The sequence below is a fragment of the Vitis vinifera genome, chromosome 1 (assembly GCF_030704535.1).
Source record: "Vitis vinifera cultivar Pinot Noir 40024 chromosome 1, ASM3070453v1".
Classification (NCBI taxonomy): Eukaryota; Viridiplantae; Streptophyta; class Magnoliopsida; order Vitales; family Vitaceae; genus Vitis; species Vitis vinifera.
Genome location: NC_081805.1, coordinates 9,715,668 through 9,776,615, shown reverse-complemented (window position 1 = coordinate 9,776,615; position 60,948 = coordinate 9,715,668). Strand labels below are relative to the sequence as shown.

The 60,948-nt window shown below is 34.5% G+C and overlaps 5 protein-coding genes across 8 annotated transcripts in view; 1 reads left to right on the top strand and 4 right to left on the bottom strand.

Annotated features, from left to right (window-relative positions):
* Positions 1-295: 295 nt before the first annotated feature.
* On the bottom strand, positions 296-14,049 carry LOC100248348 (DNA polymerase lambda). 3 transcript variants are annotated; one of them, XM_002266410.5, is made up of 14 exons: positions 13,828-14,048; positions 13,430-13,567; positions 12,571-12,918; positions 12,261-12,354; positions 12,035-12,165; positions 11,269-11,331; positions 10,511-10,690; positions 10,358-10,411; positions 9,453-9,541; positions 3,553-3,643; positions 1,395-1,475; positions 1,136-1,203; positions 764-848; positions 296-676 (listed from the first exon to the last, which is right to left on the bottom strand). In XM_002266410.5, the coding sequence occupies exons 1-14, from the start codon at positions 13,936-13,938 to the stop codon at positions 578-580; spliced, it is 1,632 nt and encodes a 543-aa protein (XP_002266446.2). In that variant the 5' UTR covers positions 13,939-14,048; the 3' UTR covers positions 296-577. The 3 variants fall into 3 exon arrangements, 2 of the variants coding, with proteins under 2 accessions (XP_002266446.2, XP_010653112.1); XM_010654810.3 differs by lacking the exon at positions 11,269-11,331; XR_786319.3 differs by lacking the exon at positions 296-676 and having other exon boundaries at positions 802-848; positions 1,395-1,462; positions 13,828-14,049.
* A 161-nt stretch (positions 14,050-14,210) lies between these two features.
* On the top strand, positions 14,211-27,781 carry LOC100253463 (DEAD-box ATP-dependent RNA helicase 22). Its single transcript, XM_002266372.4, has 9 exons — positions 14,211-14,627; positions 15,618-15,905; positions 16,083-16,205; positions 16,287-16,747; positions 25,444-25,771; positions 26,636-26,788; positions 27,120-27,171; positions 27,411-27,477; positions 27,588-27,781. The coding sequence occupies exons 1-8, from the start codon at positions 14,295-14,297 to the stop codon at positions 27,452-27,454; spliced, it is 1,782 nt and encodes a 593-aa protein (XP_002266408.1). The 5' UTR covers positions 14,211-14,294; the 3' UTR covers positions 27,455-27,477; positions 27,588-27,781.
* Positions 27,782-41,001: 13,220 nt separating this feature from the next.
* On the bottom strand, positions 41,002-42,989 carry LOC100260341 (UDP-glycosyltransferase 74B1). The gene is made up of 2 exons (XM_002267629.4): positions 42,157-42,989; positions 41,002-41,979 (listed from the first exon to the last, which is right to left on the bottom strand). Exons 1-2 carry the CDS (start codon positions 42,931-42,933, stop codon positions 41,236-41,238), a joined length of 1,521 nt encoding a protein of 506 aa, XP_002267665.2. The 5' UTR covers positions 42,934-42,989; the 3' UTR covers positions 41,002-41,235.
* A 12,671-nt stretch (positions 42,990-55,660) lies between these two features.
* Positions 55,661-56,544, bottom strand: LOC100265557 (gibberellin-regulated protein 11). Its single transcript, XM_002267576.4, has 4 exons — positions 56,407-56,544; positions 56,270-56,314; positions 56,121-56,163; positions 55,661-56,019 (listed from the first exon to the last, which is right to left on the bottom strand). Exons 1-4 carry the CDS (start codon positions 56,458-56,460, stop codon positions 55,835-55,837), a joined length of 327 nt encoding a protein of 108 aa, XP_002267612.1. The 5' UTR covers positions 56,461-56,544; the 3' UTR covers positions 55,661-55,834.
* A 1,970-nt stretch (positions 56,545-58,514) lies between these two features.
* LOC100258814 (uncharacterized) overlaps positions 58,515-60,948 on the bottom strand; it is a 10,604-nt gene continuing 8,170 nt past the window's right edge. For both annotated transcript variants that reach the window (XM_010654855.3, XM_010654852.3), the window contains 9 exons: positions 60,885-60,948; positions 60,648-60,778; positions 59,942-60,001; positions 59,758-59,832; positions 59,558-59,662; positions 59,382-59,477; positions 59,203-59,283; positions 59,018-59,119; positions 58,515-58,940 (listed from right to left, as the gene is read on the bottom strand). The exon at positions 60,885-60,948 is cut by the window's right edge and continues 12 nt beyond it. In XM_010654855.3, coding sequence (XP_010653157.1) covers positions 58,872-58,940; positions 59,018-59,119; positions 59,203-59,283; positions 59,382-59,477; positions 59,558-59,662; positions 59,758-59,832; positions 59,942-60,001; positions 60,648-60,778; positions 60,885-60,948 — 783 coding nt within the window. In that variant the 3' untranslated portion in view covers positions 58,515-58,871. The remainder of the gene's footprint in view (positions 58,941-59,017; positions 59,120-59,202; positions 59,284-59,381; positions 59,478-59,557; positions 59,663-59,757; positions 59,833-59,941; positions 60,002-60,647; positions 60,779-60,884) is intronic.

Sequence of the window (60,948 nt, the reverse complement as noted above, 5' to 3'; positions counted from 1 at the left end):
GCATATACCAACACTGAAGTGAAATCACAATAATGGTCTGAGTTGACACGGGCAAGGTACCCTCTCATTAAACACTTACTTGCCCAAATACATCTTAGCATGGGATCCACCTTTGCGCCCAAATGCATCAAGACGTGCCTGCACAAGGATGCCTATAGGGGCCATGCAAGCACATTGAAGAGGGCTCCTTTAGACCAACTTAGTATGCTGTGAGAGCAGATGAGAGGATGGTTAGGTTTTTTCAGCAAGACTAAGTTTATGCAACAATTTGGGTTTCCAAACCAAAAGCAAGAAATGCTGCAACAAAAGCCGTATTAAGTTTTGTTTGAAATTATTGGGGAGAACACACACAAATCCAGAACTTATTTACAAAATTCATGATATTCATAACTTCTCAAAAACTACGCTGCCACCAAGAAATGTGTAAGGCTACCCCTGCCAGGGACTTTTTCTCTATTCATTTCGAGCTGCCAAGTCTCTCCTCTAAGGTTAGCTCTCTCGTGTGTCATGACAAAAAGTCTTCAGCTCCTGAACGAAGCAAGTTTATGTACGGTATGTACACTTTGGGTATTCACTTTCACAGATTTCTTTCATGTGGTTCAAGCCAAGGGAATCCCAGGAACTCAAACACTTCTTGTTCCGTCCTAAAACTTAAACTTGTAGTAGCTCTTGATCCCTGCAATAAAATTGATGTGTGCTGACCACAAATAAACCATGGAAGGAGAGGATTTAGGTAAAGAGAGAGCCCAAATCAACTTATTACCCGTTTACCACCTGAACCCTGAGTAGCCAGAAACAGCCCTGTATCGTCAAGCCGGTATCCTTTGGATTCTGCGAGTATTCTTAACCTGCATCCAGACATCAAGGTCAAAGTCTAGATCACAAGCTTAATGTTGTGAGAGATTAAAACTTCTCAAGAAATTAAAACCCAAAAAAAAGAGGGGGAGGGGCGGGGGGAAAGAAACTGCACAAACCATCTTAGTAAGCTGGGAAAAAGAAAAAAATTCAATATCCATACAACAGTACAAAAAGTGACATAATATACCAAGAGAGCCATCTTCGAAATGATATGTAAACCTTCTCCACTTCTAACAAAAAAGACAGATTAGCAGGTTTCAGTAATCATTGAGCATACCTCCTATTTAATACATCATTCCCAGTCCAAGCTATTAGTCCAAATGCATAGATGTTTCTCGGGTATACCTATAACACACAACATGAATATTTCAGTATATTAAGAAAAGAATCTTATGCATTTATGCAATTCTTGATGTAATTATCAAAACCTGTAGAGAATCATTGGTGGAACTAAAGATGGCAAATATGTAAAAATAAAAAGTTAATCAGGTATATAGTACCCCATTCAAAGTACAATAGAGAAATCAACAAGCTACCTTCAAATCTATGCGATGTCGCAGTTCTCGAGCAGGATATGTGCAAAGACCAAAATAAGTGTCAACACCTGAATCAGTACCCTGTGGCGTTATCGAATATTGATAGTTAATGGTGAAAAGCATGTGATGGCCAATATAGGCCACAGAAGCCAAGGAAATGCATCAAGCAATTACACAGAAGTTGAGCCATCAGATGAAATAGGAAAATAAATAAAAATTGATGCAAATAGTAATGAAGTCCAGCAGAAAACTATTTCCTCTGCCAGTTACCAAAAAAAAAAAAGAAAAAAGAGGAAAAGGTGTGGAAATTTTAACATTGAACTCCTTTTCCTAAAAAGACAAACATATCACCTCAATCCTGTATTAGAAGTTATTCAAGTTAAATTGGGTTTTCCCATCATCTTAGCAGCAATAGAACAGTTTCTCATCAAGGACTCGTTTGACAATGTTTACAAGAATAGTTATCAAAAAACAATTTTTGAAAACACTTCTTAAAAACAATTCTCAATTGTTTTCGGAAATAAAATTTTGTTTGGGAACTAAAAAATAGTTCTTTTAACTTATTCTCCGTGAAGGTACTGTGTGCTTACGTACCATGCAAAGGTTTCCATATTCTTCAAATTTTCCATAGTTTTTCAGAATATTCTAAAAACACCTGAAACACATCAAATTTGTTCTAAAAAACAACCTAAACAAATTTTCAAAATTCCTTTTTCAGTTAAAAATTTGTCAAACATGTTTTTTAATTTAAAAAACAGAAAACCGTTTTCAAGAACAATTCCCAAATAGACCCCTAGACTTCTAATTCCTCTATATCTGTTTCTCAAGTTTTCTTGGGAACTAAATAATGCAAGAGACATAGAACTTTGTAATCTGGGAGAAAACAAGACAATGCATAAATACTTCAAACACATCCTACAAGTTTGGAACTTGTAGTTCCTTAAGTGCTGATTAACCTCATTATGGATCAAAAGGATGACTGGCTGATCAAAAATATTAAAAGGAAAAGATCACCTCAGGACAAAAAAAAATTTGCCTGATGCTTATGCTTAGTACCTCACCTGGCCACTAAAAGAATTCTCAATCGATTAGGCACATCACTGGAAAGAGTCCAAATCAAATAGAATTTAAGGGACCAATCTCAATCCAGAATGCTCAACAGTCTGTTCTAACTGTTTCTAGTGTTTATTGACCTTAAAAAATTGCATATAATTTTGTGGTTTGCAGGAAATAACTTGAAAAAAAAAAATTGCATACTGAGTTTCCTTATCAATTAAAACATTATGAGCAAAGAGGCCAAAAGAGCCAAGTATGCACAAAGTATAAAAGAGATGGAAGTAAGAAGACTTAAAAAGACTGAAGAAACAACAAAAGGGAAGGGAAGAAAAGCACTGGAGCAAACCCACATCTAACTTTGGATCTCTACAAATATAATGACTTTTTATAGAGAGAGCTCATAAGCAAATACTGGTTTATAATACTCATTATACCAATTTCTAATCAGTGGCCACATCCCTCAGAACCACACAAATGGAGGCTTCAAGTGTTTAAATATTAACATAATAATATTTGCTGATAATCACATTAAATGCTTCAGATGATTATACAACGTTCTTTCCTTTCCCTGCAGCAATTCAATGAGAATGAACCAAATTTGCTTTTCATCAAAATGACAGCTCTTTTCAATATACTACAGGAGGAAGCAAATGTAACACTAATAATTTTCAGGTACATAACTTTTTTTTTTTTTGATGGGTAAAGAGAAATAGTATAAATAGAAAAGGGGAGACGCTAAAAACAGTGCCCTCAAGTATACAGGATGTATACAGAAAAAGCCTAAAGGCTCATCCTAGAGGGAAAGGGAAAAAAACAAAAAACATCACCTACCATTACTTTGAGCCTAACTAATCAATGAAACTAACAAGAGAATTAGGGCTCATATCTACATACACCCTAGACCAATACCACAAATTACATACAAAAGAATTTTTCAATCTTTGGATCGATAACTCCTCAAACTAGTATTCTAACTTTGGATCTCCACAAATATAATGACTTTTTATAGAGAGAGCATAAGCAAATACTGGTTTAATTAATAATAGCATGGATTGAACAACAAAGTACATGAGAAGCAATAACATAAGAAAAACCATCTTACCTCTTCACTGTGAGTACTGAATATCAAATCTTCTCGTAAAAACTTCATATCCTTCAAGTGCTTTACATATCTTGGTAAAAATCCTCTGTGACTGGAAGTATAGAGCAAATTCAATCAGCCTTACCCAGTACTAGAATCATACAAGATGACAAGTAGAATTCAACAAGAAGATTTTCTAACTTCAGAAATGAGAAATGAAATAACAAGCAATCCCAAGATGCAAGAAAAATTTTCAACTTCAGAAATGGAATAACAAGCAATCTGAAGATGTTTATGTGTGTATGTTTGTGTGCGTGTGAGAGAGAGACAAACAGTTTATACTCATCAGAGAGAATCACAATGAACTACAACCATGCAGTCACAAACAGTCCAGCAACCAGTAATGAACATGGGTATGCTTTTTGCAGGGTGTCAAGGAATGACATCTGCCTTTGGCCATGAGCTGCATTACTAAAGGAAATTTCTCTGATAAGTCTTTGTGGCTTCTATGAATATTATATTCTCTTGGCACCATCACCCAATGGAAGTATGGTTCACCATCCTAAGTAAAGGAGAGACAGACCCATAAAAAGGTCTCTCAATCTCTTAATAATTAACTACAATTTTTCTAAAATTTTGGCTATTAAAAATGAAGATAATGTGAGAATTTTCTTCTATATTATTTACTCTGCAGAAAATACATTTATAGGGAAATAGGAGATTACCAACAGCCTGGTAATTCCTTAAAAAGCTCTGTCAGATCCCACAAGAGAGGAAACTATCTCCTATCTATAGAAAATAATCTACAACTATTTACAGCTAGCAAATCTCTAATTACAGCCTGTAATATCTTCTAATTTCATCCTACAATCATCCATAAATCCGGAATTCCACACTCCCCCTCAAGCTGGGCAATGAATATTAATCATTCCCAGCTTGGAGAGAAGTATGTCAAATTGGGTTCTAGGAACAGCCTTTGTCATTATATCTGCAATCTGTTGCCGTGTAGGGATGTAGTCCACTTCTATGATCTTTTGCTCTATCTTCTCTTTGATGAAGTGACGATCAATCTCAACATGTTTGGTTCGATTGTGATGGACTGGATTTTTTGCGATGCTGATTGCTGCTTGATTGTCACACATCAACTTCATAGGTCCGTGAGGAGCGAGCTGGAGTTCTTCAAGTAGCCTTTTTAACCATATCCCTTCACAAATTCCATGGGCCATGGCACGAACTTCCGCTTCTGCACTGCTGCGTGCCACAACCGATTGCTTCTTACTCCTCCAAGTAACTAGATTGCCCCAGACATAGGTACAATAACCTGAAGTAGACCTTCTCTCTGTTAAGGAACCAGCCCAGTCTGCATCTGAGAAGATCTCCACGTCACGGCTTGCCACTCTTTTGAAGAATAATCCTTTACCTGGAGTCATCTTTAAGTAGCGTAGTATCCTATATACGGCTTCTTGATGTTCTTCAGTGGGATTGTTCATAAATTGACTAACCATACTCACTGCAAAGCTGATGTTAGGTCTTGTGTGTGATAAGTAGATTAACCTTCCAACTAGTCTTTGATATCTTCCCTTGTCAACAACAACCATATCTTCTTTTGAGCCTATCTTGTTGAATGGATCCATAGGAGTATTAGAGGGTTTGCATCCAAGCATTCCTGTTTCCTTTAACAAGTCAAGAGTATACTTTCGTTGTGATACAAAGATACCCTTGCTTGACCTTGCTACCTCCATGCCAAGAAAATACCTGAATGTTCCTAGATCTTTAATCTCAAATTCTTTACTTAGAACTGTTTTAAGTCGGGAAATTTCCTCTTCATCATTCCCGGTAACAATTATATCATCAACATAGACTATAAGAACTGTAATCTTACCACCAGGCGATCTCTTAATGAAAAGAGTGTGATCAGATTGCCCTTGTGAAAATTCCTCTCCTTTAATCACCTTAGTAAACCTCTCAAACCAAGCTCTTGGGGATTGCTTAAGCCCATAGAGTGATTTCTGAAGTTTGCAGACTAGGTCATTGCTACTGGAGAGTTTTAGGCCTGAAGGAATCTCCATGTAGACTTCTTCTTCAAGATCGCCTTTGAGAAATGCGTTTTTGACGTCTAGTTGATGCAAATTCCAATCAAGGTTGGCTGCCAAGGATAGCAAGACTCGGATTGTATTTAACTTTGCAACTGGTGCAAAAGTTTCTTGAAAATCAATCCCATAGGTTTGTGTAAATCATTTGGCCACCAACCTTGCCTTGTACCGGTCTATCCTTCCATCTGCCTTGTATTTGACATTGAAGACCCACTTACAACCCACGGGGTGTTTTCCTTGTGGTAATTTCATAATCTTCCAAGTGTCATTCTTCTGCAGTGCTTGTATTTCTTCATTCACTGCCTTTCTCCACTCAGGATGCTATAAGGCCTCTTGTATGCAGTTTGGGAGAGCAATACTCTCCAGATTTGTGATGAGAGCTCGAAGATTAGGAGATAGCTTCTCATAGGACACAAATTTTGAGATGGGATGCTGAGTACAAGATCTTACTCCCTTTCTATGGGCCACGGGCCTATTGAGATCATCCATAGAGTCAATGTCATCAGTAATAACAGGAGAATCAATATTACCTTGAATGACTCCGGTGGGATTTGATTTCGGGTCATCAGTTTGACAAGGCACAGGAGGAAGCTCAGGATGTAGGTCCACCGGTTTAGGGTTCTTCTGACGCCTTGAGTAAACTTGAAGTTCTTTGCCAATGGACTCCTTGTCTCCTTGAATCTGATGTGACTCTGATGGTGGTCCATCCGGTGCCATAGATGGTTCACTGGAAAAATTAGGTTCTGGCACCCCAAAGTCAGGCACGGGCACATCCCAAAACTGATATTCTGCTTGCTGATTGACTAGATTCTCCCCCTGAATATGAGTTTTGGTGTAAAAAGGTACATTCTCAAGAAAGGTCAGATCCATAGTGTTATAGGTTTTCCGAGTGGAAGGACAATAGCACTTATACCCCTTTTGATAAGAGGAATAACCGATAAAGATACACTTGACAGACTTGGGATCATGTTTACTTCGCTGATGAGGAGGGAGATGAACATATGCAGAACATCCAAAGACCTTGAGAGGTATATCAGTTATAATCCGATTTAGAGGAAAGTTTTTGAAAAGGGTTTGGCATGGAGTATCAAATTTCAAGACTCTAGAAGACATCCTATTTATTAGGTACGTAGCATTTAAAACAGCCTCTCCCCAGAATTGTTTTGGGACATGAGTGGTAAACCTAATAGATCGGGCTACCTCTAGAAGGTGTCAATTTTTTCTCTCGGCTATCCCATTCTGTTGTGGGGTATCAATGCAGGAACTTTGGTGAATAATCCCATTTTCTAGAAGATAATTTCCGAGTATAACATTGAAGTACTCCCTGGCATTGTCTGTTCTAAACACTTGGATCTTAGCTTGAAATTGTGTTTGAATCATGGAATGAAAGAATTTGAAGATAGAACCTACCTCTGATTTTTCCTTCATGAGAAATACCCACGTAACTCGAGTATGGTCATCAACAAAGCTAACAAACCATCTAGCCCCAGAGATATTGTGAACACGAGAGGGTCCCCAAATGTCTCTATGAATAATGGAAAAAGGTTTTGATGGTTTGTAATTTTGGGATGGATAAGAGTTACGACAATGCTTAGAAAATTGGCAAATCTCACATTGGAAAAGTTTGGGATTTTTGGTTTTAAATAGTGCTGGAAACATCTTTGATAAGTACATAAAATTTGGGTGTCCTAGGCGATAATGCAGTAACATGATGGTACTTTCTTTATTTGAATCTAAAGATAGGTTTAACCTAGGATCAGAGAAAGATACATGATGTGCTTGAGAGTCTTGTTTTCCAGCTGCCCTAAACCACTAGAGTCCTTTGCTTTCCTTAGCATTGCCAATCATCATCCCCGAAGCCAAATCCTGAAACAAACAATGAGAGGAAGAGAATTTAGCCACACAATTTAGGTCTCGGGTAAGCTTGCTGATTGATAGTAAATTGCATGAGAGCTTGGGAACCAAAAGAACTTGATTAAGAGTTAGGGTCTCGGAAATAATCACTCTTCCAATACCAGTCACGGTGGAAAGAGAGCCATCAGCAATTCTTACTTTGTAATTCTCATGGCAGGGCTACAATCATGGAGTACTGATATATCACCTGTCATGTGGTCGGAGGCACCCGAATCGATGATCCAACCTGATGAATCTTCAGTTTTTGTGTGTAAAGCAATTAGGAAGTTACCTCTCTGAGCAGTGGATCCGGTTGAGATAACGGGGTTAGTGGATGATCCTTGGCTAAACATCTTTTGCAACCAATCCACTTGTTCTTTGCTAAAGAGAGCAGAATCATTGGTACTTCTTTCTTTCCCTTCAGGATCTGCCACAAATGCTCGTGCCTCCTTCTCCTTGTTTGACTTCCAGTCAGTGGGCTTCCCGTGTATTTTCCAACATGTTTCTTTGGTGTGACCTGGTCTGCGGCAATGATCACACCATGGTCTTCCTGTCTTCTGCCTTGCATCATAGCCTCGGGAAACAAGGGCAGTTCCTTCTTGAATGTTTGTGGAGCCTTGGGAGATGAGTGCTGATCCTTCCTGAACGTTGGAGAATGGCCTTGTTCCCATCATCAGCTTCTTCCTGCTTTCTTCTCTTCTAACCTCTGAGAAAGCTTCTCGAATAGTAGGGAGAGGCTTGGTTCCAAGGATTCTCCCTCTTACTTCATCTAGGGATTTGTCTAATCCCAATAGGAACTTAAAGACCCTTTCTTTTTCAATAATCCTTTTGTATTGACTAGCATCTCCTGGGCACTCCCAATCCATGGTCTCAAACACATCCAATTGTTGCCAAAAACGACTAAGAGTGTTATAGTAGTGAGTCACAGTCATCTCACCTTGCCTTAGATCATGTAGGGCTCCCTTGATGTCAAATAGATCAGCAGTATTGTCACTATCAGAGTATGTTTCCTTTGCTGCCATCCAGATTTCATGTGCAGTATCATAAAACAAAAAGTTTTGACCTATTTCTGTGTCCATTACATTGATCAGCCAAGACATAACTAGATTGTTTTCGGTGTTCCAAACCTTGAATCTTTTATCATCCTTCTTAGGCGGTTCAGTAGTGCTGAAAAGGTATTCATCCTTACCTCTGCCTGTGATAAACATCAGAACTGCCTTCGCCCATTGATGGTAATCGTGGCCAGTTAACTTGTGCCGAGTGATGAGGAATGATGAACCTTCTGCACCACCATTGCTCACGAGTTCCTGGCCAAACATGGTTCCCGTAACGCTGCTGTTGGTTTCTGAGGCCATAGGGAAAAGTAATACCTATGAGAGACTAGACTCAAAAACAAAAAACTTAAAGAAGTAACGAGTTGGGATGAAGAAGAAGATTGGTTTGCACCCAGAAAAATTGGTTCTGGATTAAAACCGAGAAAAAAGTGATAGGTCCAGGCGGAATTGCTCTGATACCATGAAGATAATTGTGAGAATTTTCTTCTATATTATTTACTCTGCAGAAAATACATTTATAGGGAAATAGGAGATTACCAACAGCCTGGTAATTCCTTAAAAAACTCTGTCAGATCCCACAAGAGAGGAAACTATCTCCTATCTATAGAAAATAATCTACAACTATTTACAGCTAGCAAATCTCTAATTACAGCCTGTAATATCTTCTAATTTCATCCTACAATCATCCATAAATCCGGAATTCCACAAAAAAGAAAAAAAATCTTTGTCATTGCTTTATATCAATAAAAGAGGGAAAACAAACAAAAGAAAACAACTCAAATAGGGCAGAAGACAATAGTTGGGAACTAAATCTCTTTTTAAAATATGATTAAGCTGTAGAAAATAAAGAAGTGTAAACCAATAATAATAGATATAGTACCTTTTTCCATCAGGATGTGTAATTATAATATCCAAATCTCCACAGGAAGCTTTTCCTCGTCTATAGGATCCTCCACATACAATAGACACCTTTAAAGCAGAAATCAGATCATTAGACACTTTTAAAACAGAAATCAGATCATTAAACACTTTTAAAACAGAAATCAGATCATTAAACACTTTTAAAACAGAAATCAGATCATTAGATGAGGAATCTACATAGTGTTTTTACTGCATGCAAGGTTTATCTCATTATGAATGGCTGTTAGAAAATTATCAGTTGATCTTCATGGACCACACCCACACTGATAAGAGCTGATAGGGCAGCAATTTTAGACCTAAACATGCAACTATAAGTGGATTGAACTTATCAATGCTTCTTGAACCAATCCAACCGCATGTACATAATATATGTAATCTTATTACAAACAAACATTCATCCATGGTTCCTTATTTCAACAATACAAAAGGAAATTGTTCACACTACGTATACATCTGATTTATCCAAATTTGACATTATAACTCAAAATTATGCAATCTTAAAATATTTCAGGTTCATTATGATCTAAATCCAACAGCTTGGACTCAGACAAATACTTACATACCAAATGTAAATAGATCTGCTCTAAAACCAATCCATTTACAAGATTGCCTGGAGTCTATCCTCAAAGCATGCCCTAGGATGACAATGCAAGAGCCACAGGCATCTAAAATTTCAATTTCCAACATTACTTCATTCAAGTAAGGTATTCAGAGAAGAATCACATAAACCTACAAAGAAGAGGGGAGAAAACTAACATAATTTATCCTAAACAATACAGCTTTGGGAAAAGAGAATATCCACAACAATGATCCGGTCTTAAATATATTAATATACTAGTTCAGTGATATAATTATAGTGCTTACCCCAGGCAAAACCTCTTCTCCAGCTTTCTGCAAAAGAAGTTCCATCTCTTGGACCTGTGCAATAAAACAGAGTATTTAAATGTATAGGCAACATTAATTTGATTAAAGTTAAGCATTGCTAGGTTTAATGAAGCAGAACAACAACAATCAGACCTCATGGCGTGGAACCCTCTTCTTGATATCATCAAAATATTTCAACCCTAACTTCTGTGCGTTTGTTAGTGAATCCTCATTCTTCAGATCATCTAGCGTACGGTATCCTTTCTCATATAGTTTCAGTGCAGTGGCCGGACCAATACCCCATACTTCCCCAAATAAATTTATTGTTCGTACCTGCAGACATTCAACAAAAAACTGATTAAACTGACAGTAATAAATTGTGAAGATTTCAGGACATTTAGCTTGGATGTTAGTAGTGGTCTCCGATTTTACATAATTTGATGATTCAAATTTATGAAAATTGGCTTTATCCCAAAGATGATTTTTTTTTTTTTTCCTCTTAATAGATTATATGTTTATCTAATGTATAATAGATATTTCACTTGTGTACAGAAATAAAAGGAAATAGGCATTATAGCTTAAGAATTTTAACCTTTAAAAGTAAAGCAAAGAGAACTTAATACATTGCTATCGTGTTCAATAAAAAGAGCCCAACATCAGGTTTCATAAAAAACTACCATCTTGCACAAAGAGAATCATATGAAATAAAAAAAGGCTGCAACAAAAAGAAAGAACCAGGAAAAAAATGTTAAAAGCATAGGCCCATCAATTATTAGCAAATAAAACTGCAGTCAAATCCAAACAATAAAAATTCCAGCAATTAGATGAAAAAGGAAAAATGCAAATTCCTGATATAGTATTTGGCACTAGAAGATGGTTGAACTCTATATTTACTGAGAATCTTGAAAGACCTTTTCATCTGTCTCAAAGTGCTCTAACTTCGATAACTTTCCGGTAGTCACTATCTCTTGAATCTGCAAGCAAACACCATTAGCATCCATAATCTTTTACAAGTGATTATAAATGGAATGTGTGCGTGTGTGTGTATCCAGTGCATTTTGGAAATCCATATTTTTACTTCATTTGGTGACCTTTATTCGATTACATCTCCTATGGAGAGCTTCACGAGTTATATTGTTGAGTTTCAAGGGCTTGTAATCAATTCTTCAGAATATATATATCCTGTGCATTTGCAAATCCATATTTTTACTTCATTTGTTGACCCTTACTCGATTCCATCTACTATGGAGAGTTTCATGAGTAATACTGTTGAGTTTCTAGGGATTGTAATCAATTCTTCAACCTACTATTTTGGTGAATGATGCATGTTGCATTGCTAATCTATCCAACAACTAAGAAGAGAAATCAAGGTTGTGATGAGACATGACTCAGCATGTACATCTCCTGGTGTGTGTGTGTAGAAAAAAAAATCCCCAAAACAGAAGGCAAAGGATCAACCTACTATATAAAACCTAAATAAGAAAAATGTATGAAAAGAAAGAAGACAGATTAGCTTAATTGCTTGAATAAAAGAAAAGGCTTTTAGGTAGCATACACTCTCATGCATTAATAATATAGCTCAGAGCTGAAGATGGAGGGAGAAACTGAAGATGACAAACCGGTTACTTACTCGAGGCAACACATGTTGGATATTAATTTAAACTTATGTACACTTACATGATCCTGCATTGATTTTCCAATTGTAGGCAGGTCCTTGACCTGGTCTGCACTTTCAATTTTAAAAGGCAACTTTTCGATAACTCCTATAGCCTTGTGATAGCTAAATGATCTCCTGTCATCACCCAGCGCTTTCAAAGAAAATAACCACATCATTTCAGTTTCCCCAGATGCTAACTGAATAAGACTACAAACCATGCATATACAGGAATAGATTAAGTCTCACCTCTGTATATGTTAATAAGCTTCCCAAATATCTCAGTGATATTCTTGTTCAAGTCAGGAGGACTATATGGCAAGGATGAGTCCAATGTGCCCACCTGATTAAAAGATATAGTAAAGTATTCAGCTGAAATTAGGCTTTAAGCATGAGTAAGATGTAATAATTTTTAGTGCTATTGAATCATCTATCATCCTCCATCCCCCAGATACTTATGTACCATGGAAATGACCTCCGGGAAACAGAGGGAGAATTGAGGATATAATAAAACACAAAGGGAAGGAAGTAACCCACATTAGTGGTTACTGAATCTTACAGCCTTATTTGGATCACCAAGGGTATTTGAACCAGAATTTTCTGGGCTTGGAGTGCGGAATGATTCATCAGAACCTTGGACAGTATCAGATGTCTCATGTGCAGTGCTATTTCTTTTGTTTTCCCTGCTTTCCTCATTCATATTTTTCTCTGGAGAGGATTTCATCCTTTTGTTTTGTGGTGCTCCATCTTCACGGGAATTGTTTAACTGTGATGGTTGAGGAAAAATTTCTGAAGTGTTTCCTGGTCCATCTTGTACTTCTGAATCAAATTTTAGATTGTATGAGTCCTCAGATATCTTCTCTCCTAATCTCAAACTATCCTCTAGCCACTGGTATTGTAGCACATTCTGCAATCAGTAGTGAATATCAGCCATTAAAAATTAGGAACAATTCCTAGAGAGACCACCAAGCCTGTAGAATATTAACTTAAGAATAGACACCCAATATAAAACTTGAATCTTACATGATTTTCCAATTTGTCAGAATGTTGAATTCAGACATAATGATTGATGATATAATTTAGCCAGGCCCAAGGAGACTCAAGTAAGTACCAAATGTCAAGAGAACTCAAGCTGAGCTATATATCATGGGTTAGCCTAATTGTGTGAAAGCTAATCTCTCCCTAACCCAATATTCTGCAATAATCCATCCTTGAAATCCACTCTTAACGTTTCTAAGTTAGGTGATAATAAAAGATTTGCATCATAAAAAAGAAAAGAAAAGGTCATCCAGAATTATTACTATAGTTTTTGAATTAGAAGCGAGCCTTTGAAATTCAAATTAATTCACATGGAAAGCACAAACATGGGAACAAGAGAACAACTGCATAGAAACAGAATGGAAGAACGGGAGTCTCACTCCTTGGAAGCGCTCCAAATGCTCACGACCAACTTGTCGGAGAAGGGCATCCCTATTCACAGCAAAAACATGAGACACCCTCTTCGAAAGACGGTCTGCAATAGTAGCCCCCATTTGCACCAGTTTCTGCTTCCAAATCTTTAGCAAAATAAAAAAGATAGAAAAAATTATTCTAATTGAATTAATGAGATATACATAAAAGTTAAAACAGTAGACAAAAGCTCCATTGATATTTAATGGCATAAAAAAAATTGAATCACTTGCGTAGAAATGAGAGGCAAGTGGACCAAGAACAAGAGAACAATTCTAGGTAACAATCATCTAGGTCGTTGATTTTCGCTTTGAGAAGATGAAGAAAAGCAAAGGCGGAAGAAGAAACTGAAGGTTGAATGAGAAACCTCTAGTCGACGAGTCTGGACTCCATACTCGACCAAGAAAACGACCATTCCAGCGAACATTCCATTTGGATCGGAAGTGGGTGCTCGACTCTTCTTTGCCTTTGGCGCCATTTTCTGGGTGCTCGTTCTTCTACTCTTCTGCCACGCCACGGGGAAGGCCTATATAAGTTATAACCGACTCGGAATGTCCCGCTAGGCAATTTAGGATCCGATGATGTTTATTCAGATTTTCTTCAAATTTTTATTTTTATATTTTTATTTTTCACTAAAAGATAATTATATTTAAAAATATTTATTTATTTTTTCTGTTCAATACGGATGAACCAATTATCATGTCACGTGATAAATATTTTGTACCACGTGCCTTCCCAACGGACCAAAATTAAGGTATCAGCTGACTGCGTGTGAGGGTTTTGAGTCTAAAACCCTGAACCCTATCCATCTTCAGAATCCAGAAGAGAGCAGAGATGACTGTCCATCGCTGTGCTTCAATGCTACATTTCAGCAGATTATCTTCTCCTCCTAGACTTCTCTCCCCGTTTAAAAGTTGCTATTCATCCCTCCTCGATCGTTCATCATCAGCACCATCTTCTTCTTTGCGAATTGGCCTTTATTGGCTGGACTCACCACGCCGCCGACGAACTAGGGCGTTTGGAACCGCCTCCGCTGCCTCCCAAGATCGGAATGGAGCCGAAACGTTCTTTGCCGACCAAGGCGTTTCGTGGGCGTCCCTCGGAGTATCCGACCGGCTCACCCGTGCTCTTTCCACCATAGGCATCGAAAGACCGTCTTTGGTTCAGGTGTGACTCATTGCCCTCTTGCTTTTCATTTTACGTTTTCCTAGTGGTTTTTAAAACCGTAGTCTTCCATCTGGTTTATGAGAAAACAAGGGAAAAGAAAAGAAGATTAAAGTACCAATAATCTTAATCCTATGTTTCATTGTCTTTAATAAAAATTCACCTGGACAGAACTGAATGGTTGTATCAACATTTAGGCTTATCTGCTGGAAGTTTCGGTTTTTCCTGGCCTAGAATAATGGTAATTTAAGGTTTAAGGTTTTAATTATTGCCATTTTTACATTTTCTCGGAACTCAAGTCTCGAACTATGCAAACAAGGAGTAATAACTTGTTTCGAAGAAATTGGAAGTTTGATGTGGTTGTGGTGTCAGGAAAACCCAAGCAAGAGGAAAGGGTGAATGTCATTTTTAGTGAGAAACAATAATCATCAATACAAAGGTTATGTAGTGGACCATGTATGGCCGTTTGAATATCCCTTGACTTTGTTTGAAATGGGCCTCCTTTTTTCTTTTTTTTTAATTATTAATATTTATATTTTTGGGCATGTCAATTAGCTTATTTGTTTTCTTAATTAGTGTTTATAATAAAGGGATCTTAGGATTTTAAAAAATGACTATATAAATATTCTTCAGAATGTCACTCTACAGTTTATCTTTTTCTATACTGGCTCTGCTACGTCTGATGGATTTTGAACTCCAAATCCTATAACGCCAAATCTCATTGATAGAATTTCCATGGGATGTTCAAACAACATTGAAAATAGTATGGATTGACAGGTGTTAATTTATTTGTTCATATTTCTTTATTTTTCTAATTTTTAGGTTTTTTTTTTTTTTTTAAACTGCTGCTTGCATTTGTAAATTTCACCTGAACATTTACCCATTTGAATCATGTTTTCTATTGGGCTTGTTAAATAGAAGGCCATGATAAATTTACTTTCTTTTGAGATTTTGCTGTATGATAATTATTGAGATATTTGATTTGCATTCTAGGCTGCTTGTATACCCTATATACTTTCAGGCAATGATGTGGTAGTTGCAGCAGAGACTGGTAGTGGTAAAACGCATGGCTACTTAGTTCCACTAATTGATAAACTATGTGGCACACCCAATGATTCTGTGGATGCTTCAACTGATCAAGAATCAAGACATCTGCATCAGCTTTGTCTTGTTCTTTGTCCAAATGTGATGCTCTGTGAGCAAGTAGTTCAAATGGCTAACTGCCTTTGTGGTGATAATGGTGAACCACTTCTACGAGTGGTAGCTGTATGTGGACGACAGGTATGGATGTACTAATTTTTCTTGTTCTCAACCTAGCACATTTTGTTATTTTTGTGATAAGATTAGAGTTGGTATATATATAGAAAGAATGTTACCTGGATATGTCTTTATATACTTGCTAGGTTTCCTCTCATACATCCTTTCTGGGGTTTGTCTAATATGACACTTTGACTGCAGGGATGGCCAGTTAAAGAACCAGATATTATTGTTTCAACACCAGCTGCTTTTCTGAATAATCTTAATGCAATTGACCCAGAAAAACAGCGTCGTTCCAATTTTCTGCGTGGTGTGAAATGTGTGGTAAATTTTTTCTCAGAATCATCCATGTTTATTTTGGTGATTTGAGAAATCACAGACCTAGTTTATTTATAACAATGGCAGGTGTTTGACGAAGCAGATATGCTTCTTTGTGGGAGCTTTCAGAATCAAGTCATCCGTCTCATAGATATGCTTCGTTTTGATGAAAAGATATTGTCTCGCATAAAAAAATCGGTACCTGATAAGCAAATGGAATTGGAATCTGATTCCATGTTGCATTTTTATTCTGAATCTGAAAAAGACGAGGAGGAAACAGAGGAGCAAACTGAAATCATCTCAGATGAGGAGGAAAATGTTGTAGGGGAACCTGTTGTTGAAGGTTTCACAGAGGAGATTGAAGTTGGGTCTATCAAGAAAAAAGATTGGAGGAGAGTGAGAAAAAATTATGAGCGTAGTAAACAGTACATTTTTGTTGCAGCTACCCTTCCAGTTAATGGAAAGAAAACTGCTGGGGGAGTCTTAAAACGGATGTTTCCAGATGCCCATTGGGTTAGTGGAGGCTACCTACATTGTCACAATCCCAGGTGCTGCATTTTTTTTTTTCTGGTTACCATTATTGTTAATATTAATTTTTTTGTTCCCTTGCTAGTGAATTGCTGGTTCATGTTCCTTTCAGAGCATGGTTAACTAATTTATGCCAATATGCTTTGTTACTAATTTTAGAAAATCTGGTTCAAAGTTTGTGTATCGATAATAAGAAATAAAAAAAAGGATTCCTATGTAAATCCTAAATGATATGAGTAGACTGGAATTAATAGCTTATCAAAAGAAAGTATAGACTAAGTCAGTGGTATTATGAATTATTATATGTAGGACTTCTTTCTCCATCAATCCATCTTTGCTCACTTAAAAATAGGGTTAAAGTACATTTATTTTATGCCATTTTGTCATGGGTTCTACTATTTTCTTCATCTTTTATTGTTTCATATATACCAATCTTAATAACATGCCACTCTATTACTTATATTATGGCCAAAAGTATAATAGGACATGTACACAAACTCAATAACATATTTAACTATGTGCATTCCATATAATATTTTTTAAAAACTCACATGTCTAGCATATTTTAATGCCTGAGTTTTGAGAATAATATTACACAGAGAACCACTTGCCATAGTGATCTGGATATTCCACTCATGAATATTGTAATTCTTGTTTCCTCCAATTAGGTGATATTGCATTATACCTCTTCTCCGTCAGAAATTTTTTAAAGATCCTACACTTGGCTCTGTCAAAGTTTTAAATGAACAAATTTCGAGGCATTTGGAAGTCAGTGAAGCCTAATTTTGAAGATTATCATGTTGCCATAAGCTAAACCTTCTGTGAAATTGGTCCTGCTTAAATAAGATTGATATGAAAAGTTTTCATAGCAGGAAATAGTTATAAATTTATGTTGTAGGCCATGGACTAGGATCTTGACATGACATGTCATTAAAAACCTGATGTCAACATAGTAAGGATATGCTCCACACACACACACACACCAACACACAATCAAACATATTTGCATATAAAAGGGCCCAGGATTTTGATAATTGGCTATACATTTTTATTGTACTCACATTTTTTTGATAGGAAAACAAAAAGATATATTAAAAAGCACCAATCAAAAAGGGGGATGCATCCTATGTACATAGGGTGTATACAAGAGGAGCCACCAAGACAAAAAAGAAGTGGCATCGAAAACAAGAATAACTAAAAACCACTCTCCACAGTTCAAATCATCAATAAAATCTAACAAAGAACATTCTCTTCACAACAGGGTTGTAGACCATTCCATGAGACCTAAAAAGGGTTTCTTTAAGCTTAAGGTTATTGAGTTCTTCCCCAATGAAGATCCTTCTATTTCTTTACCAACCACACACACTAAAACAAAGACAGAGGAGCCATACTCCACTTCCTCCTTTGCCTTTTGTCCATGCATTTCATCTTCAACCTAAAAGGAACTTTTTTATAGAATCTGGAAATACCCACTGTAGTCTGAAGATTGCTAACAACATGTCCCACATATTTCTGGTTCTGTCACAATGGGTAATAATGTGGTTTGTTGATTCTTTACCATACAAAGACTGTTTCTATTGGTCAGCGGGTCATCTTCTCCTCATAACAACATCAATGACAAGGATTTCCACTATGCAACCTCCCAAGCAAAAAAGGACAAATTCTTGAAGGGGCATAAGTGCCCCACATTTCTTTGGCAAGGAATAGGGCTTGATTCTCATCATGTGAAGTGTTATAGAAAGATTTCACCTGGAAAGTCACCTTCTCCCCCCAAAGTAAGCTATCCTCCCCTGATTCTGGCACTCTCACCTTGTGGATTAGCTCCATAAATTGCATCACAGCTCCCCTCCCAGTCTTCAAATGGTTTTCCAAACAGGAGGGACTAAGAGCCTTCTCTATTGCCACCCAAAAGTCAGTTACTATCGCATTCCTATTAGAGGCCATCCTGAATAGCTGAGGAAATGCGTATTTCAAAGGGAACTCACCTACCCATTTATTCAACCAGAATTTGGTTCTGAGGCCATTCCTAACCAGTATAGAAGTCCTAAGGCTGAATTCCTTCCATCCTCTCCTAATTGCTTTCTATACCAGTCCAAAAACTTCTCTCACCTCTAGAGTGCAATCCCCCCTCCACCATTGCATAATTTGCCTTGGATTTTCTTCCTTCATGGGTTATTACACTCAAGGGTATATCTCCACAACCTTTTCCCTAACAAGGCTTTATTGAGAACATTCAACTTACTAATCACCAATCTTCCATTCCTCTTATCTTTGCACATTGTTCTCTAATTGATGAGGTGCATTTTTTTCCTTTTTGGGCATCACAAAAAATGGACATTAATATATGGGAAGGCTTGAGAGGGTACTCTATGAGGGTCAATCTTCCTCCCTTTGATGAGGTATTGCTTCTTCCAAGGGACCAACCTCCTTTTAAACCTCTCCTCAACTGAATCCCATACTACATGAGTTATGAGATGCTCCCAATGGCAGCTTAATATGGCTTGAAAGGTGGCTCCCAACCTTGCACCTGAATGAAGAAGCCAACATGTCCAAATCTTCCACTTCAACAATTAGAATTATCTCACTCTTTTGCAAGTTAACTTTCAAACGTGACATAAGCTCAAAAACATGTAGGACCCATTTCCAATATTTTAGCTGCTTAACATTTGCCTTAGTTGCAAACAATAGATGTTAGATTTCCAACCCTACTCCCCTTCAACCTCAAAGCCACTTAAAAAACCTTCTTGAAATACCTTAGAGATTAGGCAATTCAAAGCCTCCATAACTAGAACAAATTAGTAAGGGGATAGGGGATCCCCTTGCTTTAAACCTCTATTGCTTTGGAAGAATTTTGTTGGAGACTTGTTAACAAGAATTGATATTCTTAGTGAAGAAATGCGGAAACAAATCCACCTCAACCATTTTGGACCAAACCCTTTTTTTCCTATGACTAAAAGGAGGAAGTTCCAATTTATGTGATTGCATTTTGGACCAGACCCTTTTTTTCCTATGACTAAAAGGAGGAAGTTCCAATTTATGTGATTGTAGGCTTTTTCTAAGTCTAGATTACCTACCAATCTCATCCTAAAGCTTCTTTTTTTCGAGTTTGTGGTCTCATTAGTAATCAAGGCTGCATCAAGAATTTGTTTACCCTCCAAAAATGCATTTTGATGCTTTGACCACCTTGGTAATCACCTTTTTTAGTTTATTCACAAAGGCCTTGGCTAGGATTTTATAGAGGCTCCCAACAAGGCTAATAAACCTGAAATCCTTCATATCTTCAGCCCCTTCCTTTTTTAGGAATAAGAACCAAAAAGGTGGTGTTGAAACTCCTCTTGAAGGTTTCCTTTAAGTAGAATTCCTTGAAGACCTTGCTATAGGTTGACAAAATTTCCAAAGCGCTAAGGAGAAGCCATCTAGACCTAGTGCTTTATCTCTGTCTGACTTTGAAAGGGAGACCATCACATCTTCCTTCCTGAAAAGGTTTTTAAAACATTCCTTATCTGAGCTTTCAATGCACTTGAATAGATCTCCCTTTAGCTTATCAAAAATAAATAAATAAATAAATCTCCCTATAGCTTAGAATTCTTGAGATGGGCATTCTCCAACTTCGATTGAAAATAGGTCAAGATTCCTCTCTTTAGTTCTACCTTCTCTAAAAGCCAAATCCCATTCACTTTAAACTTGCTTATAAGATTGGCTTTCTTGTGTTGAGGGAGAAAGCATTCAGATCCAATGAAGGGTCCTCACCTTCCATGTTAGTAACAAGGCTAATAACACTAGGCCTAACTAAGATAAAAAGATGGTAAATGGTTTGAGACCTAGCCTCACTCATGTCAACATTCTTAGACCTAGCCTGATAGCTCACTTCATTTAGCCTTCCTATAGTGGACCAAAATTATTGGTTTGGCCTACTTCTAAGCAAACCACTTATACCATATGCTCCTTAGATTTCTTTGACTTCTTGGGTTCCTTTAGTGCTCTTTCACAATAAGACCCATAGCCCTTAGAAATGTCCAACCTCTCATTTATATATGGCCCATTATCTATGTGTTCCAGAGATTTTCCTCTACAAGTTCAATAGGCTAACTCTACTAGGCCATTTGCTACTTTGGGCTAACACTTGTAGCTCCTACCTTCCACTTACCCACTGCCTTAACCAACTTTTTTAAAGACCTTATGAGAGGCTATCGAGTCTCATCCACCATAAAAAACTTAGAGAAAGTTGCAGGGGCCGATCCAATCTTATCATACATCTTCTCTAAGTTAGCTATATGTGCTCCTTTTCTGCCATTCCTCTACCCCACTCACATCAAGGCACATGAATCAACCTCTTCTTCAATCTCAAGACATCCTTTCTCTTTCTTGAATGGCTTTGAAGGGGATCTCATTGTTTCCATTGCCTCTGATAGAGAAAACCATACTATTTTTTTCCACCATAATGGAATAGAAAAGGACACGAAACCTGCAACCACCTTTAGCTTGCTTGGCACTTTCCTGCCACAATCTTTTACTAGGATTCTTGCCCATGACAAATTCTGACTTATCTTTTGTATCTTCATCCACTGCCATAAAACCACCACAGGCATCCCTTGCTTCCTTGAAAAATTGTCTTCACCATAGTTGTAGTGGCAACTCTCGAACTCTCTCCCAACACTTAACGAAATTGAGTTGGATTTTGTTTTGGTTTGAAGCCGCTTTAGGGTTAAGAATCAATTTGGCTAAAAGCGAGATCATTCTAATAGGGGAGGTGGAAGAGGTGGATGAGTTGGCTGTGGAGTTAGGGTGTAGGGTGGGGTAGCTGCCTGTAGTGTACTTGGGGCTGCCTCTGGGGGTGTCAAATAAGGCTGTCTCTGGGTGGGATGGGGTAGAAGAGAAAGTGAGAAGGAGGCTTGCCCTTTGGAAAAGTCAATACATCTCAAAGGGCGGGAGAATCACTCTAATTAAGAGCACAATGGCAAGCATGCCAGTGTATCAGATGTCCCTCTTTCGAATGCCCATTTTTGTGGCAAGGAGACTAGAAAAACTACAAAGAGATTTTTTTTGGGGGGGGGGGGGGGAACTTGGAGAGGAAAGCTCATCTTGTCAAATGGGAGGTGGTGTGTGGGGATAAGGAGAAAGGGGGGCTTGGAATAAGGAAGCTAACCCTTGTGAATAAAGCTTTACTTGGCAAATGGATTTGGAGATTTGCTTGTGATAAGGAGGTTTTATGGAAGCAAGTGCTGGTGGCAAAGTATGGTCAAGAGGACAAAAAAACTACAAAGAGATTTTTTTTGGGGGGTGGGGGGAACTTGGAGAGGAAAGCTCATCTTGTCAAATGGGAGGTGGTGTGTGGGGATAAGGAGAAAGGGGGGCTTGGAATAAGGAAGCTAACCCTTGTGAATAAAGCTTTACTTGGCAAATGGATTTGGTGATTTGCTTGTGATAAGGAGGTTCTATGGAAGCAAGAGCTGGTGGCAAAGTATGGTCAAGAGGACTACGGATGGAGGACTAAAAAGGCTGTGGGTGCATTTGGGGTGGGGGTTTGGAAGGAGATTTTAAAGGAAACTGGTTGGTGTTGGGATAACTTGGCGTTCAAAGTGGGGAAAGGCAATAAAATTAGGTTTTGGACTGACACTTGGTGTGGGGATATAGTGCTGTCCCAAAGGTTCTCGCATCTCTACATCTTGGCAACTCATAGAAACGCGACGGTTGAAGAAATGTGGGACCAGAATTTTGGAGAAGGAGGCTGGAATTTGAGATTTATTAGGGATTTTAATGATTGATGGAGGACTAAAAAGGTTGTGGGTGCGTTTGGGGTGGGGGTTTGGAAGGAGATTTTAAAGGAAACTGGCTGGTGTTGGGATAACTTGGCGTTCAAAGTGGGGAAAGGTAATAAAATTAGGTTCTGGACTGACACTTGGTGTAGGGATATAGTGCTGTCCCAAAGGTTCTCGCATCTCTACATCTTGGCAACTCATAGAAACGCAACAGTTGAAGAAATGTGAGACCAGAATTTTGGAGAAGGAGGTTGGAATTTGAGAATTATTAGGGATTTTAATGATTGGGAGGTGGAGATGGTAGGCAATTTGCTCCAGGTGTTGAGGGGTTTCAGGATTACTTGGGAGGAAGATTCGGTTTTTTGGAAGGGAGGGGGAAGTGGGCAGCTTAGAGTGAAGGAAGCGTATAGCCGGTTGGATAGGTCTTTGGAGGTTGTCTTCCCGAAAAACAAAATTTGGGTGGAGAGAGTTCCAACTAAAATTATGTTTTTTGCATGGGAAGCCACTTGGGGGAGATATTGACTCTTGATAGGCTCCAGAAGAGAGGATGACAGCTTCCCAACCGCTGTTTTTTGTGTGCTTGTGAAGAGGAAAATGTGAACCACATTCTTATACATTGTACAGTGGCCAGAGTGCTGTGGGATTTAGTTTTGGGATTAGTTGGGGTTCAGTGGGCTTTTCCTAAAACTGTAAAGGAGGTTTTATATAGTTGGGGGGGGTGCTTTTGTGGGGAAAAAAAGGAAAAAGTTTTGGAACTCCATTCCGTTATTTATTTTTTGGACAGTTTGGAAGGAAAGGAATAGATTAGCTTTTAGGGGGGGAGTTAGCAATTCAGAGGCTTAAATATTCTTTTGTATGTAACATTTGGGGTTGGGCTAAATTGTATATGGGTGAGGAGCCGTATTCCCTTATAGGATTCCTGGAGTGGTTAGCCTCCAATTAAGGGGTGATGAGTTTTTGGTCTTTTTTGCTTGTAAGGCCTTAACTGCCTTGTATACGTCTTGTATACTATGGGGCTTTTTTGCCTTCTTTGAATGAATTCTGAGCTTACTTATCAAAAAAAAAAAAAAAAACTCTAGAACTCTCTCCCAATATTTTATCTCTTTGGAAATCCACTTGGGAGCATTCCACTGTGGGAACCCACCAATCTAAAGCAAACAGTTTTCCTTTGAGCACATGAGCACCAGTTTCCAACACCCTACATACTGCCCAATGGAAGGCCAACTCAAACAAAAATGGCGAGTCATTAGGATGCATTTGGTTTGGAAAATGTTTTCTAGTTTTCATTTTCTGAAAATTGTTTTTATTTTATTTTATTTTTTTTTATTTGCTTCAAAATGCATTTGATTATATAAAGTGAAAACTGTTTTTAGAAAATGAAATTTGCAAAATCTTGTTTGGTTTTAAATTTTCATTAATGTAAAAAATGGTGAAAAGAAATATAATTAAAATTTTGTATAATACACATGTGATGTTACAAGATATATTATTATGGAGGATGATATTACTACATTTTTATGATCTATATACTATAATTTATATTTATGTTGTCATATCTTATTATATATTATATGCATTATAATTCCTTTGAACACATGAGCACCATTTTCCAACTCCCTACACATTGCCCAATGAGAGGCCAACTTAGGAAAAAATAAAAAAAAGTTGAGTCATTTAGGTTGTCTGGTTTGGAAAATGGTGTCTAGATTTTGTTGTCTGAAGACTCTTTTTATTTCGTCAAAATGCATTTCATTAAGTAAAGTCAAAAATGTTTTTAGAAAATGTGGTTTTGAGTAAAAAATGGTGAAAAGAAATATAACTAAAATTTTATATAATGCACATGTTAGGTTATGAGATATATTTTTATAAAGGATAATATTACTACCTTTTATGATCTATATACAGTGATATTATATTTATCTTGATATTATATTCATATTGTTATATAATATATATTACCAAGTATATGTGTTTGTTCACTATTTTTTTTCCTTTATTTTTATTTTTAAATAGTTTAACAATATATTCTAATGTGGTTATAATTAACCGTCTAAATTATTCTAATATAAAAATATATCAACTTGTAATATTCCATAGTTTAATAAATAAACAAATTATTTATACTGTATTTTAAGAGAATATTTGTTTTCAAATATATATGTTATAATGTTTTATTTATATTAATATTTATTTCATATTTGTAATATTCACCTTCTTTTATATCATTGGTCCTACAAGTTTTTTTTTTTTTCATTTTTTGGGCTCAATTTTCCAGAAAATGAAAATGGAAAAAAACTGTCCAAACATGTGGACTTGGTTTCTGTTCTTTCTATTTTTTTTAAACATGCAAACAAAGCAGTCTAAGTCTAAGCAAACAAGGCCTTGATTTTGCCACTTTCACTGCTTGAGTGTTTGAAATCCAAATCAAGACCTTAGGGCAGGTTGTGTATGCAGGCAGCAGGGGAAGTATTTTGATAAGAGCGTTTGTGCAGCTTAGTGACAAAGTTAGCATTCACTCCAAAAAACTGTGTGGCCACTTAATGGAGAAATGCTGAAGGTTACGGCCATAGCTAGTCTACTACCTGAAACCTTAATGTTGTTTCGCAAGTGTTGATCTGTTTGACACATGGTAGTGGCCCTTGCTATTGTTATTATTAAAAAAAATGAAAGAGAACTATTGTTTCCAGTATGGGTAACTTAACTTTCTTCGTCAGTGATGCATGAGATTGTTACCTTTAAATAAAACCTCACTAATCATTGTTTCTAATGTGGGTAATCTGACTTGCTAATGCATGAGGCTGTTACCTTAATATATATATATATATATATATATATATATATATATAGTTGTTTAATACCATTAATATATTAGGATCCACTGCATATTTGCTCCTTTGATGGTATAATGGATTTGATTATGCATTCATGTTAGTAATGTGCTATTTCTTTTTCTCCAGATTGGAGCAGAAGTGGATTGAAGTCACAGTTGATACACAGGTGGATGCTCTCATAGATGCTGTGAAACAAGGGTTTAGATCCAAAGTGTTAGATTCTGGTGTTGGTGTGAGTCGAACCATGGTGTTTGCAAACACTGTTGAGGCTGTTGAAGCAATCTCAAAGATATTACACAGGGCTGGGGTTGAATGTTTCCGTTACCATAGAGATAGCTCTTTGGAGGAGCGCGCGAAGACTTTGGTTGATTTTCAACAGAAAGGTGGTGTTCTTGTGTGCACTGATTCTGCTGCACGTGGCCTTGACATTCCTAATATTTCGCATGTGATTCAGGTGTTTATCTTCTCACCAATTCAGTTAGGTTTCCTGTTCCATGTGCTAGTTTTATTTTGTCTAACAGGGGAGAACCCTGGCAATGTCAAAGCTTCTAAATGAAGAAGGAAAAGATAAGAATACACATCTAAAAGATGAAGTTACTTATTCATGATGAAAACACAAAAATGAGAATCTATGCTTAAGGATATAATACTAAAATAGATATATAACAACAAATATTTAAAAAACATGATGGAAAAAACGAAAACCTTTTCCAGAACCGACAAAAAAATGTAAAAATTAAAGTTTCTGAATTTTAGAAAATATAAAATTTCCAACAATTAGGGTTCTGATGAAGTGCAAATTCTAAACAGACCTCCTTGGGAGTTGGTAACAACCTTGGATATAGAGGGTTTTAATGTAAAGAAATGCTACAATTGGGGAAATCATAAAACTGGCAGAGAGTTCCTAGCACAAAGGGTCTTCCCAAAAGTAAATCTTTATCTCCTGAGCTGGCATCAATGCCATAGGATTGCTTGCTGTTCAGGGAGCCCTGTGACATTCAATGATGTTGGTCTGGGGTCCCAAGACTTCCAACTGATAGAGTGACAGCCATATTTGCTTGAGATTTTAATGTACCACAAGCCACTATGGAATCTCCTACTACAGCAAGATTAATAGACCCAAGGTCTTGGGGTATGGTGTTATAGGCCAGTGAACTAGACAAATCTTTGTGATCTTCCTGTTGGTGACCTCTGATTCTATTAGAACAGTATTTTGTAGGATGTGTATCTACATTGTGCTCTAATTATTGATGATATCTTGTCATATTGTTGATAATGTTAGATAAACTAACTCTGGGAATCTTTTCCTCTGGTCTAGGCAGACTTTGCAACTTCCGCTTTAGATTTCTTGCACAGGGTTGGTCGAACAGCTAGAGCTGGTCAGTTTGGGCTTGTCACTAGCCTGTATACGGAATCCAACAGGGATCTTGTTGCTGCAATTCGCCAAGCAGATAAACTGGGTCAACCAGTGGTAAGCCTTGAAACTCTGCGATCTTGGAATTAAGAGAAAGTAATTTATCTGAAAGATGGTTTTGTTTCTTAATACCGAAGTAAAAGAACCTTCTCTTTTCCGGGAAATAATTTTCTTGTAAAGGAAAGGTTGAGCATTTGACGCTTAGTAATATAGAACTCTACTGCAAGTGAGTATTGTTACTGCTGATTGATTATATATTTATATTGAAATGAGAGTTTGTCAGTTATAGACTGGATAAATCTAATCATATTTACTTGAGCTTTTGTTACTGATGAATCCCTCTATGTGCACTTCTCTAGTGATGTGTAAAAACTTATTGTGACTGCAGGATGCAGCATTTAGCAGAAAAAGGAGCTTCAGGAACAAACTTAAGAAGAGAGGTAAAGTTTTATCTTTCTTCACCAAACAATTCAATCATTTAAATTTTTATATGAGCTTGGAAGATGCAGTTTTGAGTAAAACATCCAGCCACATGGACTGAAGTACACTGGGATTTTGTAGTAATTTAGAAGTTGCACCAAACTTCAACACATAATGCAGAATAATTTCTATTAAGCAAGTAAATATGGATTCATGTTGTCAAATTTGAGCTCATGTAAATTCTCATTCTTTTTTGCAGGTACCAACAAATTGGGAGATGTTGAAGAGAGAGTTCTAGCATAAATTGAATGTGTACAAAGAACTTGGTACGCAAAGATAAAATAACTTGTATCACTGAATAATTTGTATAAAGCTGACACATAAGGAGTTGTTACTAAATTTGTACTAATGCTGTTGTATTTTTTGTGGGTTCCAGCAAATTGAGAGATGCTGGAAGAGAGCTTTCCAGCCCAAACTGAAATCATGCAAGGAACTTGGTTTGTAAAGAAGCACATGCCAGCTGATTTTTATTTCTCATAGTAATGTACATGTTATTTTTCTAGTTTCTTTGAATTATGTTCCCTCAGATCTTTTATACTTTGTGGCAATAGAAATGTTAGTTTCTTTGAATTATAATATCTTTTAACATGTATGTGGCTTTGATGTTAAAATCAATGTCTTTTAACATGTACTCTTATCATGCAAAATCAATCCCTCAGTCAGGTGCACAATGAAGCAAATTCCCAGGGTTCCATTTAGGTTATGTAAAGCACACTAGGAAAGGAAAAAAGTAGGTAGAAGAGAATATAAATCCTCTTATTTGATTTACAGTGAAAAATACAAAAAGAATATATAATACAGTTATTTAAAGATCTAGTTAGTCTCAAATTCTTAATATTTTATACAGAAAAGAAAAAAAAATTAATTAAAATATTTAAAATGTAAACCCTTTGATATCACCGAGTGAAGACTTCTGGAATGTTCCTCCAATCAATCTTTTAGGGCAAGCACAAATATATGGGGTTAGAGTAGGAAGGTGGAAAAGTGGTTTGAATTCGCTTGTCCCTTTTGAGGGTGCTTACCTAGTTTTTATGGTGTTTAGAAGGCACTTGCTAGGTGTGATTGCGCCACTTATGTTGTTGTACGTTGTTGATTATGGGGCCATTATGGTATTTAATGGTTGTTTTGGTCGAGGGTCAGGCATTATGTGTTTATGGTTGTGTGTGATGGCGATTCTTCAGCCACTATAACTATGGAGTGAGTTATCTCAAGTCTTTTCATATTAAGTGAGACGTTGATCATCTCATAAAGAGGATGACCTTTCTTCTTTGGTTGCATGGCTAAGGTCACCAATGTGATGGATGTTGCCTTTGGTCCACTCATTCTTGGGTTGATTCATGTGCATAATTTGACATGTGGCAACTACTTTATGCATCCCTACAACTTCCCCCCATTTTCTTGCATAAACTAAGTTATGAGTGGGAAAATTGAGACAGACATGAGCGGAGGTTCGAGGCGACACATCGATTCATTAATAGTTGCCAGTGATTATGTGAACCCGAATTTTTCACGTGCATCCTTACTTGATTGATGAGATTCACTTTTATTTGTAAAAAATTTAGTTTTGGAAAAGTTAGAGTCGCCACTTATTTTATTTTATTTTAAAAGGGAAAATAAAACAGAAAGAAAATCCTAAAAAAATGACTCCATAGTTTTTGGAAAAGCGCGTCTTTAAAAAACCCGAGTCTAAGTCCGGGGATCAAGTTACCTATTGGAAAAGTGTCTTTAAAAGGAAGCACCTCTTTAAACCCTACAAAGGTCTCTACTGACGAAATTGAGAGAAATGTGACAATTAATTGATTGATTATAGATACCTAGGTAGGTTAGGTGAAAAAACTAACATGTCAAATGAGAAAAACCAATCATAATCATGAAGAAGATTTAGGGTGTGTACCTGGACTGCTTCTCAAGCGTTATCATAAAACATTGAAGTTAGTAATGAAAATAGTATATCATTCAGCGAGCACTTTATCAAAAATAATATAACAATGAAACAAATTCAAGACACCCAAGTACTATCAAGCATAGACGCAATTCACAATGACAAGCATATTTACAGAATTTAGAAGGTGGGTGATAAAAGCATACCTGGATAGCATAGATAACTTATAATGTGTTTCCTCAAGTTTTAAAGGGTTAGATAATAAATAATAAAATACAGAAATTCTAGCATGCTTGTTATTTAATTAGCATAACAAAAATGATCAAAGTATACAAAATAATCAATTATCACATACATCTTATATATAATTCCTAAAAAAGTAGATAGATAAAATTACAACAAGTAGTAAAGGTGATAGCAAAGATGAGTTTTGAAAAGATTTTATTATGTAGGGGTTTCATCAATTCCCCAATTGATATACATGAATCTAGCCTAGAATTATCCCATTTGTATTCCACTCAAAATCAGAATTTTTATTGAAAACTGAGAAAGATGCAAACCAACCAAAACATGGTTACATATTATTTAAGAAAACGAGATTTTGATTCCAATGACTCTAAATGAGTTTTTAAAATAGATTTTAACGAGGCATATTTTGGGAAAATGTTTGTTTTTAAAAGGAATGACATTATTCACAAACGACAATACTCAAGGATAAAAAAATAGGCAACCCAAAGGAAGACAAAATCACAAAATAGAATTTTAGACAACTAAGTCAACTAAAGTGGTGAGAGTAGAGCCAATCATCATTATTTTCTGATGGCCTCTAGAAATTGAATTTGACAAAGGATGATCAAATTGATAAACCAAAACCTTTTAGATCTTACAAGCATTGGAACTTTAAAAACATTTAAACTTAAGATAAAATCAATCAAGCGTTAATATTATTTGACTTTTAAAACAAAACTAACAACACATATCAACTAATATTGACGATTTTAAGTCATAAATATAACAAGATACAATCAAGTAAGCTAACCAATCGAATAAAAGAAAACAAACACATAAACTAAATAAAATCAATCAAAAACTAAAATTAACCGTTTTTAAACACGAAATGATTACATGAGGATGAATTGAACTAATTGACTACGATTCTAAAGCATAGAATTAATAGAAAATTGAAATTAACAATCTTAAAACATGAACCAAATAGTATGAGACCAATCAAACTAATTAAAATTCTAAAAAAAAAAAAAACTATCAACTAAAACAGGATCAATCAAAACTAGAGTCAACAATTTTTTTTTTTTAAAACATGAATATATCAACGCAAAATGAAATAAATTAACCAACTTAAATTCTAAAACTTATAAACTAAAAAGGATGAATCATGAATTAAAGTTAACCAACTTCAGATATGAAAATAGGAGCATGGAATCAATTGAACTAATAAACTAGAATTTTAATAACATCTAAACTAAAAGATGAATTGAAACTAAACTAAATGAAATTATGAATTTCCAAACTAAGAACAAAGCAAAACTAATACTAATCAAAATTTTAACTTTTAAACTATCATAAAAAATTATCCAAACACTTAAAAATTCTAACTTTTCCATTATCATCAAGAATTATCCAAACCAATACTTAAGAATTCTAATTTGTCAAACTAAAAATAATAAATAGTAACTAAATTAAACAAAATCATAACTTTCAAACTAAAATAATGGATCAATAATAATTAATTTATTTAGCTAAAAAAAAATCAAAACTAGGAACCAAAAAAATTAATCAATAAAAAATTCTCAAATATATCATGTCGTTACACAATTAAATGGATACCAAAATTTGGAATCATAGAATTTGAAAGTAAGTCATTAATTAAAATATACATGAAATAATCAATTTGTAATAAATAAATAAAATCATAAACTGAGCCTTCAATACATAAAATCATAAACTGAACCTTCAATACGCAAACCAAACAAGTAACTTGAAATTAAATTAAAACAAGATTGGTACATGAATTTTATTAATAGGATTAATATAATAAACTAAACTAAGATTATAAAAATTCCTTAACTAGAAACATAATAGGACAAAATAAAATCAAAATTGGTTTAAAAGAAAAACGTAAACTTACGCTTTCACAACTTTCCTCCCTATATGGAATTTTGTGGCCCTCTCTTCCAAATTAGTGTGCGGCGTTCAGGTGGCGGAATTGGCAAGATAGTACAGATCTTCAATGGCAATAGTGTGTTACCGGAGATGCGTAGGTGCAGAACAAGGTGCTGAGGCGACACGGGCAATGGATGATCATGCTTCGAAACCCAATCTGCAACTGTCTAGATGGAAGACTCTCCCATTTGCCTTTCTATCTCAGTCACCGAATATCTTCCATTTACCTGAACTAGAATCACCCTCTTAAAACTATCGTGCTCCTATCGCTCCTTCCATGCTGGAGTCGTTGCGCGTAACAGACTCTCACATTCAAGGGTCTGAGGGAGCTTTTGCCACCATTTCGGACGAAGAACGTCAGTAGCCACAACTCCAGTCAATCAACACATCATTGGCGTCTCCGATGAGAGAAACTAGACTCAAGGTAGTCCTAAAAAACTCATCTTTCTTTCCCCCATCTTCTTTCCTGTTTCTCCACTCCTTCCTCTGGATCTCTGAATGGTGCGACTGCACCTTCTCCACATTCTAGAATGGTGTTCAACTGATCTTTTTTCATTTTCTTTACAGTGCAGCTGTACCTCTCTACTTGTTGGAACCAATGGGTTTATGCATTGTGAATGGACTGGTGGTGGGTGCAATCCGTGGAGGTCACGCGACTGTAGGTTGTAGCCTGGAATTGATGCTTGTCGAAGCCTTTTTATGGTGCGGTCCAACTCTCTCTTCTTTCCCAATCGATCTCACTCATGCTCCCAATCGTGCTCGGCTAATCCTTTTTCCCGTTTAGTGCTACCAATTTTTTTCTTTTTTGGATGCGTGCTTCCTCCCAGCCTTCTCTCCGGTGCGGCTGCCAATCTTTTTTTTTCCCTTAATAGTGCTGGACTCATCCATTTTTCAGACCATTTTCTTCTTTTTTTTTTTCTTGGACACAACCCCCATTTTTTGTCCACATCCATGCTGCACCCTTCCCTTTTCACTTGCCAAAACCAGTCTTCTTAATCTTCTTCCCATAAACATCCTATTGACTCCACTAGCCTGGATATGACACCTCACTAGTCCAAAAATCATTTTTCTTTCCCCTTAATCATGCGGCTGCACCTCTCCCTCTTCCTTGAACACGACCTCATTCTCTGTCTACATACACGTGAATGTTTCCTTTTTTTCTGCCCCCACAGCTTTGGTAATTCATATTTCAGAAAAAAAAAAAAAATGGCATCCTGCTCACGGATTGATTCTCCATTTTCCAAAAAACACCACCTCTTCTCTAAAACCTTCATATCTCAAAGAAGCAAAATTCTCCACTGATAAATCTCCCTACAAAATTCCAAAGTTAATAGGCTAAATTAAATAATAAAAAAAAACGTGTTTTAGAAAATGAATAAAAAATATTGGATTGACAAAAAATGTATATTTTATATAATTATTAGATTAAATAAAAGCATTTGATGAAATTATTAGATTAAATTAAGCAGAAGTATTGTACAAAATTATTAGATTGAATAAAAGTGTTATGAAATGATAAAAAAATACACAAAGTAATATACAAAATGGCTAAATAAATAATAATAAAAAGGAAAGTCGTGTAAGCCATGCAAAAATGTGAGCTATGAAGCCATGCAACCATGCAAGATGTGCCTAAAAGGTGGCCTAGGCAAGGCTAATAAAACTAAGTGGGCTAGTCATGCCTAAATGGGCCTAGAAAAAGTCTAAATGTGCCTAAATGAGCCCAAGTGAACTTAAGTGGGCCTAGATGAACCTAAATGGGCCTAAGTGATGCATAATGAGCCAAATGAACCTAGATAGGCTTAGGGTGGTTAAGTGGGCCTAAGGTTGCGCCTAATGGGCCAAGTGATCCTAGATGGGCCTTGGTGAACCTAGATAGGCTAAGGTATGCCTAATGGACCAAGTGTATCTAAATGAGCCTAGGGTGCCTAAGTAGGCCTAAGGTAGTGCCTAATGGGACAAGTGTATCTAAATGGGCTTAAGGTGCCTAAGTAGATTTAAGGTAGTGCCTAATGGGCCAAGCGTATCTAAATGGATCTAGAGTGCCTAAGTGGACCTAAGGTGGTACCTAATGGGCCCAAGGAGGTGCCTAATGGGCCAAGTATACCTAAATTAGGGCTTCCAAAAGTCACAATGGAGTTAGATAAATCCCTAAACCAAAGTCACCAAGGTGGCTTAGAAAAGATAGGCTACATGAGTAGGGATGGGCCACCAGGGAATTGCTATAAAGTACCGAACAAATACCTAATAGGACATGTGTTAAGAGGACAAAATGAAGGGTCTACAGATTAATTTGCATTTTAGGGTTATTTTAATAGTTGGACTTGGAGATCCTACAATGGTTATATATTGAGGTACCAATGATGTTTGGGAAACCTTTATCACTAGTTAACTTGATTTAATCTATGTTATATACCCTAAAACCAAATCTACAAGATGAGTGAGACCCTGAATGTTCAATAACCTAAAACTCTAATTTATTTTATTAAGATAATGGTATTTAATGACCTAAATTGAAAAGATACATTAGGTTTCAAATGCAATTTTGAGTTATAAAATTCAATTTAATCTTGAATGATCTTAACCTTAAAAACTTAAGATTAAGAAAAGGAAAACCTTGCTCTCTCTTAAATCTTGATTTTGAAGTTGAATTATCAATATTCTAGATATTTTAATGTATTTGATTGGTTAAGTTTCTTTGATTAGTTTTTAGATTTTTGAATCCATAAAAATCAAATTTTTTTTTTAATTTAGGGTTAAATATTAAATTCACTCTTGATAACACATTTTACCAAGCTTTTAGCCAATCTTAGAAGATGATAATACAGACACTACAACTTGTAGTTATTCACTCTCTAATTTTTCTTAGTTAGGATAGCTACATACTTAGAAAAGTTTAATTAATGAATAGAGAGCAATAATCTTATCAAGCCACTATCTTATATGGGATATCATAGTGTCTCTATTGAATATCTATTTTGTTATGAATTCATGACTTATGTCTTCTATGCAACTCCTAATGCACCCAAATCATGTACAATGTAAGAGATGTAAGTTAGAATGCTTATAAAGAATGATCATGGAACATGGATAAATAAAATTACAACTAGAATATTATTAAATTAATAATAAATTTCAAATCTGTTACATCATGTCATGCTTTTAAGTGCTCTATCCTAATGGTATGAACTTTTAACCTTGAGAGAATATTGAGTCTGTGTTGATCCAAAGGACATATGATTAGGAAGACTATAGTCATAACAATTCATTTAGTGGAGTTTGATATATACTCCTTAGAGTTAGAGTACGTCAATTGATCACATAATAAATAGCTTTATAATTCAAGGATTAGAGAGACAATCTTGATAGGTTGATAGCATTAGCTTGTTCAATTACAAACATCGGTTCATTGGGAGTTTGGATGCAATGGATAGTAGGTCATTGACTCGAACTTTGCCTCATTGTAATTTCATAGGATATTCGAGTATAGTTGATTTTCTTTGATGGAGTATTGAATCAACTTTAGAATTGGATTTTAAAGGAATTAGTATTTTTTTTTAATAGGTCTTAATAGTCCTCACTCAAGCTCTTAGTTCATGGTGACATGTTTTACTTGAGGGATTTGAGTTTCTAGTTTATAAGTGTGCATAAGAGCATTATAGTAAAGTACAAGGTTGCACTAAATCTTATGAATTGCCTTTCTATATCAAGCTAATTAATTAATTAGGGCCCAATTGAGTTGGATTAGGTGACCCAAGTCCAATTTGGATTCAAGTACTTAAGCCTACAAAGAAACCTATAAATACCCCTTTAGGGGTTAGGGCTTCAAACTTTTACCTCTTGTCTTCTAGAAAAAGTTTTCTAGAAAGAAAGCTTAGCTATCCTCGAGGAGGAAGAGTAACCCACACTTTTCTTGAGTGTTTCGATCCATGTGAAGAAAGATTGGGTGAAAGAACACCGAGTAGACAAGATCTATAACTTCTTCAATGACTTCAATGGACTTAAATTAATCTACAAACATCTAAATCATATGTATGAGTTGCTTTTTATCTAGATCAATTAATCTTGCTAGTTTTTATAACCTTGTTTTTCACTTTGATTGGATCTAAACAAGTCTAGATTTAAGAGGCATGCACCCTCTCTAATCCAAGGACAAGGAATAAAGCAATTCGGGATTTCAAACACGTCTTTCTTAGGATCAATGTTCTAATACATATGAGAAGAAAGATTGCATGAAGGCAGTATCATGTGCCTTAACAAGGGGTAACCTTATGCATGCAATGCTATGTACTAGACTAGACATTTGCTTTTTGTAAGAATGGTGAGCAGATATGAATCCAATCCAAGACTACAACATTAAATGACAGTCAAACATATACTCAAGTATCTTCGAAAAATGAGAGATTATATGTTGGTTTATCATTATGATGGGTTAGTACCCCTTAAGTACGTAAATTCAAGTTGTTAGCTTGATAGACTCTCACAAATTTACCTCTGCGTTTGTGTTCACTCTGGGTGGTGGGGCTCTTAGTTGGATAAGTGTGAAACAATCTTGTATTGTTAACTTCACTATGGAAGTCAAGTATGTTATCGTTTTTGAAGTAGTAAAAGAAGTCATCTAGCTTAGAAATTCCTAATGGGACTTAGGTAGTACCCTTGGCTATATCATCCTTCATGTTGTTTTATAATAACAATAGGGTAATCACACATTCTAAAAAACCAAGAAACCACTAAAAGGATAAACACATAGAGATGAAGTATTACTTGATAAATAGTAATAAGAGAAGACATGATTGTAAAGAAAATTACTTCTGTAACGAACTTGATAGATCCTTTTACTAAGACTTTATTTACCAGAGTCTTTTATAGTTATAAGAATAGTATAAGTGTCAAATGTATTCCCAGCATGCTTTAGGGCTAATAGGAGTTTGTTAAGATAAAACCCTAGAAAACATGATATGATGCAATATATTTTTGACTTATTAATAAACTTGTTTATTTATGATTATGATTATCTTTATTATCCTTTTTACATTAATTCTTTATCTGAGTATTCATATTCATATCACTTGCATTATACATGATTTAGGTTTATTAAGAGTTACACAGAAAATACAAGTCATGGGATCCTTGCAAAGTGACAAATGGTTCACAATCAATTCATAAATTTAGGCAATCCAATAAGGACTGTAGTACACTATCTTCAAATTGAAGGGATAACTTATCTTAATTATCAAGATAGCTTTCCCATGATGAGTATAGTAGTGTGTATGATTACATATTGGACAAGACTTATGGTAAATTATGACATTAACTATCAAGTTATCATTATTCACGAAGTTACTATATTGTATAGACTCTCAACCTTGAAAGAATATTGAATCTGTGTTGAAATCAATAAAAGGTTTTATCCTATGGGTGAGAGCCTAAGGTGATCACATATTCCCTCTATATTGGATCACTATTGATAGAGGATGGTGACAATAGGTATTCTCAATAGAGACACCATGATATGTCATAGGATTGAGACAATGAGTCCCCTTGAGTGATCCTAAGGGCATGTGATTAGGAAAATTATGATCATAGTAATTCCTTGGGTGAAATTTGATATATGTACTTCGTGAGTAGAGTATGTCAGTTGATTACATAATAAAATGATCTATAAATCAAGATTGGAAAGGTAATCTTGAGAGGTTGATAACACTACCTTATTAGATTACAAACATCAATTTATGAGGGATTTGCATGCAGTGGATAGTAGGTCATAGACCCAAGCTTTATCTTATTATAATATCATAGAATACTAGTTAAATGTCAATAATGCAATGCTCTAAATGATTTTTGTTATGCTTATCTTTAAGGTTGTAATAGTTATGGTATGGTTTTCATGGATTGGTCTTTGCATAGTTATTAAGAGGTTGTGTCAATTTCATAGTTGATGTCAAGGTCGTTCTTCACGTGAGGGGTCGTATTTTGCAAGTGGTGATCATCTCTTATGTGAGGACAATGTGCTACACTATAATGGAGATAAATGTCTAATCCTATTTATAATTTTGTAACATAGTGGGCCCCTTAATAGTGAAAAGGAAAATGTCGTGTGGTGGTAGTACATCTTTCATATTAGCTTGACACATAACAGAGGATCTACATGTCTCTATATCTTATCCTCATTTTCTAGGATCTTTTGATGAAATGAATAGGAAAATTGAGGTGGTGAGTTTTTCACCTCTGAATGGCATCTTGGGTAAGTTAACTATCACTTGCATTTATAAAAAGAGGATTGATTCTAAGTAGTTTTGTTTTTCTATTTTCTTTTTTTCTCCATTCTTGAATTCTTATGGTAATGACAAATTTTAACGAAATCAAGAAACACTATAAAGGGTGATAATTTGTTACATCCTCCTTCAAGTATGATTAAATTAGGCCTCATGTTCCTCTTGTGGATCAAAAAGACAAAGAGGCAAGGGCGTTTAGGCCGATCCCTTTCCAACGATCAAATTAGCCATGAATCAATGCAATGATAATGAATAAAGATAGAATCCTCTAAATGTGCCTTGTTATCTAGTTGGTTTCCTTCTTATAACTCCTTTTGGTAGATTGGTTATAGGAGGGTAGCAAAGAACATACCCACTATGCAATAATTAAAATGATTTCCACTATAGTTATCTTTAAGGCTCCAACTGTTATGAAATGATTACGGTATAACCTTTATGGATCATTTGTTACCTAATTATTTAGGAGGTTGTGTCTATTATGCAATTAATGTTGGGACCATTCTTTTAGTGAGGGTTTGAATTTTGTGAGTAATGATAGTCTGTTATGTGGGGACGACTTATGTAGTGATGTGATACTAACGATAGTTTAGTCATATGTGTTATGTTGTAGCATGGTGAGCCCCTTAATGTGCCTTGTTATCTAGTTGGTTTCCTTCTTATAACTCCTTTTGGTAGATTGGTTATAGGAGGGTAGCAAAGAACATAACCATTATGCAATTAAAGTTGGGACCATTCTTTAAGTGAGGGTTTGAATTTTGCGAGCAATGATAGTCTGTTATGTGGGGACGACTTATGCAGTGATGTGATACTAACGATAGTTTAGTCATATGTGTTATGTTGTAGCATGGTGAGCCCCTTAATGTGCCTTGTTATCTAGTTGGTTTCCTTCTTATAACTCCTTTTGGTAGATTGGTTATAGGAGGGTAGCAAAGAACATAACCATTATGCAATTAATGTTGGGACCATTCTTTAAGTGAGGGTTTGAATTTTGCAAGCAATGATAGTCTATTATGTGGGGACGACCTATGCAGTGATGTGATACTAACGATAGTTTAGTCATATGTGTTATGTTGTAGCATGGTGAGCCCCTTAATGTGCCTTGTTATCTAGTTGGTTTCCTTCTTATAACTCCTTTTGGTAGATTGGTTATAGGAGGGTAGCAAAGAACATAACCATTATGCAATTAATGTTGGGACCATTCTTTAAGCGAGGGTTTGAATTTTGTGAGCAATGATAGTCTGTTATGTGGGGACGACTTATGCAGTGATGTGATACTAACAATAGTTTAGTCATATGTGTTATGTTGTAGCATGGTGAGCCCCTTTATACTGTTATTACAAATGTCGTGTGGTTGTAGTCATCACTCCTATTTCATATATATTTCGTTCATCTGTGTGAATGTTTATCCTTTGATGCTTCATGCATTCCTTAATACCATTGATCAGATTTAATTAATTTATTGATGGCTAAGGTTTCGAAAAATTGAGTTCGAGAACTTAAGTATAAATTTTATTACCTGTTCACTCTCCCTAGCTAGTGTGAATCCAGAAAAAGGAATTAGCATGCTTAGACGTAAGCGCTCGCCTACCTCACCCCTGTAAATTGAACATTCCAAAAATCTATGAAAAATTATTCTGTTGCTCATCCTTGTCATCCCACAGTCCCTATATTTGACTTCAATCTCCCAGTGGTGGAGATTATATTTGAGTAAGGTGTGGGAGCGGATTCGCGGAAGAGTTTCCGTTGGGCGCCTGATGCCCATGTGGCGATAATTGAGGGTAATTGCTGATACGACGACACCCCAGCTGAGGTGGGGTCACCTGGATGAGCGTGGCTTTGGGTGCTTCTCTGTCAAACCTCACAGCTAGGATCAACAGAATTTAGGAGCTCAGAAATCCCAAGGGGGAACCACATAGGAATTCGAGAATTGTTTGTTTTGAGTCTTTGTCATGTCCCGGTTTTGGGTGTCAGCAACCATGAGATGGCTTGAGACTCTGTGTGATTTGTTGGACATGGATGGAGTGATGTGACTGGGCATGGGCTGAGTGATCGGTTGGACATGGATGAAGTAATCTGCCTGGAGGTGGTTGCAGTCTTTTATCATGTGGTAGTGAAGAGCCCAACAACCCAAGAACATAGAACCATGTAAGTTATGGCTCTTCTCTGGCACTTTTTTGGTGTAGGACCATAAAAGCAGAGACCCTCCAATCCTGAATCATCCTGAAATTTTTTGTGGCTGCTATCCGTCTACCTAAGCCTTTGTCTATTTAGCATTTTATGACAAAGATTCGACAGAGTTTTTCCAGAATTTATTTCTGCATCTGTAGGTCCTTATTAAATTTAAAACTGAGACATCTTTATTTTAGGTATTGACCTAAATTTTGAATCTAAATCTTAATCCACAACCTAATGCTTGTACAACTTAATGTATTTTCTATTTGGGAAGGAGAGGTAAGAGATTGGATTGGAGCGCTTGATGAATATTGAACAATGATAAAAATATCGAGTTATATCATATATCGAAAAAGGTGGATATGATATATAAGTTAAATATATCGTTTGACAAAAATATCGATAGCACTCACCCATAAATCGGTTACTTGTACATCGGTAATCACATATATATCAGAGATATAAGTAAAATATCAGCTCTAAATGAGAAAAAATCGATAAAAAATTAAATTATTATAAATATGTTTATTTTAATTACCTTATAATTTTTATGTTAATTAAAAAAAATATATAAAATCATAAATAAAATTATCAATATTTTTAAATAATAATATTTTGTGTCAAAATGTATCAATATTTTTAAATAAAAATCATAAATACATTTAAATCACATAATTAGTACTTGCAATAATTTAGTTTTAAATTAATTATTTTATTTTATTTTGATATTCAAGTGTAATAATAGTATATTGAGAATAAATTAACTTAGTACATTTTTAAATTAATATATCATTGAATTTAAATTAGTATATTTTTACAATTAATTAACATATTTTCAATAGAAGTAAGTAAATTAACTTAGTATAGTAATATATTTGAATCATATAATTACTTTATTTGTAATAATTTAACTTCATAATGAGTGTACACTTACAAAATTCACATTTTTTATCGATGAACACGATATAATTAAATTTAATATCATAAATCATATCATACATATATCAATTTCTTTAACAAAATAACTTTAAAATGTATATTATACTTCTAATTTTATTTTTAAGAGTTTTTTTTTTTTTACATTTTCATACGTTTTGTTTAGTTTTTGATTTACCAATATTTTATTTCAAAATACATGTCGATATATTTCTTATATAACCATAAAATCCAAATACCGACATATTTATGATTATCAATATTTTTATCATTGATATTAAAATATGTATTCACGTGCGTATTGAGTACCTTTGTAAGGAGCGGAGGAAACATTCACTAGCGAGTTGAGGATGGACAAGGACAACCCCATATCCTTTTGTAGACATTGTTTACATGGATTCAAATAGGGATATTCTTGACTAACCTTGTCAATGATTAAAACAAAGCCTTAGAACATAGCCAATAAAATGCTAGCATAGACGATAACAAACAACAAATTACAATGAAAAATTTAGAGGAAACCACACAGTAACGAGAGAAACAGACTAGCCCAAACAATGTTCCTATCTACTGCCCATTCAAATACTTTCTCCTTTCTTAGCTGCAGACATCAACTGCTCCACAAATTGGTTAATGCATTGATCAGAGCTCCCTCCTTCACTGATGGCTTCCTTGGCCAATCGCCTCCATTTACCGGCATTCCTCTTGATCTCTTCGCTTCTCTTCCCTACCATTACTTCCTTCAAGCACATTAAGAGTTCTCCTCTCCTTACAATTCCCAACTCATCCTCCTTAGCTCTCACCCCCACTTCCCAAATCTCCTCCACAAACTTAGCATCAGTGTGTTGGTCAGTCCATTGTGGCACTCCCACCATGGGCACACCCAAGCTCAGCCCTTCTAGCGTTGAATTCCACCCACAGTGTGATACAAAGCACCCGATGGCTTCATGTGCTAGCATTTCCAGTTGGTTGCACCATGTCACGATTAGACCCTGCTCCTCTGCTGAGTCTATGAATCCTTCTGGCAATTTACTTCGTTCGGACTCCTTCACCACCCACAGGAAATGTTGCCCACTCGCCTTCAATCCCCACGCGATCTCTTCCATTTGTTTTGCCGACAGTGACACCATACTTCCAAAGGAGACGTACACCACCGACTGGGGTGCCTTCTTTTCCAGCCATTTGATGCACTTGTCGCTCAGTGGCTTCCATAGACTCGCTCCATATCCTTTGTCCCCATCAATCCGGCCATCCAGGTAGGCTGACGGCACCATTGGACCGACCAACATCCCTGGCCAGAGCTCTGATATGGATTTTGCCGCCTTTCTCCATCATAAACATGCACAAACCAGAATATTAGCCCTCAAAATAAGATATTAACTCAAACAGCTCTAGTATATTTGCTTCCAGAGTATCCAAGTATTTTATTTGTTCCCCTTTAAGCAAATACTAAGCATCCTAAAATTCACAGGTTAATGAAAGTTAATAATAGTAGGTACCTCGCCTTCTAATTCCTCAAAGGAGTTCCCAATTACCCAATCAACGTTGTCCAAATTAGAATACTGGCTCAATTTCATAGTCAAGTAAGCCGGGTAGCTTTCTGGGAACTTAACAAAAGTTGGCAAGTCTGGGAAGTTCAATGGAGGCAAACCAGGCAGCAACAAGGGAGTGTCCTCTAGCTTCACCGGCAAAGTAAGTAGGCCATGGTGTATGCGGCAGAATATGGCGCACACGGTGGCGGAGTTTGTGAAAAACGCAGCTCCGTGTATGCCATGTTCCCTGGCAACATTTAGAGCCCATGGGAGAAATGAATCGTATAAAACACAATTGATTGGGTGGGTAGTGTGTTGGTGCTTGTGGATGAGTTGGGACAGAGTTCTGGAGCCGTTGGCCTTGAATGCATTGAGGTATACATCCTCCTTTCCAGCTTGAGCAAAACCACCCTCATCGAAGCCATCAGAGATGGGCTCCACCCCAATATTTGGTGCACGGATGAAGTTGACTGTGTAACGGGTTGTTGCTAGTGTAGCTTTGACACCCTTCGAGGCTAGGCGTTTGGCGAATTGGAGGAGAGGATTGATGTGTCCTTGGCTGGGGTAAGGTACCACTACTACATGACCTCTGTACTCCATTTCTTTTTCTCCTTTCTGCTGCTGTGTTTCATTCCGCCTGCAGTATCCTCCTTTATAGAATGGGATCAGTTGCGGCAGCAGTTCAATTTCTCCTCGGCCCCAGAAGGGCCTGATCACATGGGATACCAATGTTATTGAGTACATTTAACTTGTAGCCCATTTGGAGTTTTGGAAAGAGAGAAAAAAAAAAATTAATCTTACAAAGTGATGCATTGGTATGGACCCAAGCTTTTTCTTTTTCTTTTTTTTATGTGTGACATAACACATATTAAGTTAATTTTAAAAAATATTTTAAACTAATATTAGTACTTTCAGTCTTGCTTTAAAATAATTTTTTAGAACAATTTTTTAAAATTATTTTCTAATTTTTATAGAATAAAAATATGTTAAAAAACCTAAAATGTTTTTAATATTTTTAAAATAATTTTTATATTTGACATTTAGGAGTTCATATTGGAAAGCGGTGCGCCTGACTTTAGGAGTTGCCGACCTGTCTATTGATAAAAGGCTTCCACCAAATTGGCCTACTCTCAACCACGAGTAACACATTGATAGTTATATTAATTTCATTCTGTACCTAATTCCTAATAATACCTCATCATTTTAAGCTAAATCTTGATCGTTTAGAGATGGCTAAGAGAATATCCCATTTTAACAAAATATTTTAAAAATATTTAAAAAAATATGTTTTAACAAAATCACTACTTAAAATTTTCCATTGATGAAAAATTAAACGACTGTCATCAGAACTAATAGAGATGTTTGTGTTAAAACAATGTGAACGAGAGGGAAGTATGCATCCCATTTCAAGTCGATTACTTTCATTTGAAAATTATGGTTCTCTTTCTCTCTCCTTTTCATAAAAGCCACTTTTTTGTTGTTGATACTTTATATAAATAGTCAACACAAAATTATTAAAAGCATGTGGTAGTTGTCTAGGATGATATATTTTGAATGAATGACTTGAGTTCATATTGGCCTTTACATAAAGCATGCAATCATATTTCCACATTAATATAATTATGAACTAAAGTCAACTTTAATTTTGGACTTGTATTAAAAGGGGAAATTGCAAGTTTAATTTATTAAAAATTTGACATGATTTGATTTTACACTGGCTCCGGATGAATTTCTGATTTGGGTTTTACGTCATGGAACAAAGCGGCGAATTTTTCCTTTTGGAGTGATTACAAAGAGATAAGAAAATTGGATTGATGATATTTGGTAAGTTAATTTAATAATTTAATATAACTTAATAACTTAATTTAAGTCATTAAATAGATTAAGTATTTGATAAAATAACTAAATATCATAATTTAAAGTAAAAAAGTAACTTTAAATATTAAGTTAAAATAAGTAATTTATTCCTAATCTAAGATTTTTTTTTTTATCTTGTTTGTCTATGTTTAGCGAGAATTTATTCTACAACCATGACTTTAAATTTCCAATTATTTTTTATAGTAAATATTTTGTAGTTATTTTATACATCTGTAATATTTATAATATTTTTATTATGAATATTTAACAAATAAATTTACTGCTTAAGATTAATGAAAGTATAAATATTGGTTAAAGACACTAAATATGTTAATTTAATAATCTAGAATAAATTTTAAGTTAATTTTATCAAATTATCTTAATACTTAAATTAAAAATTAAATAATAAGTCTTAGGTCATCAACTTAAAATTAAGTTAAATTATTAAGTAAAAAATATTAAGTTTTACTAAACATCATCTCACTCTTGGTATCAAAGTTTATATATGCATAAGGCGTGAATAAGTAAATCTAATTTTAAACTGTCTTAAGCTTAACTTTCTTAAACCTTATTTCTCTAAGTATATAAATCAATTCAATGGCATCCATGCATACAAGAGATACAAAAAAACTAGTAATGGCATAATAACAAATTGACTATACATGAAAATTCTCTATAAAATCTTAACCGAAATCTTTGTAAATATAAAATTATGGGTCTATCATTTGCAAATTAAATTCATTAAATCTAAAAGAAGTGTATGGTTTTACCTTATTGAGAAGTCACCTTCTCATAAGAGATTTATACAAACTAACAACACCTACACTACTTCAAGTCTTCCACACAATACTTGACTTTGTATTGAAGCACCTTGTAAAGAGTTTTCTTAAAAGAATTTTGAGAGTTTTAGATGCATGTTAAAGTAGTGTAAAGACAATGTTTTGGATATTTATACGTATTAAACCCTAGATTTGTAGATTGTGTCTAATTAAGAAACCATATTTTTAAAAAATAAATAAATAAAAGTTGAAAATTTTAAAATAACTTTTTAGGGGGGAAATTCGTAAGACACTTGAGTGTTCTCTAATGGAGCGTTGGAGCATCCTCGGTTGGACGTTCGAACATCCAACAAGGTTTTCTATTTATTTTTATTTTTATTTTTACACTTTTGATTTTCTTGAGCACCTCAAACCATGTTCAAGCTTCCCTAACTCACTTTTGAGCCTTGACTCAATTCAAAATCTAAAACTTATCTTACATATGCCTTCATCTTGAAATTCAACTTGTTCTTTCGATGGATAAGTCCCATTTGAAATAGGCAATTCCAAATTAGTGGATCAAATTACTAATCAAATTAATGCATTAATAACTTCACCTTTAAAAATTTTGTGACAAAATAAAATATTATAATAAATCTCCCAACCTTTCAAACCTACGCTCTTGAATCTAAGTTAACCTTTTCTTCACCAAAAACACATTTGTGACATAAATGACACAAACGAGGCAACTTTTAGTCATCAAAACACAAAGTGTGCAAGGAAAAATGAAACATAAAAAAAGACATCTTCTCCAAGATGTATACATTCTCCTTTTTTTACCACAAAAATGAACAAAGATAAGTGTGTTGAAATACCCAAAAATACAAGATTGAATATTATTTCAAGATAAAGCAATAAATCATCATAAATATTCATCCAAGACTTAACAAAATGATAGCCAATAAAAATTTTCACTCATGAAAAAATAAAATAATATAATTGTTTATGTGAACATCATTGTCACGTCATTAGTACTAGTAGAGATGTTCATGTCAAAGCAATGTGAACGGATGTGAACGGAGGGAAAGTATGTGTCCCAAGTTGGTTACTTTTATTTAAAAAATTTAGCTATAACATCATTATGTATCCTTTTTTTTTTCTCTCTCTCTTTTAACACTTTATTCATAAAGCAACCTTTTTGTTGTTAACACTTTGTTTATATAGCCAACAAAAAATTATTAGAAGTGTTTAGTTCTTATCAAGGATAATATATTTTGAATGGATGATTGAGTTCATACTAACCTTTACTATAACTGATGCAATCATCATTTCCCTAATAATATAATTAAGAACTAGTACAAAATTATGTAGGCTCCTAATGAATTTCTTATTTGGGTTTTAGGTCATAGTATAAAATTGCAATTTTTGTCTTTTGGAATCCTTACAAAGAGATAATAAAGCATTATATATGATGTTCATCGAATTGGACTGATAGTAATAACTATTTGGAAACTCAATTTAATGATTTAACATAACTTAATAACTTAATTTATGTTATTAGATAAATTAATGTTTGATAACATAACTTAATATCATGAATTAAAGTAAAAAACAACTTTAAATATTAAGTTCAAATAGGAAATTTATTCTTAATTTCAAATCTCTTTTATTCTATTTGTCTATGTCAATAAGAATATATTCTACAACCATGATTTTACATTTACTAATCAACTTTTATAGTAAATATTTTTGTAGTTATTTTATACGTACAATTATAACACTTTAAATATGGATATTTAAAAAATAAATTTATTGCTTAAGATTAGTGAAAGTATAAATATTAGTTAAAATTAATGGAGGTAAATATGTTAATTTAATAATTTGGAATAAATTTTAAGTTAACTTTACCAAAGAACATCAATACTTAAGTAACTAGTTTTACTAAACATCATTTAACTCTTAGTATGAAAATCTATATATACATAAGGCGTGAATAAGTAAATCCAATTTTAAACTCATTTATAGAGTCTTGAGTTTAACTTTCTTAAACCTTAAGGTTATGTTTGATTGACCGAATATAACATGAGATAATATAAAAGAATGGATATTATATTATATCTCATGTTTAGTCAGCAATGAAATATAATAAGTTATTCAATCACTTATCATATCTTATATTCAATCAAACATAAAATATGATAAGTGTTTGGATATATTATCTACCTTATTTTTTATATCATTTTTACATGAAGTATATTAATCTATACTAAGATGTGAATATGCATATCTTATGTATCATAAATTTATTTATTTTTTTATCAATTTTAAATTTTTTATATTACTTATTTTGTAAAATAATTTTTTTTTATTATAAAATTAAATTTATGATTAAAAAACTAAAAAATATTTATAAAATATATTATAAAAAATATCAATATATGTATAATTTAATACACACACATATATACATATATAATTTATTTTTATATATTGAATAACATTATAAACAAATTATTTTATAAAGTTTAATGGAAATTATATCATAGGATATATATTTTCTATCAATGGGATATGATATCCTAGGATATGCATATCATATCCTATCCCCAACAAGCATAACATAATTATTTAATTATGTAAATTCAATTCAATGGCATTTATGAATGCAAGAGATGCAAGAAAACTAATACTGACATAATGACACACTAATTATACATGAAAAATATCTATAAAATCTTAGTCAAGATCTTTGTAAATACAAAATTATGGGTCTATTGATTGCAAATTAAATTCTTTAAATCTAAAAGAAGTTTATATAGTTTTACCTTAGTGAGATGTCACCTTCTCATAAGAGATTTATATGGGCTAACACCTATACTACTTCAAGTCTTCAACCCAACACTTGACTTTGTACTAAAACTAGTGGATCGATGTCATCAACACTTTGTCTTTCTACCCAAAGAACTTTCAAGAATCTTCTTAAAATAATTTTGAGAGTTTCAGATGTTAGAATAGAGTAACAACAATGTTTTGGGTTTTTATATTAAATTCTAGGTTTGTAGATTGTATTTAATTAAGAAACCATATTTTTTCAAAAAACAATGAAAGTTTTAAAATAACTTTTTGGGGAGGAATTTGTAAGGCACTTGAGTGTCTTCCAAGGGGTGCTTGAGCATCCCTTGTTTGACGTTTGAGCATCTAACAAAAGTTTTCTTTTTTTCTTTTTTTCCTTTGTTTGCATTTTTGGTTGACTCAAGCAGATCAATCCATGTTCAAGCTTCCCTAACTCACTTTTTAGCCTAGCCTCGATTCAAAATTAAATGTAACTATTATTATTCTAACTTAAATTCAAAACCTAAAATTTACTTTGCATGTACCTTCATCTTGAAAGTCTTCAACTTGTTTTTTTGATGGATAAGTCCCATTTGAAATAGGCAACTCCAAATTAGTGGAACAAAATTACTAATCTAAATTAGTGAATCAATAATTACCTCTTTTGAAAATTTTGTTGGGACAAAATAAAATATTACAATGAATCCCCCAAGCTCTCAAACCTAAGCTCTTTTATCTAACTCAACATTTTCTTCACCAAAAACACATTTGGACATAAATGACACAAATAACCCAACTTCCAGTCATCAGAAACACAAAGTATGTAAGGAAAAATGAAACATAAAAAAATACGTTTATCTCTTCTCCAAGTTGCATATATTCTCCTTTTTGTCATAAAAATGAACAATTGTAAGTGTGTTGAAATAACAAAAAACATAAGAATGAATATCATTTCAAGACAAAGCAGTAAATCATCATAATATCCATCCAAAACTCAACAAAATGATCGCAAAGCAACATATGTAGCATAGTGAATCCATCAACCCAAGAAATATAAGCATCAAAGTACATCCATCAAAGTAAATCGAAAGTCCAACTAACAAGAGAACATCTCAAAATGTACATCCATCAACAAAATGTCTAGAACATCCTAAAAAGCACATCCATCCAATCTCAAAGAGAGAATTCTTGTCTAAAAACCATCAAAATGAAAACAATCTAAAGCTAGAGCTAGTTTGAGATGCCACACCAAAGCTTTTTTAATCTCATATTTATAGTCCCAAGCTTAACTTTCTTAAACCTTAATTATTTGATTATATAAATCAATTCAATGGCATCCATGAATGTAAGAAATACAAGAAAACTAATAATGACATGCATAATCACACACTAAATATATATATATAATTATCTATAGAACCTTGGTCATGACTTTTGTAAATATAAAATTATGGGTTTGTCAATTGTAAATTAAATTCATTAAATCTAAAAGAAGTGTACACAAATTTTCTTGAATGAGATGTTACCTTCTATAAAAGAGACTTATATAGGTTAACACCTATTCTAGTTCACGTCTTCAATACAATACTTTGACTTGGTGTTGAAGTTAATAGATTAATGTTACAAATGTTAGGATAAAGCCCTTATAAGCATAGCATAATGTAACAGATTTGGAATTCATTATTTAATGATATTCCAGTTTCACTTTTATTTATCCTTGTTCTAGGCATTACACTTTATGAACATTCTTGTCTAGCATCTTTTATATTGTACATGATTTGAGTGTATTAGGAGTTATACGGAAGATTCAAGTCACAGATTCTTTACAAATAAATGACTTATTCATAATCGATTCATGGGTCTAAGCAACCCATTAGAGGCTATAATGCACTACCTCCTAATTTGAGGGATGAATTATCTTAGCTATTGAGATAAGTTTCCAATGATATGTACACTAGTGTGTATGGTTACGTACACATTGGATGGTGAGTCATGACTTAAGGCTATCAAATAATCATGACTTCACCAAACTACTTCATAATGTTGTTTTTCAACCTTGAGAGAATATTGAATTTATGCTAAAGTTATCAATGATTTTAACCTACAGGTGAGATCATAAATTAATCATATATTTCCTATGAATTAGATCACCTTTGATGAAAGCTAGTAGCAATAAGTATTCTCAATAGAAGGACCATGATATCTCATTAGATTGAGATTGAGTGTCCCTTTGGGTGATCTTAAGGAGATGTATTTGTGAAAACTTTGGTCATAATAGTTTCTTAAGTGGAATTTGGCATTAGCTCCTAGAGAGCTAAGACATGTCAGTTGAACACATAATATAAGGATTTGTAACTCAAGAATAGTAAAGATAATCTTGAAAGACTGATAACTTTCACCTTGTTAGACTATGGACACTAGCTCATAGGGAGATTAAACGCAATGGATAATAGATTACGGATTTAAGCACATGGTGTCTTATTACTTACATAAGATATTAGAGCTCAATTGATTCTTTGTAATAGGATATATGTTGAATCAACTTCAAAATTGAATTATAAAAGAGCCAATACTCCTATGGGTCCTAGTGATTCTTGTTTAGATTCATGTACCTTGTTAGCACGATTTATGAGGGTAAGATTGGCTTTAAATTCACTTTTATGCATAAAGGCGTTTTGGTAATTATTCAAAATTGCACAAGGGTAAGTGAACAATGTTTTTGGATTGGGCTAATTGATTAACTAGTAGACCCCATTGAATTTATTAATCAATTAGAACTTAATTTAAGCTAGATTAAGTGACTCTAGTCTTTAACGGACTCAAATAGCTTAACCCATTGGGAAACCCTATAAATACCCTTTTAGAGGTTAGGGTTTCCATAGTTTTTTCATAGAGTTGTCTTCTACCTCCAAAAAGAAAAAGAGTTATAGCCTCCACTATTTCTTCTCCCCACCAAAAGTGTACTAAGATCAAGGAAAAATCATCAAGTGAAAGATCTTGGATCTACTAGTTTTCCAATGACATTGATTTGATTTTTCAACACTTGAACTTAAGGTTTGGGAACATCCAAACCTAAAGGTTAGTATTTTAATCCTCAATATCAATATTTGAAAATTTGGTATTGCTTTTGTTGCTTAAATCTAAGATACCAACAACTAACACCCTATCTTTCTATCAAAGGGTCTTCCAAGACTCTCCTTAAAAGAATTTTAAGAGTCCTAGATCTTGGAATAAAGTAATGGTAGTGCTTTGTATATAGGGATATTGTGTAAAGAATAAAATCTTGGGTATTCATATGAAACTCTATATGAATCACAAAGTGGCAAACTTAACTAGCTAACAAGGAGATAAAGAGAATACTTGAAAATGTAGTGAACACCTCAAGAAGAGATTGATCCCCTAATACTTGTTTGATACACTAAGGACATATAAGATTGCTTATATGGAAGATTCTACCACTTGCTATTTGAGTAAGAGCACAAAGCATATTGGGCAATAAAAAAAGCACTTTGACTTGAACAAAGTAGGAGAACAAAGAAGGTTAGAATTAAATGAATTGGATGAGCTAAGGAATGATACTTTTTATAATTCAAAATTTCTTAAAAGGAGAACTAAGGCTTTCCATGATAAATTTATTTTGAAAAAAGCCCATTTCCCTAAACAAAAAGTACTTCTTTACACTTCCATATTGCATTTATTTCTTCGAAAGTTGAGTAAATGGCATGGAACTCTCATTCTAAAGTAAGTGTTTCCAAGTGAAGCTATAAAGGTATTTAATCTTCAAAATAACTAAAAATTCAAGATAAATAGGCAAAGATTGAAGCCTTTCATTGAAGGTTATGAGATGAATGAGGGTCATTACTTCTTGATAGTTTAGACAATGAGAAAAAAACCTAATAGTAAGAAGGTTAGTACCACTTTTTGTACCATAGTATGATAGGTTGAGCCTTGTCCTCATTTTTTATCTTTATTTTTATACATTTTATTTAATTTGAGAGTGTTTTCACATTTTCTTGACAAGTTTATGAAGCATGCAAGAAGGATTGTTGACACATCAATAGTGTCATTTAAGGATTTAAGAAAGTGAACTAATTGTGTATGCACCTTTAGAGATGTCGAAGTGAAGTGGAGATATGATAGAATAAATTGGTGAAGTATTGAAGAAAATGATGCAATTCGAATACACATTATCCAGGAAGGAAGCCAATTAAGAAAGGGCAAAGTAAAGGTAAAAGTGTGTCATGTCTAAGCAACCTTACGTTCACCTATGTGTAATCACAACTGAAGAGGTTTCTTATGCATAGTCATGCTTGAATAAGATTGCTTATAAGTAATCATGCTTAAGGAAAGGAAAATTGAGCAAAGTTGTGAATCTCACATAAATACAGTGTTGAGCAAAGCCTTACAATGCATAATCATTTCCTACTCAAAGTTGCATAATCAAAATTCTTTGAAAAGTTGGTGAATGTGTAAATTGGAGCATGACTACATGTATGACTATCTGAAACACTCTTGTAATTCTTCTTAAAACACAAAGGATTTCTTTGTGTTAGTTCACTTTAGATAAGGTATAAAGGATTTTTATTTAAGTACTAGTAATTCTTAGAAAGACCTCAATCACAAGTTAACTTGATTTGATCTTCTACTAATGAATTTATAGTCGAATATATAAAATGGATACGAGCTATGAATGTTTAAAATTGAAAACTAAATTAACCAATGGATTTAATAGGTTTAAGAAATATGTGGTCCAAAGTAACAAATCTAAGTTTTGGATGCAATATTGATCTTCAAATCTAATTTGATCTCTAATAACCTTGATCATAAACTCTAAATTTTATAATGTTTTCTTCTTTCTAAGGATTTAGCTATAGATTATGAAACCTCTGGATACTTCTTTTTTATTTTTTTATTAATTTACTAAATATCTAGAAAATCTTTTCTTTTCATATTTTTATCTATTAGCCCAAGAGTTCTCGTAATCATGTTTTGATGATTACAAAACAAGTTTAATTATACTAGCAAGTTTAAATCAAATGAAGTTTTCAAGCTCTAATGACAAATCCTAACAAAAACTCAAGCAACCTTGGAAGAAAATTAAATGACATGAAGATATGTATTTCTTGAAGATCTAAAGCATCTAGGAAATCTATAAGATAGTTTTATTTGGTACACTTAAGTCTAAATTCATTTTTCATGCACTTAAAAATTGTTTTCCTCATCATTGCTTAAACTTAAAATCGAAGTTTATCATGAAATTGGATGAATATGTATTTTAACTCAAAACATTAGGTCTAATTCTTTCTAAACTATCTTATAAAGGTTTATAAAGGTGTTATATAAGTTACTTAAAGTGCTGAATAAAAAATCAGAAGTTTTTTTTTTTTCAACCAATCATGGGTGTCATAAACTGATCAAATTAGTTGGGGAACCGATTCAACTAGGTGGGCTCGCCCGTTCAAGGACTAGTTGAGGATGCACAATTTTTGTTGTCTTCTAGTAGTCGGTATATCATTGGTTGAGGTTTTGGCTTTCCTAATTAAGGCTAATTGAACTTCAAAAATGCTAACAGTCACTTGCAGTGCATTAAATGCACCAACGACTAATCTATCAATAGAACCAAAGTTCTACTAGTCAAGTCCATTTTTTGTGGTTTTTAGTGTCCGATGTTATTTTCTATAAATTGGAGAGCTTCATTGCATTTACTAATAATAGAGCACCAATATTGAATTGAAATACACTTACTTTCTCTTTCAAAGTTCTACATTTAAGTGCATTGAATTCAAACTTGCAAATTCCTTTAGTTCACCTTTGAAATCCATCCTAAGTTATTGTGTATTGTGAGTTACATTTGTTCTAGGATTAGAAGCATTAAAACCTCTCCTACTTATTCATTTTTTTTTAGTGAAAAGACTTTAACTTAATGGAATACTTGAAGGGATTGTAGTGTCCATTAAAGCTGATGAATCCAATTGTAAAACTTGAAAGCTTGTGTTGGAAGGTTTGAATAGTGAAACCCTCATTTGGTTAGGACCTTGAGGAAAGAGAATGTAGGCGAGTTGTAGAACTATTATATAAAGAGTTTGCATATTTCTTCTCTCTACTTTTTACTCATTTATTATACTATTTATTTATTACTTGTCTTTTGCATTTAATTAATCATTTTCAATAAAAATTTAAATACCCGATAATTCACCACCCCCTCTCCTCTTGGTGTTACTCTTAATCTAATTATCTCACATTATTCTCATTTATTTTAATTAGGGTTTTATGTAATCTTAACAAATAATTCATCTTTTTCATCTAAACTAACTAAACGTATTAGTGTTAATTAGAGGACTATAACTTGGATAATATGGTTTTTTATTAAATGTTATCATATATTTTAGTTTCAATATTTATTACTTGCTTCCACTAACATGGTTCGTGTAACATTCTAGTGAACCACCATAGTTGCAATATCCAACACATATATAAATGGGGAGTGGCAAGTAAACCAACAAATACATCATATACTATATAGCCATGAAGTGAATGTCATAATGATTGGCTCTAAAGGTTATTGTGTAGTTTAAAAGTGGGGATACTTAAAGACAACATCTAACATGTTGCATTAGGGTTAATACCTTTGGGGAATAGTCCTATGTAATGTGGTCTAATAAGTGTTATTTAGTATTCTTATTGTAATTTTCCTACTTAATTAATGTAAATCTTTTTAACCCTTGTAATTCTAATTAACAATGAACCAGGCCAGGAAAGTTCCCAATAAATTGACTTGGAGTGCATTTGGTTTTTTTTTAAAAAAATATATATATATTTTTGGCATTTCTAATACTTGAAAATTTTTATTTTTCAAATATTAGAAAGACTAAAAATACTTCCTAAAATCACTACCAAATGCGCTCTTATTTTCCTAACTAGTTTAATTGTCTATGATTTACTATTCCTCTTTTCCTAATCTTCATTTGGGTGCTAGTTTGGTGATTTAAAAATCTTGAGTCCAAGTATAGAAAGAAACCTAGGTTATGTCAAGTAAGGATGTAAGTGAAAACCAAACAACTCAAATAACGGATCCAATCAACCAAAATTGATCAAATTGATTCAATTTTAAATAACCATAAAGATCAATTTGATTTGAAAATTTTAAAAATCAATTTTATCAGTTAAGCTTTCTATTTCCTTGTCAAAATAGAACTAAACGGACATTTTAAAACTTTCATCTCTTGTGATTTAGAATCGTTTAATATTTGGTTGTTTTATATTTATTATTCTATATATTTTATACTCTATTAAAGTAATTCATTATTATTAAAACAATTTTAAAATAAATTCATTAATTTTGGGATAAAAATTTTAAACGTATTTCAAATTTTAAACCCAGATTGGTTTTAATTACTTTTTAAAATGAATTAGACTTAGGGCATAAATTAACTCACATCTAGCCAATTATTCAAATCAAATATGCTTGTTCAACTAATTTTTTCTCCAAAAGCCCATTGAACCATACCTTTTTGCACTCCTAATATAAAGGGTCAATATGCCTAGTCGCCCAAAAAAAAAAGGATAGGAGAGAAATCTCTCTGGCACACTACTCTATCTAGAAGAATTAGAATATCAAGGGACGATGACTAACTCTTCCCATATGATTAAATTGACAATTTTGAACATTAAGTTGCTCCGTCATGTTCACTTATCAAGCCAGTAGGTTAATTTAAAACAGTGTCTTTTTTTCTTTATGTAAACATTGCCCCCACAACTTTAAAATACACCTGCATAATGGAGTAGCAGCTAATCACATAGAGAGTTATCTATCATCCTTGCAGGGAAACCATTTCTTTATCAACTGCTTGGGCAAGTCCAAGCCCATTACTTTGCTTGAAATGAGGATGGATTGCAGGTTTCAGACGCAGGCAGCTAAGAAGTTTGGGCCAGCCTGAGATTATACTGATGTGCATTATCAGCCGACATGTTGGCTCAGTGGCATCATGGGATGAAATTATGTCTGAAACTATCATTGAAGAGCATTTTGAAGGAGAGATGTTTTCATTAATTAGCTTACTATAATAACATAATATAGAACTCAAACCCAGCCACTTGTAGCCTTAAACTATCCCAACAACAAACACACATATTACACAAAAAACTACCATCTATTATACTTAAGTTATGGGGTGTCGGCCGTTCCATGAAGGGAAGGCCTAAGGGCACTTGGGCTTGTTGCCGTGGGTGGTCATCTCGGTGTAGCAAGTCCCACACATTTCTCTGTTTCCATAGGTGCCTGGAGGAACGCATTTGCACCTAACACAGCACGTCCCACATGCTCTGGTGCAAACGTTCGGTCTTGAGTGCAAACTGCACCTCTCCTTGCACAGCCCTCCACAGTCTGCCATTTTTACATACCCAACCAAATTAATACGTCTTTCTCCACCTAAGAGAAACTCATAGCTCTACCCAAAAAATGATTTAAAGAAGAAAGAAAAATACCCAAGAAAGGCAGAAGCCTCCTGCCAGCTGATCCTTTGACCGCCTGAAAGGTGAGATAACAAAGAAAACACAAAGTTAAATAAATAGAGGACGAGTGAGAAAGGAAGAAGGAAAGAGAGATGGAGGCGGCAGTGGTTGTGGTGGTGAACCTGATTATGTTGATGTTCGAATATGTTATTATCATCAGATGAAGCCTGCATGCACCCACATACATGATCAAGTGCAAAGTCAGAAAAAATCAATAAACTGCGATCCGGAAAACCCATTTTTGAATCCAAAGGAATACCTCAGCAATGCAGAAGAGCATAATAGTCACGAGAAGAAGCACGCGTATACCCATTGCTTCTAACACTCACTACCAGCTGCCACCACACTTCACCCACCGTTCCCCTTCACTGCCTTTTTATAGCCTTTTCATTTATAATCTAATTCCAAAATTGCCCATGTTTTCTGTTTAATTAATTTTATTCAAAAACATTACAATTTTTAAAATAATTTAATATAAAAATTAGATAAATATTATTTTTTATAAAATCTTTATTTTAATTTATATAAAAAATTATTTCATATTCAAAAAAAAAATCATAATATCAATATTGTTTTAAAAAATATATAATTTGATATTAATTTTATCTTCTAATTAAAGTAAAATAGAAAAAGTTATCCTAAACGACCGATGTCTACCTACCTTATGTCAATTTTAAAAAAACCAAAGGAAGAGGGCCGGAAAAAAAAATAAAATAAAATAAATAAAAGGAGGAGGAAATTAGTGGCACCAGGCCCCGAGGCTTTATCCCTAAAATTAACAACTATTTAAAGTTATTATTACAGTCAAAAAGTGGCAATGGGGCGAATATTGTAGACAAAAAGAGACGAAGAAGCCCATCCTTACCTTGGGAGTACATGCGATGGGCCATGTCAGAGAAAAGGTCGTTTTAAATCCAAAATGTAGATAAGGTGTTTGTCAAAATGCATTTTAAGGCAGGGGTATGAGACTAGGAGTAGATATGATTTGGGCTTTTGTAAGCTACTTCGTTTTAATGTGGAAGCGGCGGGAGTTTCCAGAGAAGACAGCTGGAGTAGAGTTGGATGGATATGGAAATTTAGGGAAAGGGTGACACGGAACTCGCAGCACCGTCCTCTTCCTTCCGGTTAAAATGAAAAAAAAAAAAAAGGTGGGTGCGGGAAAGGCAGCAATCCCATAACTGCAGAGACCGCGTCACGCTCTCTCACTCCTGCTACCGCTAGTGGTGTTGAGCTGGAGCCTGCTAGCACCTTTATTCACAAATCCATTTCCCTTGTAACGTGTCACTTCAATATGTACGCTCCTCGTTACTCACTGCTCACTTCGGATTTCGCTTCTCCATTATTTAATAATAAAATTCTTTCACCTTTCGCCGTACAATCCACTACACAAAAGTCGAAGAGTTCAAGTTTGTTTTCACAACAAATGAAATGCAAGCCTTTATTTAAAAAAAGAAAGAAAAAACATTTTTCTTTTTCCTTTTCTGTTTTGTTTCAGACGAGTAAATATTATTTCAACCTTTCAGTTTTAACTTCTTACACCCAAACTCTTCAAGGCCAATAAATTCCTACATTTAACACTCATAATTTAATGATATTAAGTATCGGAGTCACATTCAATATTCATGATTTTATGGTCAGAGTGAGGTGTCGGTGGCCACTTTTGGTCCCCCATTGTCACTCCCAGCATGACCCAATCCAGACTAGCAATCTCAGAATGAGGCATATTGCTAGGTTCAATGTACATAAAACGGCCATATCTTAATTGGATTAGCTTGAATATATTTGATGATTTCACTTGCCTCAATTTGAATCAAACTTTGTATAAATGTAGCTAAAAGAATCATTTTACATACCAAATGTCAAGCAAGCATCTATCCTCTGCTGGAAATTCCAGATTCAGCTCTCGATCCGACCAAAAGGATGCATTATCTACTTTTGCCTACATAACTTTCCTAATTCATCTCATAACATAATAATCCGGTAAAGTAAGATAGGCCATCCCTATGAGGTGCCCAAATATATCTTGAATTTGTTGCAATATCTTAAATATTGTTATTGGAATGCGTGTTCCTCAGCTACCAAATAATCTATAATCATCATTGTGGCTTACTGGACTGCCACTCAATCATATAAGGTTTAAGTAGTGCTACTCTTCCAAAGGTTCACTCTTTGCATTCTCAAACTTGCACCAAGCCACCAACTCTTGCCAACATTCACACAATTTTAGAACCGTCAAACCAAACATAAAGCCCCAACATGAGAGAACACCATAAGGCTAGGAAGATCATATCCATTACCTAAGAGATTGATACTGTAAACTAAAGAAGCAGCAATGCTAATAGCAGACAATACTAAATTGCACAAACATGACTAGTAAAGACCGTTATCACTTGATTATATCATCAAAATTATGACAGAAATAAGCTTGTACTAATTTAAAATTCTCTATCTAGCCATCTAGGTCATGAAACAAAAACGGAAAAAGCACAAAAAAATAAAAAATAAAAAATAAAATAAAAGGCCGAAGGAAGTGATGAAGCTAACTATAATTCCTCAACGTCAAAATTTCCAACATTTCTTTAAATAATGGATGTGGGTTGAACTCAGGAATTTGAACCAAGAATATGGAGTTCTTACCAATCCTTGCCGCAAGTAGGATGAACCAAAGTATGGTCTTGTCTTAATATATTAACACAAAAATATCTACTTCTTGAGTGAAGTCATCTAGAAAAAAATGTTGACTTCCTTTTCACTCATTTCATATACATGATCTCTTGCATCTGTCAGAGCACTCTGCATGGAAGTTAAAGTTTGTTATATATAGCTATATACACTACAAACAGGAAAAACAAAACAGAAAAGGAATTTACTTGTCCAAATTTTGTGAGGAAGTTGCTCGCAAGGTTTAGAGACGTGACTGCCACATCTTCATTAGCCTTGAGTGCTTGAGCAATGGCAAATGCCCCTTCATCCTGTTCACAAAATTACAGTGAGATGCTGCTGCAATGCGCTACTGTCTTGTGAAAAAGAATTTCAAGAAAACCAAAGCCCATACTCTTATTTCATTAAACCCTAAATCAAGTGAAGCTAAAGCCTCATTAACAACTTTCATGCTGCGAGCTAGACAGACTGCACCCTGCAAATAAATGTAATGCAAGGACAAATAAGTAACGTACGATTAACACAAATGATCCAGATTTCATAATGACATCGACACTATCTACAAGAACTTACTTCATCTCTAAGCCCATTTGCCCGCAAGTCCAGAGTTGAAATGGTAGTGTTATACTTTAAAGTATCTGCAATGAACTCTGCACCCTTTGCTCCAATCTGCAAGATATTTCCATTATTCACTATCAAAGAAATGGTCAAGCTTTAGGACTTTAACCAATCCGCATCATCTAGATTACCTGACACCAACCAAGCTTCAGGGTTTTGATCTTCCCATGAAACTTCAGAACTTCAGATAAAGCCTTTGCTCCTTCAGGCCCTATGGGATTATAACCTAATTCCAACTGAGAGAGAGAGAAAGAGAGAGAGAGAGGATCTGTTGTCATTAACCCGAAAAGGAAAAAACTAAAATACATAAAAATAAAAATGGAGAACTCACAGTTGTAATGACTGTATTGTCTTTCAATACTCCAGCTATTTTACTCACACCCTTTGCATGGATGTTATTTCCCCCCTGTAAAAATTATCATCATCCACCATCTTAACAAATCATTTGTCTAAAATCCTCTCTAAGAACTGACACATGTATAAGAACAGATTACAAACAAGCATGGACTTCTCACCAGGTCTATAGTTGCTATTGAGCGGTTTTCCTTCAAAGCATCTGCGATTTTTTCCGCTCCCTGATACATTTCAGGAGTTAAGGATCAATACACAACTCACATAACTGTTTAGCTCAAACTGTCTTTTAGAACATTGACAATCCATCCACAAATTCCTACTTTGAGAAATTATTTAGATTATTTTCTTCCATTCTTACTTTTGAGTTTTTGGATGCTGCAAATATTATGACCAGTTACCACTCAGATTTTTAATTTCCATTTTAAGACTATGAATTCCCTTTTCTTTCTCTATTTTTTTGGCAACCAAATACAACAACTAAGATGGGATAAATACCATGAATTGGTACTTTATTTGATAATTGATACTAAAATCCTTGAATAGTTGTTAGATACAAATTAAACAATCGAATATTATGAAATCCAATGAAGCTAACATTTCTGTTACCATTGTGAGCCATTGTTACTTTCTCATCTTCAAGTTATTAAAAAACCAGCAAGATCAAAATCATGAGAATAGATGAAAGATTGCAGCATGATTCATTGCAAAAACCTTCCAACAGAAAAACAACAAGTAATGTTGATATTGATCCTTGCCCGAGTAGAATTAAAAAACTCTACTAAAGTTATTAAAAGCAGAAACATAGAACTTGATGTAATTAATAACTGCATAAACTGTATTATTGAAGTGACTGAAAAATGTCAACACCTCATCTCCAATGTCATTCATGTAAAGATTCAACCATAGCAAACTCTTGGCTTTCTTGATATATTCAGCAACGTGAAAAGCACCTCTGGAGCTAATTTCATTGTTGCCAATGTCTAGAAGTGTAAGTTTTCCTGAGGAGTAACTATGCATGTCAGATTAACTGCAACACATGGACATGCAGGTCAAGAAGCATACAAATCTGATAACTGAAACAACATCAGTATAGAAAAAACAAACCTTTATGTGAAGATAATCCAGACATCAAAACACGGACTCCTTCATCTCCAATAGAATTTCCATG

What these genes read in the sequence shown, in the direction of transcription:
- LOC100253463 (XM_002266372.4), top strand. Translation starts at nt 14,295, where the DNA reads ATGACTGTCCATCGCTGTGCTTCAATGCTACATTTCAGCAGATTATCT. An exon ending in AAAGACCGTCTTTGGTTCAG is followed by an intron (nt 14,628 to 15,617) that starts GTGTGACTCATT and finishes TTTGCATTCTAG; the next exon opens with GCTGCTTGTATACCCTATAT. An exon ending in GAACAAACTTAAGAAGAGAG is followed by an intron (nt 27,172 to 27,410) that starts GTAAAGTTTTAT and finishes TCTTTTTTGCAG; the next exon opens with GTACCAACAAATTGGGAGAT.
- LOC100260341 (XM_002267629.4), bottom strand. Translation starts at nt 42,933, where the DNA reads ATGTACTCAATAACATTGGTATCCCATGTGATCAGGCCCTTCTGGGGC. An exon ending in TTGAGGAATTAGAAGGCGAG is followed by an intron (nt 41,980 to 42,156) that starts GTACCTACTATT and finishes TGATGGAGAAAG; the next exon opens with GCGGCAAAATCCATATCAGA.
- LOC100265557 (XM_002267576.4), bottom strand. Translation starts at nt 56,460, where the DNA reads ATGGGTATACGCGTGCTTCTTCTCGTGACTATTATGCTCTTCTGCATT. An exon ending in TCGAACATCAACATAATCAG is followed by an intron (nt 56,164 to 56,269) that starts GTTCACCACCAC and finishes CTCACCTTTCAG; the next exon opens with GCGGTCAAAGGATCAGCTGG. An exon ending in GAGGCTTCTGCCTTTCTTGG is followed by an intron (nt 56,020 to 56,120) that starts GTATTTTTCTTT and finishes TAAAAATGGCAG; the next exon opens with ACTGTGGAGGGCTGTGCAAG.
- LOC100248348 (XM_002266410.5), bottom strand. Translation starts at nt 13,938, where the DNA reads ATGGCGCCAAAGGCAAAGAAGAGTCGAGCACCCACTTCCGATCCAAAT. An exon ending in ACTTTGAGACAGATGAAAAG is followed by an intron (nt 10,691 to 11,268) that starts GTCTTTCAAGAT and finishes GAATGTCTGCAG; the next exon opens with GTACGAACAATAAATTTATT. An exon ending in TCAGTACTCACAGTGAAGAG is followed by an intron (nt 1,476 to 3,552) that starts GTAAGATGGTTT and finishes ATAACGCCACAG; the next exon opens with GGTACTGATTCAGGTGTTGA.